Here is a 72089-nt window from a genome sequence, read left to right on the forward strand (position 1 = left end):
CTGTCTGGTAAACCACAGAAATTAACATTTTCAACTGGACTCGACAGTGGGCATACATTTTGTTTTCAACACCCCTGCTCGAGAACTTTGCACACTTGTCCCCATCACACCCCAGGACTTTCCATCCACTCTGCCTCTTCTCCTATAGCCTCAAAATTGTATCAAAAAGCACACAATTGCACCAGTATCCATTTTTCCATTTGCCACATTGACCACTCCATGGCTGCCAATCTTAACATTATCCATGTCCAAATTGTGGGCAGTTCTGAACGCCTGCCCAGTTTGAACTGGCTGAAGACGGCCCAGACTTATTTCAAACAAGACACTTGCAGCCAGCAAGGGAAGGTTTGATGATATTGGCCCAGCCTGCATTTAAATCCAGGTTCTGGGAATGAAAAGCTTAAAGCTCAGCAAAAAACTATTTAGGATGGATACACTCTGTCATGACCAACGCAGCTTAATGACAAGGAATCCTCACAGAATGGGTAAAATCTGCTTTGGAGCTAATCTCAAGGGAACTCAAAGTCTTGAAGAAATATGAGTTATATCCGAGCAAGGTTGTGGGAAGCTCATGGACTTTTGTGTCACTACGATTAACACCTTTTATCTGTCTCTTCCACTTTCCTCACTTCCCCTTAAGTTTTACCTGAAGTTTCCCCTCCATTATCCCACCAGAGATTTCCCTGGTTTCTCTTGCCATGCCCTCTATGAGCTTACCTTATCCACAAGACCCAAATCCAGCTCTCTTGACCCTAAGCTATTGACTAAGCCCTACCCCCTAGGCCCTGCTCCCTAGGCCCCACTCCCTTGACACTGCCTGATGCCTAGTGGGCAGTGCCAAGGTGCCCAGGCATGGGAACTTTGCCCCTTGGGCAGTGCCAGGAGGCACAGGTTGGCACTGCCAGGGTGACCATGCCCAGAAACACCACCCACCGCCGCCTGACCCCCTGGGGGGCCCCGATTGTCCACCTTCACTCCAGCGGGGTCTCCCGCTACTTCCCTAAAAGTGGGGAGCTACTCTAAACCCCGCTGCAGTGAAATTGTACTGTTGGGGTGGGAGATGCTATCAGACCTGGAGACATAGTTCCGGGCCCAATAATGACATTTAAATGACATTAAAATAAGATTAAAATTACTTACCTGCTGGTCCCGCCAGTTTCCTGCGTGGTGCCAACTGCGCCGGCTTTCCGGCGCCATGTGACGCATGCACATCAGAACGCTTGCGCAAATCCCGCGAATCTGTCCACAAGTGATTCTCTCAGCCTGACACGTTAAAAAATTGGGAGGGAGGGATGGGAGAATCGCCCCTGGAATCTTACCTGACTCTGTCAAAAAAGAATGAAGCCGAACCTGTTTCTCACCAGCAAGGGGAGGGGGCAGGGCCGAGCTTGCTGAAAACTGTCAGATAACAGCAGAGCATGCCATTGCGCATGTGCAGTTCTCAATGCTCTGTGACTGTTTCCTCCAGCTATTGCAGGCCTTTGTGGCTTTTATTTCCAGCTCCCTCCCCTCCCCCCCGCCCCAAGCTAACTTGGGGCTCTGTGGCCTCCCCCCCACCCGGACCAATCGGCCTCCTCTACCCAGACGCATTCCCCTCCAAACCCATCACACCCCCCCCCCCCCCCCAACCCGCCACGATCGTAGGGCTCAGCAGCCAGAACACCCCACTGCTCATGAACCGGCTGATTGCCGGTTGCAGAGCACACAGTGGTCCTCCACTGATTGCTGTTGCAGAGTGGCAGTGCCCCCCCTAATCACTGTTGCAGAGTGGCAGCAGTCCCCCTAATCACTGGTGCAGAGTGGCAGCAGTCCCCACCTCCCCGTCTGCCCCCCAGTTGGCCCTGTCCCCAAAGGCTCCATCCCTTTGGCACTGTCAGGTGCCCGGTGGACAGTGCCAGAGTGCTAAACTTGCACTGTCAGGCTGGCATTGTCCAAGGAGCACCACCCTCTGCCCCCAACCTCGCAGGTGTGGCCTGAATGGTCTCTGGTCCTACCGGCGATGCCATCACGTCTTGTCCTTGTTGAGGGGGACCATATGTAATCCTCGCTGGAAAGAACCTTCACCAGTGAGGCCACAGAGGCATTCTACTTAATTTAAATATTACAATCATCCCAATGCCCTTTTCGGGCACGAGGCTGATCTCACCAGATATCTGGTGCCGGTAAGATCGCAAGAGGCAAGAAATCGGGCACGAACCTGATTTCTTGGATCTCTCTCGCAATCTTATCGGCTCACCCTGCCCATTGGCCGGCAGGGCAAAAAGGTAAGATCGCAGCCATTGAGTTTTTTAACACAAAAGAGGCTATTCAGCCCATTATGTTTGCGCCTCCTAAATGACATTCTCTGTGACTTATTGGTGCTTATGCTCTCAATCTCTCAGCAGCCTGTTAGGATAGCCCAGACTTCTTGCACTTACATTTCCTTTGTCCAGCTGAGTGAGATTGTTCTCACCTGATTCATAATGCTAGTTATATTATTTATTAATATTGTAATATTAATAATACTTATAATTATTTAATATTAATAATACTTATATAAAATAATGATATGGATGTGGGAACCAAATTCAATATTTCAAAGTTTGCTGATGACATCAAATTAGATAGGAATGTGAGTTGTGAAGAGGCTGCAAAGAGGCTTTAAGGATTCAGACAGGCTAAGTGAATGTGTAAAAATATGGCAGATAGAAAATTCTAAGTGCCAAATTCACCTGAAAACAGGAGAAAATCCCGCTAGTTTTTTTTTGTGGGACTTGTAGAATGAATCTCCCACACTCTGAGCACTGCAGTGTGCGGTAAGAAGTCTAATAACACCAGGTTAAAGTCCAACAGGTTTATTTGCGCTTTTGCTACCAAATAAACCTGTTGGACTTTAACCTGGTGTTGTTAAACTTCTTATTGTGTTTACCCCAATCCAACGCCGGCATCTCCACATCATGATTGCAGAGTGCCCCAGAGAGATTCACACTGAAAATCTGGTGGTGGGGTCTATTCCCGTCTGAGAGGCTGACAGCATAGCGTTGAGCGGGCCACTGCGCATGCACTCATCTGTCAGCGCATGTGCAGTGACTCTGCATTGTCAGGCTCTGGATTGCTGGCCAGCCCTGTGACCCTGCATTGCGGCACCTTCATCCCCTTCCACTCCCCCAATTGCTGGCCTCCCAGACCTCTCCAGGCTAGTCCCGATGTCTCCCCCCACCACCCCACCCGGCAGCCCTGAGCAACCCCCCCAATCGGATGGCCAGTCCTGATCTCCTCTTCCCTGCTTCTGCCACTGACCCCTGTGCAGAGTGGCAGCAGGACCCCCCACCGATTGGCTTCCAACAGGCCCCACCACCTAAAGGTCCCACCCCTCTGATCCTGCCCCCTTGGGTACTGCCCAATGCCCGGAGGGCAATGCCAAGGCGCCTCTTGGGCATTGCCAGTTTGCCCCTTGGGCAGTGCCAGGGGGCCAAGGTGGCACTGCCAGGCTGGCACTGCTCAGAGGGAACACCCCTCTTATCCCTGACCTCCTGGGTGGGCCTCAATGGCCTCTGGTCTCTCCGGCGGGGTTGGGCACCTGTTCCTCGCTAGTGGTGAGCAGTAGTAAACCCTGCTGGAGTGAACCACTCCTGACGGTGTGAACGGGAAGACGCCACCAGTCCCCTAATGACATTGAAAATCAAATTTAAATATTGAAATCATCTCCATGCCGGGAGTTGATGACTCCAAAAAACCTGGAGCTGGAGATGCATGGAGGCTGTGGTGCCCAGCAGGGAGCCCGCTAAACGGCCTTCACTGATGTCTCCTGGCCTGTTGAGCTGCCCGAGCAGCGTAGCGGGCTGGGAGAATCGCTCCCATAATGTGTCTTCAATGACAACATCTGAATAAAATTTCAGATTGCACAGCACCCAACTCTACCACACTACTACCTTTTTTAACCCTTTCTATCTCACTACCGCTTTGTTCAGCCCTTCTGCTGCCTCTGCACTGCCCACCTGCTGATCTCTCATCCTAGATGAGCTGCACTTTCCTCCAATTACACTTGCGGAGACAGAATCCATTGTATTTAGCCCTCATCATGAACTCTGTCCCCTTGTCATCAATTTAACTTCCACTCCCATCCATTATCTCAAGCTGAACCAGACTCCTTGCAACTTGATGTCCTATTCCAAATGGATGTGCCTTGCTCTGCTCCTGTTGGGGTGGGAGTTGGGTTTGGGGTTAAGGGTCGTTTCAGAAATTCTGGGGGCTAAAAGGAGGAGATCAAGACCAGAACCTTGGTCCCATTATTTGACTGCAGTGGAGGCAGAGAAGCAAGGATCCCTGGAGGTACGGTGGTCAGGAAAACTGGCTCCAGAGTTTAGGTTTATCATACAATGAAACAATTTCTAGCTCCTGAGCTTCCACTGGGTTCTCCTAACTTTCTGCTGCACCATAACTGAGAGATTAGCAAAGTGTTTGGAGTAAACAAAATGGCCAGTTTTAACCTATGACACCGTTCCTTTGAGGAGATTCTGCAAATCACCCTTAGGGGAACTTTAGCTTCGGATGGCATTGTTCAACAAAAACTGGTTGTAATTTCCAGGTGTATGGCTACATTTATGTGCTGAATGTGACCAAACGCCTGTCTTTAGTAGAAAGAACAATCCCCATAATTTCTCTACCATAGAAGGCTGTGGAAGCCAAGTCACTGAATATATTTAAGAAGGAAATAGATAGAGTTTAGACTCTCAAGGCATCATAGGGCATGGGGAGAGCACGGGAGTATGGTATTGAGATGGAGGATCAACCATGATCATACTGAATGGCAAAGCAGGCACGAGGGGCTGAATGGCCTACTCCTGCTCCTTTTTTTATGTTTCTATTGTCTATAACAATGTTGTGAATTATGATTATTTGTTTCAATTGCATTGTCATCACAATTTGGCACCTGCCACCAAGATAATTTTTCAATAAATTGACTGTCTATCTGTCTCCAGTTCTTTCATGAGCAATATTTTCTTGTTTAAACTCACCGTGTGATATATCCATGAGTAAATATTAGGAGACTGGCTTCCAGGTTAATGCCTGAAGCTTGATTTGTAGCACATATCTAAATTTCTCTTCTGGCTGTTAGTGTACAGGGAAAGGTGGCTACTGTTCAAAAGCTGCCTAATGAGATTTCTTAGACTATCACATATTCTCCCTTCAACCAGATGTCAACAGGGTGCAGCAGAAAGGTCATTGAGCATTCTTTCAGCTCCCTGATGAAGTTTTTGTGTTCTTGACACCTCTGGTAGACTGTTGCCACACAACCCAGAGAAAGTATGTGAAGTATTTCTGGCATCTTACATATCTTGCACTATTCTCCTCTTAGAAGTAAAGTACAACGAGAGCAATCATGCTCAAGTGTCTTGCTTGACATTAGAGGTTGATGTCCACAGCTTTGCTAAGATTCCATCCGGAGTGTGCATGACCTGGTGGGACCCTGACTGTCACTGAACTTATAATCCAAAGACCCAGGCGATTCACCACATACTCCTTTAAGGAATTGAACATGGTTTGAGATGTGAATCACAGTGGGGCAGACAGCTCCTCGGTTTATGCCTCATCTGAAAATTGTCACCTCCAACAGTGTAACATGCCTTGATGTGTGACAATCTATGTGCTCAAGCTCCAGTAGTGGGATTTGAGGCAGTGGTGTAGACATATTGTGGTGTTGTCACTGGATTAGTAATCCAGAGATCCGGGGTAATGCTCTGGGGACTCAAGTTCGAATCCCACCATGGCAAATAGCGAAATTTGAATTCAATAAAAATCTGGAATCAAAAGTCAAATGACGACCGTGAAATTATTATTGTAAAAACCCATCTGGTTCACTAATGTCCTTTGGGGAAGGAAATCTGCAGTCCTTACCTGGTCTGACCGACACGTGACTCTAGACCCACAGCAATGTGGTTGACGGTTAAATGCCCTCTGAAATGAGAAGCCACTTAATTCAAGGGCAATTAGGGATGGGCAACAAATGCTAGCTCAGCCAATGATGTCCACATCTCAAGACTGAATAAAAAACTTGGCTGACTCAGAGGTGAGAGTCACGATTATCAACAAAGGCCAGATGGGTTATTGTTTGGGCTACAAGCAAATAACTTGTTTCAAACTCATTGAGCATTTGTGCAGAAACAATGCTAATTGTCACTTTTAACCTAACATTTCCAAATAGCACATCCAGAAATCTTGTGAAATCTGTCTTTCTGAAATAATGATGTGGAGATGCCGGCGTTGGACTGGGGTAAACACAGTAAGAAGTCTCACAACACCAGGTTAAAGTCCAACAGGTTTATTAGGTAGCAAAAGCCACTAGCTTTCGGAGCGCTTGCTTGAAGGAGCAGCAAGCACTCCGAAAGCTAGTGGCTTTTGCTACCAAATAAACCTGTTGGACTTTAACCTGGTCTTCTGAAATAAGACAGAGGATAAATAACTTAGTTCTAACTCCTGATGAACTCTGAGTGAAGACAAGACATCAGACACAGAGCGATGAGACAGAATAAAAATCAGAGACCTGAAATTAAATTTCACACAGAGGAGATAGATCCAGGGAGATGGGAACAGTAGGAGGTATAAAAGCAGATTTGCATTATACCACCCATTTAGAATTTTTATCCTGGGTTGTAGCATAAGATAACAACAAAGCTAATGTGAATTAACTCCTCAGAGGCTAGTGTCCCTTCACCAGACTCCTTTCATTTAAAAACTCAATTCCTCTACGAGTGCTTCAGGTAGAAAGTCAGAATCCAGAGTGTCAGTAGCATTGACATGCCTCAATATGTGTACAAGTGAGGCTCCCTGATTTGGCAGGCAATCATTGCCTCAATCAGGGAGCTCATCCTCCAAGAGGCCAACCTCATGGGCCTCATTGAGGTCATTACATAATGACTTAATACATCATTGGAAAAGCCAGAATTTATTGCAGATTCCTAATCATCCTTGAGGTCCCCAGTGGAGGTCCCTCTACGGAGGGATCTCCCTCAATTATCTCGGGGACGTGGGGTGGAGGGTGCTGCATGCAGCAGTGCCGTACAACCGGAGGTTTTTCCGGTACACAGGCTCCCGAGACTGCCCTTTCTGTGGCTTGTGGAGTCCGTGGACCATGTCTACGTTCTGTGTTTTAGGCTGCACACCCTTTTTGGTTTCCTCAAACACCTTTTACTGATGTTTTGTTTGCACTTCAGTCCCACGCTCCTGATCTACGGGCACCTGGTGCGGAGAGGGGCAGGTCGGGATGCCGACCTCCTCGTGAACCTACTCCTGGGCCTGGCGAGACACGCCATCAATAGGTCCAGGCAGCGGGCGATCGACGGGGCCGTCCATCCCGACTGTCTGCCCCTCTACCGCAGCTACATTCACAGCCAGGTGTCTCTGGAGAGGGAGCATGCGGTGTCCACGGGCGCGGTTGACGCCTTCCGCGACCGCTGGGGCTGGGGTGTATTATCGACCCCGATAATCACTTTTTGGTTTGATGTTTTAAGTTTCCTTTCGACTTTGTTTTTGGTTCGGGCTGTTCCCCCTTCCTTTTGGGGAGCTGCCCCTTTTACTTTGTCCCTAAGTTAATTTGAGTTTGTTTACTTGGTTGGTGTTGAAAGAATTCCTAATCATCCTTGAGAAGGTGATGATGAGCCACCTTCTCAAACCACTGCAGTCCATGAGGCATAGCTACATCTACAGTGCTGTTAGTAGGGAATCCCAGAATTTTGACAAAGTGATCATAAATACAATGTGATTAGTCAGCATTATAGATCCAAGCATGTGACTCAGAGAGTAAATTGCAGGTAGTGGGGTTCCTTCATATTTGCTGCCCTCATTCCTATGGATGGTGGAAGCTGCAGCTTTGGAAGATGCTGTCAAAGGTGTTGCCTTGTTTTCTTGTAGTAGCCTATCCACGCATCCTTGTGGCCACAGTCCATTCAGACCAGATCACCATCTCAAGACTTTGGTATGTCCACTGGTGACAACTGAAGCCAGTACACGAACCAGCCAGCCACAGTGTAGCCACAGTAGAATTGGCTGGCTTGCTGCAGCCACTGTAGTTTCCTTGATTCATTTCATACAATCGACATGGCAAACGTTTTTGATGCTGGGTTGGATCAGTCTACAGGGATACAGCAACACAATCATGTTCCTGGATTAGTATAGATCCTGAAGTTGATTCTTAATGGTCCAGATTTTGCTTTAAGAATAGCAATGAGTAACAACTGGCAGAAAACAAAAGCAGAAAACAAACGCAGACAAAAATGTTCGGGGTCTGCTAATCCACATTTAAAAACCGAAATCCAAACGTTGCTGTCAGAGGCATTCCACTCATCCTCGGTGTGCACTGCAACAATACTCATGAATAGACTCAGTTCTGCAATCAATATAATGGTGTGTAGTTGCCATATTTAACCAATAGTCATCCATTAAACATGCCTGCGAACATGAGAGCTGGTGCATTTCAGAGAGTATTTTTAATGGCATAGCTGATAATCACAACCTGACAACTTCTCTGGTCCTGAAAATGTAACTTTACTAGTGTGGGTTTCATTCCTTCAGAATTCAAATATTGTTGGAGTTTTTTTTCCTTTTTCTCTCACCTTCTTATCTCTCTCTCTCTCTCTCTTAATCCCATCTTTTTTTATCTTACTTTCTCTGCATGTTTTAAATCTCATTTATACTTCTTGCTTTAAACTCTGTATATCTCAATGATAATTTTTCAGTCTGCATTGTTTCTTACCTACTCACAGATCATAGGATATAGGAGCAGAATTAGGCCATTCAACCCACTGAATCTGCTCTGTCATTCAATCATGGTTGATAAGTTTCTCAACCCCATTCTCCCACTTTTTCCCCGTAACCGATGTCACAGATTTTGTGCAGAGGATCTTTTGTAGGACCAGACTCCCAATGAGAGCTTGTCTCCACTCAAAAGCGGGAAGCTGCCATTATGGTGAATGGTGAGCAATTTTCCTTCACCACTGACTGCATATTTCAGGCCATTATTCTTTGTACCACATCAGTGCATCAACATAGGCTGTTCATCTAATTGTAAAACTCATACGACTTTGAGAAGTTTACCATTTTGAATCTGCCGTTTGCTGAGCTTTGCTTTGATACCAGTTACACTGGCTCAGTTTATCATTTACGTGAATAAATCAGATATCAGCACAAGGGGAATGATATCAATGTTTGCTGATGAAACTAAATTAGGGAGCATGGCAGACTGCGAAGAAACATACAGTAATTGCAGAAGGACATAGAGATTTAGCAGAAGAGACAGATAGGAAACAGCTGCAGTTCAATGCAGAGAAAAGTGAATCATTACATTTGTTTTTGGAAAAGGAATAGTAAAAGATTCTTAACCGAATGCAGGAATAGAATCAAGGTACACACCAGGAGTGTGATGGAATACTTTCCAATTGCCTGGATGAGTGCAGCCCCAAGAAATCTCAAGATGCTCAACACCATCCAGGACAAAGCAACCCATTTGATTGACATCGCATCCACAAACAATCACTCTCTCCTCCACCAGCACACAGTAGTAGCAGTGTGTAGCATCTATAATATGCACTGTAGGAACTTACCAAGACTCCTTGGGCAGCATCTTCCAAACCCAGGACTGCTACCATCTAAAAGGACTAGGATAGCAGATACCTGGGAACACAATCACTCATCATCCTGACTTGGAAATATATCACCATTCCTTCATTGTTGCTGGGTCAAAATCCTGGAACTTCCTTCCAAACAGATCTGTGGTGTGCCAACACCACATGGACTGTAGCAGTTCAAGAAGGCAGCTCACCACTACCTTCTCAAACACAACTCGGGATGAGTAATAAATGCTGGCCGAGTATTTTAGTATTCTGTCTTGGGAAAGTGAAAAACAAACACTTAGCGTAAACAACAGCTCCGCTGGCCAGTACGGAGGAAAAGCAAGATCCAGAAAAACATTGTCACTGCTGATTATTATTGATTAATTAATCAATGCACAATCAGGCGGGAGGTTGGACCTCAGCAGAGTTGGGCCTCAGGGTGGGGGTTGGACATTTGGGGGGGGCAGGAATCTTATTGCAGGGATCAGGCCTTGGGAAGGTGGGATTTTGGACCTTGGGGTGGGTGTGGATTGGTGAGTTGGGCCTTGGAGGTTGGGGTCGGGTTGCGTCAGGTTGGGCCTTGAGTGGGGAAGAGGTTGGATTGGGCCTCGGGGGCTGGATGTCAGGTCAAGTCAAGTTAAGCCTTCGGGTGGTGATGAGAGTGGGATTTAGGTCCAGCAGGAGTGAAGAGATTCATGGGAGTGGGGGGAATAACATGGGAGGTCAGGATGGTGGAGGAGACCACTCAGAATAATCCAAAGTTTGCGATTTAAATCGCATTTTCAGATAGTTCCAAGTGCAGGGCAATTGCCAAATAGAAGATTGCTCTTCTGGGCAACTGCTGTGCAAACCTCACCTGGAAATATCCAAAGAGGATTCCTCCATGCATCTTTGGGATACTCACCCCCCTCAATACGACGCTGCGGAGCTCAGAAGTAACAGCCCAAATTATTTGCAGCATGGTTACAATCCATTAGGTCTCGTGGGATCTTTTAGTGTTTATGCCTCTTTTCACAGCTATTCATCTAACCCCGTCAGTATGTCCTTCTTTTCCTTTCTCCTTCATATACTTAACTAACTTTTGATCGATTGCATCTATGGTATTCATTTCAATTATTCCTTCTGCCTACAAGTTTCAGCACCCTTAAGATAAAGAGGTTTCTCCTGAATTTGGAATTTGGGAATGTTTCAATCTTTCAAGGAGCTTTGAGGGTGTCCTTGAAGCATTTCCTCTGCCCTCCTGGGGCTCGCTTGCCGTGTCAAAGCTTCAAGTGAAGCAATTGTTGCAGGAGTCTCATGTCAGGTATGCAGATGATGTGGCCCACCTAGCGGAGCTTCAATGTTTCAATGCTGGGGATGTTGACAGATTTCTCTGTTCTGTGCAATAGCGATCGGCCCTCTACCCCCACCGCCTGTACAAGCAGGGAAATTGCCCTTCCCCACACACAGGCCGGTCGATCACTGCCACAAGGATGCTAGTTGCAGATTGCACAGTGTTCCCCCCCTATCTGATCCCAGTAGCAGAGTGCGCAGCATTCCCCCCACCTGCCTCCCCTTAAACCCCGCCTCTTAAATACTGCTGAAAAGAGAGACATGTTGCCAGAGCTTTTCATCTTGCACCCATCAGGACAAATGCAAAAATGCCAAATTTCAAACAATGACAACAATTTATACTGCAGGAGAAAAGGGGGCTGATCAGTTGGCAAGTCAATTCTGATCGAGGCCTGGTCGAGGCCGGTTAGCTCGGTTGGCTAGGCAGTTAGCATGTTTTGAGAATAATGCCAATCATACTGGGATCAATCCCCATTTTGGCTGACTGGGGCGGGCCTCTTCACCCTGCCCCATAGTAAAATCACAGCAAAAGCCAAGATTCAACGATTCTCGAATATTTGAGGATGTAACCTGTAGAAGAAGAGGTCAGTACTTCTTTTAAGAGAAAATTGTGTCTAACTGGATTGAATTTCTTGGGGAGGTAATATGGAAGTTTGATGAGGATAGGGCACTTGATTTGGTCTGCTTTAATTTTGCAAATCTTTTTGCAAGATTTGAGATGGCAGAGTGGTCAGAAAAGTAAAATCCTATGGGATCCAATGAAAAGTGACGAGTTGGATCCAGAATTGGCTCATTGACAGGAAGTAACAAAGGTTGGCGGGTAATTTGGTGACTCCAGTGGGTTCCACAGGGCACAATACCGGGTCCCTTGATTTTCGTGGCAGATAATAATGATTCAAACTTAAACGTAGATGACATGATTAAGAAGTTTGCATCTGATATAAAAATTAGACATATATTTGATAGTGAGGAAGAATAGTCGGTGGGATTTTCAATGCAATCTGCCACATGTTTCGTGGCAGCGGAGACAACCTCCCATTGGCCAGCAGAGGGATCTTCTGGCCCTGTTGTTGTCAATGGGGCTGGCCATTGACTGCACCCCTCGCTGCCGGGAAACCTGCACAGGGGTGTGCCATCAGTGGGACCGGAAGATCCCATTGGCGTAAACGTCTGGAAAATTCCAGCCACTGTCCGCCACAGAAAGTTATCAAAGGATTGGTCAGATGGACAGGAAAGTGACAAATACAATTCAATCCAGAAATGTCAGGGCTGATGCATTTGGGGAAAGCCAACAAGGCAAGGGAATACTCAATAAATGGTAGGGCACTGGGAAATGTTGAGAAACAGAGGAACCTTGATGTTCATGTCTACAGAGCCCTGAGGATGGCAGACAAATGGAGAAGGTGGTTCAGAAAGCATATAGGATATGGTTCTTTATTAACCAAGGCATAGAACACAGGAGCAGGGAGGTTATGCGGGAACTGTATAAAACATGAGGCACACTGCAGCTAGAGATCTGTGTACAGTCTGGTTACCACATTACTGGAAGGATATGATCACATTGGGGAGGGTGCAAAGGAGATTTATGAGGATATTAAGATAAAAGCAAAATACTACGGATGCTGAAATCTGAGACAAAAACAGAAAATGCTGGAAAATCTCAGCAGGTCTGACAGCATCTGTGGAGAGAAAATAGAGCCAACGTTTCGAGTCTGGGTGACCCTTCATCACAGCTAAGAGCAAAGAATATCAGCAGAGATTTATACTATGAGGGTGAAGGGGGAGCTGTTTCTTCTTTCTTCTTTTCATCTCATACATCCATTTTTATCATGCTACTTTCTCACTTCCATTTTCCAGTTCTCCATTCCAGGTTCCCTTCTTGCATAAAATCCCACCCCAAGAGTTCAAACACCACCAATGGCATCTGATAGTATTTGGCAGCACCAAAAGAAATCCACTAGGTTCACCAGTGACTTTCAGGAAATAGAGCCAACATCCCATTGCCTGATTAGTCTATGTGTGACTCTAGAACCCATACAATGTGATCAACTCTTAGTAGTCTCTGAACAAGCTATTCAGTGATAAACTCAATCACCCAAGACGTCAACACCACCTTCTCAACATGTTCTATTCCAGATAATCGTGAGGTGAAGGATAGAACTGAATCTAATCTTTACACACTTATAAGTTTTTATTTATGGTGAGATGCATAACAATTTAGAACAATGTTTAGTCATTCACGTATCAAAAGTCTATGAAGGATCTCTAAACTCAGCTAATGTTCTGGGGACCCGGGTTCAAATCCCGCCATGGCATATGGTGGAATTTGAGTTCAATAAAAATTATCTGGAATTAAGAATCTACTAATGGCCATGAATCCATCTGGTTCACTAATGCCCTTTAGGGAAGGAAATCTACCATCCTTACCCGGTCTGGCCTATGTGTGACTCCACGGTCAATGTGGTTGACTCTCAAATGCCCTCTGAAATGGAGGGCAGTTAGGGATGGGCGATAAATGCTGGCTCAGCCAGCGATGCTCTCATCCCGTAAAATTAATTTTAAAAATGACAAAGAACCAGCAACATCTGAATGACAGGAATTTTCCTCTCTGCATCTAAGTTAATTTGAGATAAAGCATCGTCAACATCAAAATTATTTTTGATTTGATTTATTATTGTCACATGTATTAACATACAGTGAAAAGTATTGTTTCTTGCGCGCTATACAAAGCATACCATTCATCGAGAAGGAAATGAGAGAGTGCAGAATGTAGTGTTACAGTCATAGCTAGGCTATGACTGTAAAGATCAACTTTAATGCAAGGTAAATCCATTCAAAAGTCTGACAGCAGCAGGGAAGAAGCTGTTCTTGAGTCGGTTGGTATATGACCTCAGACTTTTGTATCTTTTTCTCGATGGAAGAAGGTGGAAGAGACAATGTCCGGGGTGCATGGGGTCCTTAATTATGCTGGCTGCTTTGCTGAGGCAGCGGGAAGTGTAGACAGAGTCAATGGATGGGAGGCTAGTTTGCGTGATGGATTGGGCTACATTCACGACCTTATTTCCAAATGCAACAGTAGTTTATGAAAAATAATATATCACAATAACATTTGCGTAAATCTCTGAATAAAAGTGGCCCTCAGATAATGGATGGTGTCGGACTTAAGATTTTACACATCAGAATGCAAATGTGCAGTTATCAGCAGAATCCCATCAGTTTTGGATTGGAAGATTCACTAACAGAAAAAGTTCCTGTTGCACTGACCCAGCTTTACTACAGCAGGACACTCCTGTGTTACAGATTCTGGAAAACCTTTTATTTACATAGAACACAGCTCATTTGGAAATCTTACGATGCTGTGTGGCTTTTTTGCCGAGACACTTGCAGAGGTAGTAGTATTAGGTTACGCGAGAGTAAACACTTTGTCCCAAAGACCACTCAATAGCAGCTGCAGCAGCAGCACACACTAGGTAAGGAGCCAGCTCCACTTCATTCAAGGGCAGCTCCTGCATCACATAAATGTACCTCCCTCCTGGAGTCCTGAATTGCATCATCACTGGTCTACATCTTGCTACTTTGGACCATTTCAGAGGGTAGCAGCTGAGGGTGAGTATTTGGGCTTTTGGATTCATTTTAAGCATCTAAATGCTTTCATTTTTTGGTTTTCATCACTGTAAAATGATAAGACAACCTTACGCATACTAAGTGCCAATTTTACGTGACTATTCCTGATGTAAAGTTCTTCACCATCCTGCAAGAATGATTATGTAGTGGTGAAATCAATTAAGACCACAGTTCTGTATGGCAAATACAAAACTGATACTGAAAACATTTGTTCAATAAACAAAAAAAGTCAACTGTTCTAATTTCCAAGAGATCGAGCATGCTACGGATGAAAATCTTATACTAAATTCTATGCGGTGACATACAGGATAACAAAGAGCAAACTGTTTTACCTTTTGGGCTATCGGGAGAATGCCAGAAGCTTCATTCAGCCAAGTTAAATAAGACCTAGATAGATACTGACAGTCATACAAAGTAGGATTGAAAGCAAGCATACCTCTGAAATATTAATCAGCACAACTCTTAATTTGCAATGAGAGAAACCGAAGCTTTCGTGAAAAAATGTGAAATGTTCTGAAATCACTGGTCATCTCTTCCCATTTTATTCATATTTAAAAAGAGAAACTTTTTCTGAATCTGAAGTTGATCTAAAGCATTCATTAAAATAAGAGCTGGCTTGACGGCAGTTGTTATGTTAGTTTGATTCTGTCTACAGCCATATTGAGTATATTGGCTAATAAGAGTCACAAGGCTTCATTTGTAGCTCATCCGTCTGAATATTTTACTCTTTTGGCTGAAGAGTTTGTGTGAAGAGGTCTGAAAAGGAAACTAGTGTGAAAGCCATGGGTTGCACAGCAGTCCTCTGCCCCCAGAGGAATTTCATATAGTCGTGATGAGAGGAACATCATACACACAGACCTGCTTTCATATGGGGAATTCTGTCTGTAAATAGAAATGCAATGAAAAAAAATTGCCAGCCTGCACTAGCTGAATATAATTTGTTATGCATATATACAAGGAGGTGTTATTTGAGATGGAAGTAGCTTTCTTGAAGAAACAAGCCCTTGAATTACAGTTGCTTTGTATTAGATAAGTTCTATATATTAGGCATAAGTATTCTTTTCTCTTTACATCATTGCAAAGAGTAACTATTTTGTTATCACAAGATCATAATCTAGATACCCCAAAAAGAACTGTGAAGATTATTTTTGACTACACAAATTATGAACAGAACCATTATTCCTGCAAGTTAGTGCAGAAAATGCAGTGCCACTTTCAAAAGTATTAAGGGAGCTGTTTCTTTATCTCTTCAAGAATTACAGAATGAAGACCTTTGCCTCTGTAGTATTGTTGGGACTTCTAATCCTAGAGGCTGCTTTTGCTGCTCCTACGAAGAATGAGGAGAAAGCCAAGAAATTGAAACAGATACAATTACTACCTGATGATTTTGCAGAGCCTGAATTTATGAATCAGGATCCAAGGAATTACTATGATTACGGCGACGAGCTGACCATTAACGAGCCACTGGTAATGGTTTTAACTTTTCCAAGGACAACTGTTCTGTTGCATACTCTTTTAAACTTCTAAAAAAATAAGTCCTTATCTTTTTGACCAGAATATATTAATTAATAAGAGGGCTTAGTCACTATATCTAATAAAACTACCTTTTCTTCAGACTGATACTGACAATAGTTTGAAGGAAATATTTTATAAATTATCCTGTGTTGGTGTTGTATATAAGCTTGGCATCGGTTCCAGTGGTTAGATATGCCCTAAGGGATAGATAGTTAGACCAGATGAGCCATTCAGTGTTAAAGACTAATTTCCATTCCAATTCTCTTCCTACATGTAGTGGTGCACTAAGGCAAACTTTTGTCAGTTTCCATCACTAGTAATTCCCAGAACAGGTCACTAGTCTGTCGCCAGGGGCTTATCGTTTGAGGGGCACCACTCCACATCAAGTGTGGTGGACCAGGAGTCTCTCCCACTCTTACTGTCAGTCATTGGCGTGTTTGGAAGGATTCGAACCCAGAGCTCCTGGCTCAGAGGCAGGGATGCTACCCATGCACCACAAGACTCCTGAAGGCCAGTTTCAACTAATTAATTACATTGCTTTTAAAGTGTCACATAGAACTGTGTCTTATTAACTCCTGTGTGTCACATAGAACTGTATCTTATTAACTCCTGTGTGTCACATAGAACTGTGTCTTATTAACTCCTGCGAATGGATTGTGTGGAAATTATGAAATTATTCTTTTCATTCACGATAAAATAATATCCACGATGTCGTAGAATAGTAAAGACTACAGCATGTGATGGTACTACTGCCCAGGAACTATTTTGTTCCATTTAGATAACACTGGAGAACCAAAGGCACTTTTGAACAATTTTATGATACACTGTACAAATAATCGTAGGCTATTAGCATCTAGTTTAACCAGAAGGTTATTTTAGAAACTTTTTCTAACAAACTGAGCAGGCTGCTGCTCTCTGCTCAGCTTATTGACATGCTTGCCATAGCTGCTAAACGACAATGCTGATTTCAATGATTTAGTTCTGGAATGCGACCTTTATGACCAGCATGATGGGGCTCAACGCTAATGAACCAAAGGCAGCAGAGTTCAGCTCAGAGTCCATCTAGAGTCTAGGGATTACAGACAGTCAGACTCCCTGCCTCACAGGCTGTCAGTTAACCGTCCCCAGCCTGAATTCCTGGAGATACAAACACACATTGGAAAATAGCGAGAGTTTACCACGCCTATGTGGCTGTGTGGGATGTTTAATAAACTTTATAGATTATACTTTAGGAATGTCATTTTGGGATGGAGGAATAGTATGCTTGGTGCTTCCATGTTTAAGCTGTCCAAAACAAAACAGTATGCTATGAAAAGAAGTGTATATGGAATGATTTTGTAGATTTATAGAATAGAGAATAAATGATTTATAGAATCCCTACAGTATGGAAGGAGGCTATTTGGTCCATCAAGCCTCTACTGGAAACAAACCCACCCAGGCCCCGTCCCCTAACCTCACGTATTAACGCTGCCAATCCCCCGACACTAAGGGGCAATTTAGTATGGCCAATCACCCTAACCCGCACATCTTTGGAGTGTGGCAGGAAACCAGAGCACCCAGAGGAAACCCGTGCAGATACAGGGAGAATGTGCAAACTCCACACAGTCACCCGAGGTCAGAATTGAACCTGGCGCTGTGAGGCTGCAGTGCTAGCCACTGTGCCACCATGCTGCCCGGTGTATAAAATACTCTAACTTATGCAATAAACATGGTCATGATTACATTCTCATTGGCAAGAACTGCAACTGTGGCTAACATGGATCATCATTAGGTGGCAATATTCATTTGCAAGATTCATTAAAAAAGATGTTTACAGCATCAGAGCCTAAACATAATGATGCGGAGAGCACTCAGAACAAAATTAATTATGAAATAAATTTAAATGGTAGCGTATCTCATTATGCTCTTCAAACAATGCTTAAAACTCCAAGCCACTGAAATGCTGTGTGCCACTACTAAGATGTACTTGAAATCCTGAATCAATGAGGAATGGGATTAAATAATGTGATAAATATGGCAGGAAAATCCTCTGGCTATTGGACAAAATACTATTTCTAGCAACAAACTCAGTTATTCAAACAAACATACATACATCTGAGAATCAACAAACCACTATATCAGCCTTCCATCATTTGCGGCTTGCTCTGAAGCACATTCCATATGAAAAGATGGAATGATATTCAGTCACATTTTACTAATCAATGAATTAGAGGGTCCATGTTTCTTCCTTCATAACAAAATGACCACAAGTCATATTGACATTCCCTTTTAACATCACAGTCAACAGTTCAAATCCTAAAGCTGGGTTCAGACACAATCTATGAGACAGAACAAAACCATCAATGCAGTGGGAAATTCTAATCTTTGAAATCAAACCAATAAAATGGTAAACCATTGGGTCTCAAGCATTACATTCAGTAAACTAAATGAGAGTGACAATTGCTCTTTCACTCATCTTGTATGTTGAGAAACACAATCAACTCCCAGAGCAAGAACATTATAAACACTGCGCTTACCTGATCGAGCGCATGTCTAATAGAAAAAGATTCACATTTACATAGCGTCTTTCATGATCTCAGGAATGTTCCACAGCCAATTAAGTGGAATCATAAAATGATTACAGAACAGAAGGGAGCCGTTCAGCCCATTATGTCCCTGCCATCCCTCCTTAAGAGTACAATTTAAAAATGCTTTTTAGGTGCAGTCGCCGTTGCAATGTAGAAAATTTGCATACAACCAGCAACATGAAAATGACTAGGTAATTGATTTCGGGATAAGCATTGTTCAGATACACCAGGGATAACTCTTCTGTTCTTTGATACAGCCCAATGAGACCTTTCACGTTTACCTGGGAAGGCAAACAGAGCCTTAGTTTAGCATTTCATACAAAAAGGAAACACCTCCAACCGGACAGCACTCCCTCAGTATGGCACTGAAGTGTCAGTCTTGTAGAGTTTTGTACTTGAGTGCGATCTGAACCCATAACTCTTTAACACACAGGAAAGAGTACTGTCTGTCTGCCAGGGCAGAATACATCGCAAAATGCCACAAAATGTTTCAAACATAGAAACCACAGATCCTAAAGAGAACATTATTATTTCTAACCTTGTAGCCATTGCTGGGACATTTAACATAAACAGTCTAATGGCACAGAAACATTCTGAATTCCTCTCTGTTCGACTTCAGTAAACTGGTTAACAAGTTGGTTCCATTTCCTGTCTGTTTTATTGTCGCGTCAGTTGTTTAGCTTTTATAAACAGATGCACAATTACATTAAAATTGCACAGATGGGGATTTGATACCAATGCTTTAACCAGTATTAATTTAGCCTGCAAAGCTGAAATTAAACCAACTGAAGATTAACACAAAAATCCACCCTGACTTCTTACTAATTTCAAAATATTTTGACAATAAGGGAAAAAAGTTTTGAAAATGTTTTGTCCTCCTTCGATAACTCACCTTTCAATGAAAGTACGTTGAAATTTCAAAGTGCTTCCTCAGAAATATCCACAGCCACAATGGCATCACTTGCCCTCATGCAACATCACCCTCCCACATTCCAGTCTCAAGCTGACATGGCAACAGTGAGCAGAACTAAATCACCTGAGCCCAATCCCAATGGATCACTCCGCTAACTATGTCAGGTGTTCCTCAAAACTGGTGGCCAACTATTAGAAAATCATTCAAATAGGTTAACACTAAATCATTATTGATTGTATGTACTAGTTTTGCAAAGAGTTGGGAACAAGTGTGATTTTAAAAATAAAAACTGATAGTTTTGCTGTTGCCAATATAAAGATCATGGTCCTACATTGCTGGTGAACTGTGTGTCTGACCACACTTGATATGCTTTTTCTCATAAACCACTGTCTTCCGACAAGTATTCATTGCATAATATAAGAGTGATACATTCACTTTTATTGATTTATTATTTACCTCTCATCATGAAGAAGTACATTTTGTGGTGCAGTGGGAACTCTACCTGCCTCTGCATCAGTTTTGAGCTGGGTTTCGAGTCCCACCCCAGGACTTGGTGACTAGGGAAGGTGTGTCCGTAACCTGTAAGCAGATTGATTATCAATCTGAAAATCCATACAATGCTCTGAGGGTGAGCAGGAGAGTTTCCTACTTAACTGGGCTTGATGTGGAGTCTGATTCCAATTCTCTTCCCACACCTAGTGGTGCACTAAGGCAAATTTTTGTCTGTCGCCATAGCTAGTTATTCCTAGAACAGGTCACTAGTCTGTCGTCAGGAGCTTATATCTTGAAGGACGCCACTCCTTGATGTGGAGTTCTGCCCCTTAATCTATAGCTTTTGGCAATCTGGAAAAACTAGCCTGGGAAACAGTGTGTGCTTTGCCCGCCTCATGACTCAATAGATGTGGGAAGCTTCTGAGTCTAATTGTTACAGTGAATGGAATTGCTGAAATTAAGTGAACAACGCATACCTTTACCAGCAAAAAGTCAGCCTTGGCTCAGTGGTAATACCCCCAGCTCTGACTCAGAAGATCAATGGTTCAAGCCCTACTCCTGAGTGTTAAGTGAAGAATGTAGTCTGACACACTGTTCTAGGCACAAAATTGGCTTCAATGCCCTGAGCTATGGGTGCGGAAATTGGTCACGTTTGCTGATTACAGGCCTCTTCTGGAAGTGTGTGTGTGCGTGGATCCAGTGGGGTCAGGAACCTGTCAGCAAGCATTTTCTTCATAGACTGAATTAGATTTTTGATTGACAAGGGAGTCAAAGTTTATGGGGATCAGACAAGTAAGTGGCTTGTCTGATCCCACAATCAGGCCACAATCAGATTAGCCATGATCTTACTGAATGGTGAAGCAGGCTTGATGGGTTGAATGGCCTATATCTGCTCCTATTTCTTCTGATCTTCTGTGGTGCCAATTGTCACAAAAGGTCACAATCAGGAAATTACAGATTCATTACTTCGATTTCAAAGAAAGAACAAAGAACAAAGAAAATTACAGCACAGGAACAGGCCCTTCGGCCCTCCAAGCCTGCACCGACCATGCTGCCTGACTGAACTAAAACCCCCTAGCCTTCCGGGGACCATATCCCTCTATTCCCATCCTATTCATGTATTTGTCCAGACGCCCCTTAAAAGTCACTATCGTATCTGCTTCCACTACCTCCCCTGGCAGCGAGTTCCAGGCACCCACCACCTTCTGTGTAAAAAACGTGCCTCGTACCTCTCCTTTAAACCTTATTCCTCGCACTTAAACCTAATTCAGTTTTGATAAGTTGAAGGGAACATTGGATCAACACTTTCCAACTCACTGGACGAAGAGGAGGCTTTGACGAGACTTTCAACATGGCTACTGGAAAAGGTCACTCCTCGTCAATGTAATTGAATTTTTTGAGAAAGTTTTGAGTTGGTGGATGTGAATAGGTTGGTTTATAATCTGTACCTCACCTGCAAAAAATTTTGGACAACATCGCATTCATTCAATGGGTTACTTAATAAGGTGGGGCCTTGTAGGACTGGTGAGCAGGATTTTGAGCTGGATTAGAAATTTGTCACATCCTTGTAAGAGAAGATTGTTAGTAGTTTTAAGTGGAGTTTCTCAAAAATTGAAGTTTACTTGTGATCCAGATGATGGCATGGATTTTCAGGTGATGTAAAGATTTGTGTAAATGTTAAATGAGAATACATGCAGATCTAATTATGTTGGAGAAATTAATCTGGATCTGATGGGTGCCATTTAATTTAGCAGAATATAATGTTATGGACGAGGGAGTTTTGAATAACTTTCAGTTGACCAAACATTGACTGCTGATTGAACAACACCTTGTTTTTAAAATTCATATATTTGTTTTCAAATCCCTTCACTGTCTCTATTGTCTTATCTTCATCAGCTCCTTCAGTCCTACAACCCTTCAACCCTCTAATTCTATCTTCTTGAACATCCCTGTCCCTAATTTTAATCATCCCACCATTGGTGGCTGTGTCATCAGCTGCTTGGGCCCTAAGCTCTGGAATTCCTTCCCTAAACCTTTCCACCTCTCTTTCTTTAAAGATGCTCCTTAACGCCTTAAAACATTGGCCAAGATTTTGTTTACCTATTCTAATATCTCCTAAGTAGCTCTATGCCTAATTTTGATTGTTGATGTTCTTTCAAGGTGTTTTGGAACATTTTACTATGTAGAAGCTGCTATATAAATACTTGCTATTGCTATTTAGATTTTTACTGTGGGGCTACTATGAGCAAATAGCAATCGACTGTGGATTCCTGATATCAAAATATGAGACTTGGCTCACAATCACACAGTACTATGTGCTTTGGCTGGTAACATCCCAGTTCACCTGACTGAGTAACTATTCTATTAACTTAACAAACAGGAATTGGACACCAAAGCATTGGTGTCATCCACAGCAATGTATCTGAAAATCTATTCCTCCAGACTTTTAAAGATGTCTGATTCAAAGGAACTGGGTTTAAAACTGCATCTTTGGACCTTAGTAGGTCTGGCTAATCCCCAGGGACATCTTCCCGATCACCAGATTTATGTATTTATGATGATGAGGTGATTCTTCTGTATGATAGGGAATGGGTGGACAAGTGACAGATAACATTTAATGCAGAGAAGTGTGATTCATCTTGGTGGGAAAAATGAGGAGAGGCAATATTAAATAAAGGGTGCATTCTGAAGTGGGTGCAGAAGCAGAAGAATCTGGGGCACCTGTACAGAAATCATTGAATGTGGCAGGACAGATGGAGAATGGTATGTTGTTATCATGTTGTTATAATGATATAACCCAATAACCCATGGGAGATTGTGTAAACACATTGTGGGTTCATTTATTGAGACTAAGCACCTAAGAACAGATATGGGTAGAAAGCTTAAAGACATTAACAGCAGAGCTGTGTGTGGGGGCTCTGCTCACAGGCAAAGGTGAAGCTAAGATTGGATCTCATGACATAGTTCCCTTCTAGTGAGGCTGTGCTGCTACCTCTTAAAGGCATATTACAACATCCCCCTTTTAAAAAAATATACCTGCCCCTCCTTCAAAAGAAGTAGAATTATTTACAACCTATGTTCATGTTTAGTTACAATTTCATGAGTGTATAGAACTGAAGAATCTATAAGTCTCTAAAGCAGAGAGGGAATCTGCTAGTAAACCCAGATCTTGAAAACGGTAGCCTTGTCTGGAGGTGTCTTTGGTTTCTCATGGTGATCTATGAGATTGTCATTCTTGGATGTTGAACCTAGTTGCAGCAGCAGAACTGTGTGTGTTCTCTCTCCTCACAGGCAAAAATGAAACAGAGTTGGATCACATGACATACTTCCCTTTTAGTGACACCATACTGCTATCCCTTAAAGGCATATTACAACAGAAAAAGCTGTTAATAAAGTATGTGGAATCCTGGGCTTTATAACAAGGGGCAAAGAGTAGAAAAACAAGGAAATAACGTTAAATTTGAATGAAAGATGAATTTAGCCCCAAATGGAGTACTGTGTTCAGGTCTGGGCATCATACTTTAGGAAAAATGTGAAGGCATGAGAGAGAGTGCTCAAAAGATTCATGAGAATCAGGGATGAGGAACTTCAGTTACGGTGATAGATTGGAGAAGCTGAAGCTGTTCTCCTTTGAGAAGAGAAGGTTGAGAGAAGATTTGGTAGAGGTGTCCAAAATCCTGAGGGTTCTCACAGAGTAGATAAGGGAAAAACTGTTCCCACTTATGAAAGGATCAGGAACCAGAGGACACAGATTTAAGGTGATTAGCAAAAGAAGCAATGGTGACACGAGGAAAAGCTCTTTATATGCAGTGAGTGATTAGGATGTGGAATGCATTGGCTGAGAATGTGATGGAGGCAGATTCAATAACAACTTTCAAAAGAGAATTGGACAATTACCTGAAGGGAAAAAAATAGCTGGGTTAAGGGGAACAGGTTTGGGAGTGGGAGTGAGTTGTTCTTGCAGAGAACTGGCAGACATGATAAGCTGAGGGGCTTCCTTCAATACTGTAACCATTCTATCAATTAGCGATTCTAGTCAATCAGTGTGGATAACCCCCCTTCCCCACTTTTCTTGATCTAGTGGATCATTTAATGATCTCATAGAAATCATAGAAACCCTACAGTGCAGAAAGAGGCCATTCGGCCCATCGAGTCTGCACCGACCACAATCCCACCCAGGCCCTACCCCCATATCCCTACATATTTACCCACTAATCCCCCTAACCTACGCATCTCAGGACACTAAGGGCAATTTTTAGCATGGCCAATCAACCTAACCTGCACATCTTTGGACCGTGGGAGGAAACCGGAGCACCCGGAGGAAACCTACGCAGACACGAGGAGAATGTGCAAACTCCACACAGACAGTGACCCAAGCCGGGAATCGAACCCAGATCCCTGGAGCTGAGAAGCAGCAGTGCTAACCACTGTGCTACCGTGCCGCCCACATGCAAACATAACCTAGTCGCAAAGTCTGTTTTTGGATGGAAGGAATCTTTTAACATTTTAAAGATCTAATTTGTATTTTTTGCATAGTTGATAATCACTAGGCTCACCTAATAATTGTTTTGAAATAGATGCAATATCCAGCCCTTAGTGTCTATATGACCACATCCGTCCAATGTGCTTTCTGATTGGATAATGTTAACAATGTGACATTCAGTCATGTGAAAAGCTGAGACCAATCAGATCTGATAATTTTGTATTCTACAACAAACAGAATGCAGGCATTACACAAAAGCAGAAAAAAGGAGGATGTTGTGTTATGTCTTTAAGGGATAGCAGCATGGCATCACTAGAAGGGAAGTATTCTGCCACTTGTCCACCCATTCAAAGGCCTGTGCATAGCTGAGCAAAGTTTGAAAAACTAGATTAAGGGGCAAGTCAATTGTAAAAGTATATATTTTTTTAAAATTCCCATCAGCTGCTGAAATTGCAAATTTCAAATCTCCTAACAGGAAATGAGCAGGATCCCAAGAATCTGACCCATTTTCTAATATCCTTTGCGTGCATGTGCGGTGGCTTTCTTCACATCTTGGAACATGGGGATAATCCATGAGGTAATCAAGTTCTGCATTGGGCAGGAAGTCACCCAGACAGCAGCAACCAAGGAATATCCAATTTAGTTTTGTGGCTCTGAGATGAAAGGAGACAGGTCACAGTTCAATAATCACAGACACTTTACCAGCAATGAAACAAGTCAGAAGAGGCTTGGTTGGAAAATCTAGGTTTTTTCTGCTGGTTCCTCAACGTATGCAGTAGCCGAAACAGATTTCAAAATTGAATATTGGCAACAAATTTTACTGAGAATACTTAAGCACCTTGCACTTTTGGCATTGTGGGTCAACCCACAGAACATGGACTGCAGCGATTCAAGAAGGCAGCTCATCACCACCTTCTCAAGGGCAACTAGGGATGGGCAATAAATGCTGGCCAGCCAGCGACACCCATGTCCCACAAATGAATTTTTAAAAATCAGAACTTTAATCCAATTTCATGCACTGCTGCACATTTCTTATTTGGATCGAGAAACTCTGCCTGTTATACCATATAGTTAGGTTTGGGCACACATTTTCTATTTGGATCTGGAAACTCTGCCTATTATACATTTAGCCAGATTTAGTCATTAATTAAGAACTGCAAAATATCGAAACTTGCAGCAGGAAGAGGCCATTTGGCCTTTCAAGCCTGCTCCGCCATTCATTTTGACCATTGCTGATCATTGATTTCAATATCCTGATCCCCATTCCCCCCCATATCCCTTGATCCCTTTAGCCCCAAGAGCCATATCTAATTTCTCCTTGAAATCAGACAATGTTTTGGCCTCAACTGTGTACTGTGAGAGTGAATTCCACACATTCACCACCCTCTTGGTGAAGGAATTTCTCCTCACCTCAGTTCTAAACTATGATCTTTAGTTCTGGACTTCCCTACCATTGGGAACATTCTTTCTGAATCCATCCTGAGAAAGGAATGATTGGTCAATTTTTTTCTCCATCCACCAATCAAATCAGGAAAAGTTAGATGCAGTTGCTATTTTGATCGGAAGTTACTCACTAACAAAATTAAGATTATTAACCCATTTCTTTCTGCAAAATGAGATCATACAGCCCTTGAAAAATAGATATCACACTACTTGTCAAAACTCAGAATGGTACAGCTCTGAAGAAGGCATTATGTCCATTCTACCTGTGTTGTCTCTTTGATAGAGCTGTCCAGTTCGTCCCAATTCAATGTCCTTTTCTAATAGCAAGGAAAATCTTTCCTTTTCAAGTATCTAATCAAAATTATCAATAAAAATGGTTTATTGGATGTGGTTCATGGCTAATTTATATGGACAGGTTACATAACTTGGCTTGTAATCCCTTGAGTACAGAAGATTGAAGCAGAAGTTTTAAAAAACTCATTCATATGGTGTGAACATCATTGGTAAAACTGACATTTGTTGCCCATTCCTAATTGCCTTTGACCACCACCGTTTTGGTGCAATGTTGTTAGGAATAGATTTCTAGGTTTTTGACCCAGCAACGGTGAAAGAATAGCGATATCATAAATTTGGGCCTAGCCAATGATACCCATATCCCATGAAAAATTAAAAGAAGTACTCCAGTGCAGTTCTGAGGAATAATTGCACTGTGAGATGTGCCAGGTTTTGGAAAAATACATTAAACTATGGTACCGCCTGCCTGCATGTGTAGCTGTAAAAGATCCCAGGGCACTATTTCAAAGATGAGCAGGGGGTTTCTCTCCCTTGACCTGGCCAATGTTTTTCCCTTAGTCTCCATCACAAAAATAGAATGGCTGTCAATTATCATATTCTGTTTGTGGTGGTTACTGAGTGCAAATTAGCTACCGTGTTTCAAAAAGTACTTCATTGGCTGCAAAGTGCTTTGAGACATCTGATGGTCATGAAAGGTGTTACATGTGCAAGTATTTCTTCAGGGTTGAGTTCTTGGCCCAACCATCAGCTGCTACAACAACAACCTTACCTCCATCATAAGTGAGGATGTTCATGGATGGTACCATACCTAGAGTTTTGGACTCCTTATATATGGAGGGATTTAATCGCATTGAAAGCAGTTCAGAGAGTGTTCACTTGGTTGATTTCTGGGATGAAGAGTTTGCCTTATGAGGAAATGGTGAACAAATTGGGCTTATACTGAATGGAGTTTAGAAGAATGAGAAGTGAACTTATTAAAACATATAAGATTTTAAAGGACTTGACAAGTAAGATGTTAAGAGAATGTTTGCTCTTGTGGGGGAATCTACAACTCGGCAGTATAGTTTCAGAATTAGCGGTTGCCTATTGATGATGGAGATGAGGAATTTTTTTTTTCTCTCTCAGAAGGTCATAAATCTTTGGAACTTTTTACCCCAGAGAGCTGTGGGAGCTGGGCCATTGAATATATTCAAAGCTAAGATGGACAGAGTCTTGAACTACAGGGGAGTCAATGGTTATAGGAAAAAGCAGGAAAGTAGAGTTGGAGTCAAGATCAGATCAGCCATGGTCTCATTGATTGGTGGAACAGGCCTGACGTACAGCATACTACTGCTCCAATTTTCTTTGTTCACATTGCGGCACAGAGTTCAGTTCAATTCATAATTTCTCAGTTACTGAAGCAGTTGATACCTGCATGCAGCAACATCTGAACAACATTAAGCTTGAGGTGGTAAATGCCAATTAACATTCATGGCACACCATTGCCAGGCAATGATTGTATCAACGAGAGGATCTAATCATCTCCCCTTAACAATCCCCATTTGTAAATGAGACCGTAAGGAGGTCTGGAGCTGAGGAGCCCTGACGATCCTAAACTGGGGTGAACGATGTCTGTGTCGATATGCGCGATCTTCTTGGAGATCCTCTCCACTTGGAGCCGGCAGTTTGCGGTGTCGATGGTAGTCATGATGTGGAGATGCCGGCATCAGTCCGATCCTAAACTGAGCATCGAGGAGCAGGTTATTGTTGAGTAGCAACAAAATACTGTGGATGCTGAAAATCTGAAATAAAAACAAAAAATGCTGCAAAGATTCAGCAGGACTGGCAGCATTGGTGGAGAGAGAAATAGAATTAAAGGGTGCGGTTTTACGGCCTCACTTGACGCGAGGTCATAAAATCCCACCCGAGGTCAACGGACCTTCCCATTGTCCGTCCCTCACCCGCTCCAATTCCCATGGCGGGCGGGGTGGTAGAACTCCGGCAAATGTTTCGAGTCCATATGGTCCCCTCTACACTGGGGATTCTGAAAGCAGATTGGTTTGCAGAACACCTTCTCTCAGTCAGTAAGCATGACATCGACCTTCTCATTGTTTGTCATTTTAACTCACCATCTTGTTCCCATGCCCACATTTCCATCCTTGACTTGCTGCAATGTTCCAGTGAAGCCCAACTCAAACTGCAGGGAAAGCACCTTATATTCCAATTCGGCACTCTACTTGAGTTCAAAAATGTCAGGTCATGAACTCTCTCCTCCATTTTGATATTTTTTTCCCCAATCCCTCTCCCCCATCTGTAACTGATTTTGCTTTGAGAGAGCGCCGATCCTTATTCTGCTATTAATACATTCTGCTACTTTACCTTTATGCCATTATGAGCATCTTCTTTAGACTTTAATACACCATTAACACTCCCTTTGTCTTGTGTCCATGACATCTTTGTCAATCTCTCCTGAGCTCCCATCTATTCCTGAACTTCTATTCTGTTCCACCTTCTCCATCTCCCCTCTCCAGCAATATAATTCATCACATTTCTACCCCTTTTTAGCTTTGAAGTCATATGGACTTGAAATATTAACGCTACTTCTCTCTCCACATATGGTGCCAGACCTGCTGAGCATTTCCAGCATTTTGTTTTTATTATTGTTGAGTAAATGCTGCTTGATAGCACTGTTGACAACCCCTTTCATCACTTTGCTGATGATCAAGAGTAGACTGATGGCTGGGGATGGGGGAGGAGCGGTGGGGGCAGTAAATGGCTAAATTGGATTTGTCCTGCGATTTGTGGACATGACATATCATCATGCAATCATAGAATCATACAACACCCTACCGTGCAGAAGGAGGCCATTCGGCCCATTGAGTCTGCACCAACTCTATGACAGAGCATCTTAACCAGGCCCACCTCCCCCTACCCTACCTCCATAACCCCACATATTTACCCCGCTAATCCCTCTACACATCTTGGGACAATTTAATAGAGCCAATCTACCTAACCTGCACATCTTTGGACACTCGTGGGAAGTTTTCCGCATTGTTGGGTGGATGCCAGTGTCATAGCTGCATTGTACCAGCTTAACTATGGGCAAGGCTAATTTTGGAGTGCAAGTCTTCAGTAACCCAGCTAGGATGTTGGCAGGATCCAAAGCATTTGCCTTCAACTATTTTTTGATATCAGGTGGAGAGAACTGAATTGGCTGAAGGCTGGTATATGTGGTGGTAGAGAGGAGGTTAAGATAGATCATCCACTTGATGTTTCTGACTAAAAATGGTTGCAAATGTTTGAGCCTTGTCTTTTGCACTGATGTGCTGGGTTCCCCCACAATTGGGGATGGCAATGTTCGTAGAGCTTTCTCTTCCTGTTGGTTGTTTACTTATCAATTGGATATGTCAGGATGGCAGAACTTAGACCTGATCCATTGTTTGTGAGATCACTTAGTTTTGTCTGTCACATGCTGTTTCTGCTGTTTACTTGCAAGTAGTGTTGTAGCTTCATTCATTTTTTTAGGCATGTCTGATGCAGCACCTGGCATGTCCTCCTACATTCCTCAATGAGAGAATTGACTTGATCGAGATGTTTCAAATTTTAAAGAATTTGATAGGATCGATATGGCAAAACTATTTCCTGAAGCAGTACAAGGGGATATAATCTTAAAATTAGAGCTAGGCCATTCAGCAGGAAAACCAGGTTTTCCACACAGAAGTAGAAATCTGGAATCCTGATCCTACAAAGGATTGTGGATACAAGGTGACAATTGGAACCTACAAGGTCGAATTTGACAGAATTTTGCTTGGCGAAGATATCAAGTGATTTGGAGCTAAGGTAGAGATTGGCCAGGATCTAACTGAATGACAGAGCAGAAGAGAAAATGCTGGAAAATCTCAGCAGGTCGGGCAGCATCTGTAAGGGGAGAAAAGAGCTGACGTTTTGAGTCCAGATGACCTTTTGTCAAAGCTGGTTGACAGAGCAGGTTCAATGGGGCTGAATGGTCTCCAGTTTGCAATGTTCTTTTGATCCAATGTGAGAGCCTGCTGATGATGTATAAGCTAAATTCAAGCCATTATAGGAAGATTGGCATTTTAAGAAATATTTTAGTACATCTTCTGAGAATTATGTTGTCTAATGCCTGCAATGTTTCAGAAATTAAGACTTTTTTTTGCAGTACATTAGAACAATTAACATGGACATGGTTAGAAAACAAGGGTGCAAGGATTACATGTTAAGAGGACTACCTAATAGCTGAGTTGTGGAACAGAATGGACTGCATCATTTTGACTGTTGTGGGACCAAGCTATGATATCAAATTAATGCTGGATTCAAACTCTGGCCTATTCTGATTAGTTTATTTCAGAATGGCAGCAACAACTGGTCAGAGCATCCTGAGCTATTGCTTTTAATTCTTTCCTGGGATGTGGGCATCATTGGCAAGGTCAGCATTTGTTGCCCATCTCTCATTACCCTTGAATTAAGTGGCTTACTCAGCCAATTCAGAGGGCAGTCAGAGGGCACAGACAAGTCACTGAACTCTTTGCCTTCCTCACGGGTGGCACATTGGGTAGCACCAGGGACCTGGGTTCAATTCCAGCCTTGGGTGACCAGTCTGTGCGGAATTTGCACTTACTCCCCGTGTCTGCATGGCTTTCCTCTGGGTGCTCCGCTTTCTTCCCACTGTCCAAAGATGTGCGGGCTACATTGGTTGGCCATGCCAAATTGCCCCTTAGCACCAGGGGGATTAGCAGGGTAAATACATGGGCTTATGGGGATAGGGTCTGGGTGGGATTGTGTCAGTGCAGGCTCGATGGGCCGAATGGCCTCCTTCTGCACTGTAGGGATTCTATGATTTGGACCATTATCTGGGTTTACTCATGCCCACATTAGGTGTAAACCTAAGAGAGATGCTGATCCTCTTGGTCCGACTCATTGACCAAACCTCAACAAGCGACTTTATTGAATGAGTTTAGAGAGAGGGAGGAGGGTCAGACCCCAATTGTTCTGGAACTTACAAGATACACTTTAGGAAGCACTTTAATGTTCCTCATGCGAAACGGATATTGGGAATCGGGAGCAAAGGCTAGTGGATTTCCCGCTATTAAATCCTATGTAATCTCTGATACCCGTATCCAAATGTCCTGACAGTGTGCTCTAGGCGAGTAACCCTTTGCGCTGGGAAATATCCCTCCATACATCCCTCTACAGGTTTAGTGGTATGTTACAATGAGAGAAATCAAGGCAAGCTATAAGTAGCCGAAAATGTAACATTAGAAATAGAATTATTCCTAGAAAAAGGCACACTTTAGAATGACATCTTCAAAAGGCATTTTGTTACATTCACAAAGTTCATATTTGAAGTCCACAATTTACAACAATTTATGGTATGTTCTCCCATGGGAAGTGGGTGTTGCTGGCAAGGCTAGCATTTGTTGCCCATTCCAAATTGCCCTTCAAATGAGTGGCTTGCTGGGCCATTTCAGAGGGCAGTTAAGGGTCAACCATAGACTAGGTAAAGACAGCAGATTTCCTTCCCTAATGAGCAATTGTGATCCAGATGGGATTTTACATCAATCGATGATAGAAGGTCACCATTACTGAGAAGATTCAGATCTTTTTGAATTAATTAATTAAGTTTAAGATCCACCAGTTGCCATGGTGGTGTCTGAAACCCTGTTAGCAAAGTACTAACCTGGATGTCTAGATTAACAGTCCAGTGATATTACTAACGACTACACCACCATCTCCCCCTGAATGACTTAATATCGGATGAAAGAAAATCAAAAGTTAGAAAATAAGAAAACCAAGACATTTTTCTCCGGGTATACAGTCTAAGAACTCTTAATGCTGAAATAGAATTTGGACACATTAGTAAGTTTGACGCAGTATGGTCATCTTCATTGGCTGTTAAGTACTTTGAGATGTACGGTAGTTGTGAAAAGTACTGTATCAATGCAAGTCTTTCAGTTTTAGAAACTTGTCAAGAGTGCGTTTAGGCATCAGACGTTAGTGCCCTCATGTGGTAGGAGACAGCACACAGATTGGATTGTGATTGTCTCAGTTGCAAAATATAAAATCCAGGTAAACGTGGAATGTCTTCTTTAAATTAATGAACTTAATGGTGCCTTTTTGGTCCTGTAGATCGAGATTGGTAGTCTGGTACCTTCCGGGAACAGAGAACTTGTTACCTATGATAGTGACTACGAGGAAGAAGAGTTTGTGCCCCATGAACCTTTGGATCCTGGTGCTCCCAGTGTGCCGGGTCTCGTTGGCCCTGAGTCGAAGGAAGGTTTGTAGCAGCAACAATGTGAGATTTTATTCAGAATCTGGGTCTATTTGCACTGAATGGAATTTTGGCTGATTGCCACAATTTACATTCCCAGTATTTTAAAAAAGTGTAAATATATAATTTAAAACTTAGTGTGGTTTATACTCATTTTTTTGCTTTTTACGTCACGATTTCTGAGTGATGGTTTTATTTTCAACATATTTGTTGGAGGTGACAAGGGCCCTTTTGTAATTTGCTTTTCATTGTAATGTTGGCTGCTCAAAGGAACGTTTTTTCAGAATGCTCCACCACAGCGTGTGACTTTCCGCTGTTTGTGATCTGACCTCAGCAGACAAAAACTATTCAAAAGTGTTAAATTACATCGAAAATTCCAGACTCTGGAATTTATTCATTTATTTCATTGACAATGAAGTAAAATCCAAACCTAACATCCACATTGCCTGGGATTTGCAGTCGGATAGGCTGCAATATGAGTGTTTTAAACTGGAGATCAGTACTCAAAATTGTCCCAGATATGAAATATGTTTCAATTGATATTCTCCACCTTTTTCCAAACCTCACTTGTTTTCCTCGAACAAGTCATGTTTTTTTGGTGCAGCATACCACATGACAGCATCATGTTTATGTTGCCAGGCTAGTATTCCAGAAAACTGGACAAATAATCCAGAGACATGGGGCCCTATTTTACCATTTTGATTCTAAGTGCTGGGCAGACTTGAAACTGGGAGTGTTTCAGATCCGACTTTTAGACCTGTTCTCAGGCGCCCCCATACGCACTCTGCCTGCAAAAATATCAGCGAGTCCAAGTTGCGCTGCACAAGCCTGTGGGCGGGGCTTAACACGCCCAAAACCCTGCAGCTCCGATCAGCGCCTCCAACTGCACTTGCGCAGAAAAAAATGATAGAATGCCGCTCCCCTGCCACCTCCCTCCCAGGCCAGATAATGCCTCTCCCTGACCCCCCTCAGACATTGTCGCACCCCTTCATCAACATTACTGACCCTCTTACCCCACCGCCACCCAGATTGATCACAGGCCCCTCCCCCTGCCCCCCCACCGATCTCAGGCAGAGTGGCAGCGGACCCACCTTCCCCCCCACCCCCCCCCCACCCCCCACTGATCTCAAGCAGAATGGCAGTGGACCCACCTAGCCATCCCTCCCCCCGACCGATCGCAAGCAGAGAGTTGTCAGATGCTAGGCACTTACCTCCTCACTGACCCTCACTGATGGAGCGCCCGAATCGGACTTATATGGAGTATGTCTGTTTTGCGCCGATTCCAGATGGATGCAGTGGTAAAGGGGGAAGTGCCAATAAAGTTGGACGTGCAGTCTGTTAAATCAATTTAAATACATGCAAATGCATTTAAATGGCCATCGTGCCTGTTTCAGGCACGGTCCCGATCGTGGCGATTTCCGGGCCTTGGTAAAGGGGGAACCGGCGCAGAGGTGGACGCAGATTGCGCTACTCGCCTCACGCCTGACTTTACCATGTTTTTGCGCCCGAAGATGGGCACAACACGATGGTAAAATTGGACCCATGAGTTCATAACGTCACCATAGCAACTGGGGAATTTGAATTCAGTTAGTTAAATACATTTAGAATAAAAAGCAAGTACCAGTAAAGGTGACCATGAAACTCCTGTTTGGTTCACTAATGTCCTTTAGGGAAAGAAACCTACTGTTCTTACCAGGTCCAACGCACATGACTACAGACAATGTGGTTTGCTCTGAAACGCTCGCAAAGCATTCAGTTATATTCAAGTCTTTCTCAAGAGTAATCAGGGATGGACAATAAATGCTGACCTTGCCAGCGACACTCACATCTCATGAGCGTTTTTAAAAAGTATTTAATTTTTAAAAAACTATTAGCAATTTCGAGTTACGTAAGTTTGATGTAATTCAGAGTTATATTAAAAAATGTGTCATAAATATTGTACCTTGATACATCTAGTACTTTTACAAAATGCTGTAAAATCCACTGTATACTACAGGGATATCTTTTCATCCTGTACACACTCAATATTTATGATTTGTCAGTGTATGACACATGCATTATTGTGAAAAAGAAATTTGAGGAAAGTTAAGGAAGCCTCTTGATATGTCCAAGAGAAGACTTTATAGCAACCTGTCAAGTGATGCATCATCAGCACCCTTCAATCTATGAAAGGTGAATCTTCGAGAGGGAGATTAGCTGCCACAAGTGCCACATGCAAAGCTTCCAAGTATTGGTTGTTTTTGGCCTTGATTGGTGTCTGTTACCAAGCTGCTCTAGCGACTGGTCATTCTGATGGTGCATGCCAGCCATTTTTCTTTTTCATCAGCTAATGATTCCTAGGTGCGATAGTTGATGTTTAGGACCTTCATGTCACGATTGAAGGCATCCATGAAACAGAGACCACAATACTATAAGATATAGGAATGGGAGGAGTCCATTCAGCCCTTAGACCCTGCCCTGCCACTTAATGAGATTGTGATAACTTCAGCCAGGCTAATGAGGTTAGCTTGCTAAAGTATGAACTACCTGATGAATCCTTCACCCCTTTACCACGGCTATATTCGCGGCCAGGTGTCCCTAGAGAGGGAGCATGCGGTGTCCATGGGCGCGGTTGACACCTTCTGTGCCCGCTGGGCACTGCAGGGGCTGGGGTGTATTATCGACCCTGATAATCACCTTTTGGTTTGACGTTTTAAGTTTCCTTTCGACTTTGTTTTTGGTTCGGGCTGTTCCCCCTTCCTTTTGGGGAGCCGCCCCTTTTAATTTGTCCCTAAGTTAATTTGAGTTAGTTTATTAGGTTGGTACCTTAAAAGAGCTACCTGATGAATCCTAATTGATGGTTAAATCAGGGAGTCTCATGCTCCCTATTTAAAGCAGGTGTGTCAGTCTCCCAGCCTGCATTCAGCAGGGAGCAACTGGAGAGCTGGCTATGTACAGATGGTGTAAATAAAGAAACTTGGTGACAGGACTTTTCGCCTCCATGGAGTTTTACAGAGATCATGGCTGATCTAACACTCACAAAGTCCACTTTCCTGCCTTATCTCCTTATTTCCCCCATTGATTAAAAACATATCAACCTCAGCCTTGAAAGTATTCAAGGACTCAGCCTTCATTCATCTATCATAGCCAGACAACAACAAGGTGTTGACAGTACAGACCCCACATCATCAGCTTGGTCCTAGGGGTCATAGAATCCCTACAATGCAGAAGGAGGCGATTCGGCCCATCAAACCTGCACTAACAACAATCCCATCCAGGCCCCATCCCCATAACCCCTCATATTTACCCTGCTCATCCCCTTGACACTAAGGGGCAATCAACATAACCCTCACATTTTTGGACTGTGGGAGGAAACCAGAGCACCCGGAGGAAATCCATGCAGACACAGGGAAAATGTGCAAATTCCACACAGACAGTCACCCGAGGCCGGAATTGAACTTGGGTCCCTGGTGCCATGGGGCAGCAGTGCTAACCACTGTACCATCGTGCTGCCCCAACTGGATGTTTTTCCATGTGTGTTTCATGAGTCCTCCAAAGGTGGTAGCTTCTTTCCCGATTTATGTATCAAGCTCTGCTTCAGGAGGTAGATTGCCTGGCAAGCACTTAGCATGTCATAAATCATTCATGTGAATCCAGTGTAACTGCATAACCTCCATACTTGTTATCAAAAGAATTCAGAGGCCTAAATGCCAGTTATACTGACATCCTCAAAGGAGTGTCCAACGTTAGATTATGAGGAGAGATCACATAAATTGGATTTGTATTCCTGCAACATAGACAGCCAAGGGGCCATTTGATTCAGGGTTTTAGGACTTGGAAATGACTTGTTAGGGTAGGTAAGAGAAACATTTTCTGCTGATGGGGAAGCTTAGAACAAAGGGACATAACCTTAAAATTAGAGCCAGCCAATTCAAGAAAGAAATTAGGAAACACGTCTTCACACAAAGGGTGGTAGAGGTACAGAACTCCTCTCCACAAAAAAAGTAGGTGCTAGATCAATGAATAAGTTTAAATCTGAGACTAATAGATTTTTGCTGGACAAGAATGTGTAAGATATGGAGCCAGGCATCCAGAAAAAGTTAAGATATAGATTGGCTATGATTTACCTGGATGGCAGAACAGGCTTGAGGTGCTATCTGGCCCCTACAGTTCCTATGAAGATAATGGCAAAATAAACCTGGTGAAATACGTTGAACGGTTATTGTTGAATCGTAAACGAACAACTTCAATAAGCCAGTATTCATCTTCCGGTTTTATTCCTCAGGGCTTTCAACCTGTCTTATGTGTACCTGCCTGAGTGGGTCTGTCTACTGTGATGATACAGATATCAAAAACATACCCCCTCTTCCCAAGGAGACCACTCACTTCTATGCACGGTTTAACCAGCTCACCGACATAAAGAAAGGAGATTTTGATGGGCTAAGTACGACTATATACTTCAAGCATGTAATTAAGGAACAGAAGATAATGTTACTATCTGATTATATAACATGTCTTCTAATCCTGTTTCAGAATGTTTTAGGTGCTTGCAAACTTGCTTTGCTTGGGTTACAATATAATGGAAGTAACAATGAGATAGTAAACAGCCAAAGTGCTTTAATGTTTTGAGTGAAGGGGCTTATAGCCATGGCTGATATAAATAGATTTAAGGTGCAGATATTCATAGTTCACGAGGGATTAGAGGCATTTCTCTCTGTTAAAGAAAGACAAGTGGTTATATAGCTTGAGGTGCACTACTCTGCATCAAGCATAGGATAAACTAAGAAGACACCGCTCCATGGTCAGTACAGGAATTGAAACCATACCATTGGCACCATTCTGCACCACATTCGAGCCATCTAGCCAGCTGCCACCCAACCTCCGTAGCTCAGCCAGGGTCTAGTTGAATGGTGAAACAGGCACTTGATCCTATGGGACCTCTTTTGAAGGCTCTTTTCAAACCATGGCAATGCTCTTGGGCTGCCTTGTTGGGAGGCCATCCTAACTTAAATACCCACCTTTTGTGTTAGTCTCCAACTGCTAATGCTTCAATGGGGATTTGACAGAGATTAACTATATCCTTCGGTGGAGAATTTAGAAAAAAGGCAGCATAACCCTAAAACCAGAGTGAGGCCTTGGGTGATGTTAGAACGCACTTCTTCATACAAAGGGGGGTTAAAATCTAGAATCTCTGTCCCCCAAAAAAACCTTTTGAAGATGGGGGGGTGGGGCATCAATTGAAAATTTCAAAACTAAGATTGGAATGACGTGAAATTCCTTTGTGTATCGCTGCTGGAGACGGTGCTAAGGAGGCTTCTTGTCACCTTCCTGAGTGTCACAGAGCCACTAGCATCAGGAAAGGAAACAGGATCAGACCGTGGGGCAAGGAAGCAGAGTTAGGGGTGGCAAGGGAGGCAGTACAACCAGGAAGCAAAGACAGAAGTCAGGAGCTCTACAAAAGAGAGGAGGAACCATGTAAATAGCCTTACTTACATTGTAATACTGACAAGTATAATATTGGAAATGGTTGATCCATTCCTTATATGAAAGCCACATTATCTTAGTGTTACATTGAGTTCAAATGAGCACATTTCAAGCTGCTTATTTTGGTCAGGCAATTGTTAAAACCATACAGATATTAAGTGGGGACCATTGTATTTGTTACTTGCTCCATGAAGCAATAATTAAGGTTTGTTTCCAAATGTATTCATTGTGATTTTTTTAACCATCTCAGAACACCTAAAGAGAATTGACGTGACAGGTAATAGGATTTCTTCAATTGATGAAGATGCTTTGAGGCAGCTGCCTGAGTTGGTGGATCTGATGGTTGCTTCAAATGAACTTGTGCAACTCCCTGAGCTTCCAAAGACAATGGTCAGCATCGATGCAAGTTACAACAAACTGCACAGCAATGGAATAAAGAAAGAGGCATTCAAAGTAAGACCCATTATTATATTCTTTAGCATATCTCTTTTGTTAGATGTCTTTCATGAAGTCAACTTTCAAACCTTCCACTTAGAAGGGAAACCAGAACTAGAGGGCACAGCCTCAAAATAAGGGGGGGCCGGTTCAGAACAGGGTTGAGGGGGAACTTCTTCTCTCAGAGGGTAGTGAATCTCTGGAATTCTCTGCCCATTGAAGTGGTGGAGGCTTCCTCGTTGAATATGTTTAAATCACGGGTAGATAGTTTTCTGATCGATAAGGGAATTAGGGGTTATGGGGAGCAGGCGGGTAAGTGGAACTGATTCGCTTCAGATCAGCCATGATCTTGTTGAATGGCGGGGCAGGCTCGAAGGGCCAGATGGCCTACTCCTGCTCCTATTTCTTATGTTCTTATGTTCTTAAATGCCAAATGCAAAGTTCAATTAATATGATCATTGATTCAGTTTCCTCAATGCAGCAGATCTTTGCTCCTTAAGTGTATCAGCTACATATCTTTCAAAATCGTTTTGTCTGTACACACTTCTCACCTGCACCACCTAGTGGTGATATTCCAACCATAAAACCATAGAACCCCCTACAGTGCACAAGGAAACCATTTAGCCCATTGAGTCTGCACCGACTCTCCGAAAGAGCATCCCACCCCCAGGCCCTCCCCTCCGCCCTATCCCCACAACCCCACGTATTTACCATGGCCAATCCACCAAACCTGCATATCTTTGGACTGTGGGAGGAAACCAGAGCACCCGGAGGAAACCCACGCAGACATGGGGAGAATGTACAAATTCCACACAGTCAGTCACACATGGCTGGAATCAAACCTGGTTCCGTGGCGCTGTGAGCCAGCAGTGTCACAAGTTACTTGTCATATTTTTTGTGACAGTATTTTCATTTAGGCATTCCACATTTATAGTGTAATTTGCCAACGTAAATATCACAATTATTATCCACTCACAGATAACTTGGAGTAGCTTTCGAAGAGCCAGCAGCCATTTTTTCCCACATCAAAATCATTAAATATTAAGGAACTTTCTTCAACCATTTAAGTTTTTTTTACTTCTTTACTTCATAATAAATATTCACTTTCAATATCCTCTTTGTTAATACCTTGTGTTAATGAGAATTACCCTCATTAATACCTTGTATTAATGAGGGTAATTCTGACTCTGGGTATTAGTATAAAGTGGGTGATGTCTGTTTAGCTGCCTGTTTTACACCTCTCCCGATTCAATTTACCAGAAATTAAATTGGCGAACAATGTTTAATGGACAGCTTAACCTTTAATCATCCGACTGACATCAGCATGAAAGTCAAAATCACCCCTGCATCAGGAATGTAGTGCAGCTTGAAACAAAAGTCCCTCATTAGTCAAATAACCCAAATCACGAGAGAGCGGCACTGATTCTCCTGCCTGCAATCTCCCAGCTCAGGTTATAGAATGAATTAAAATTCATTGTCAATCATGAAGATAATTTAAATGAAAATTGACAGCGAGGTCCAGCTTATCCAACTGATGAAAAGATAAATGTTAAAGATGGTTCACTTTGAGCTTGTTGAACCCTCATCTGATGAAAGGAAGAAGTCACATTGATGTGACTCCATTTACAATGTCAGAATACCCCAAAGTTGTTCATGGCCAACAATGTAAATTCAATGTTGTTTTGTATGAAAATATGGCAGTTAGGTTGCATAAATTAATGTTCCACAAACAGCAATGAGATAAATGACCAATTCATCTGCCTTTGCAGTGTTGGTTGAAGGATTATCTTGATTTCTGCTTTTCAAGCTGTTTAACAATGGCAACTTTATGAAAATGTCTGTCTAGTAAATAAAATTTACAGATAGAAAAGCATTGTAGGATGTGTCCATAAGATTACTTGTTGTTTTACAGAGATTGGATATTTCTTTCAGAAATCAAAACAAAGTTATATTAAAATTCACAAACCTTCAAGATTGAAAGTCTACAGTCCGCGCGACATAAATGCGTTGAAGATGGCACAAAAAGAACCATAAACTGGGCCAGGATCTGAACGCGCCACATCTCATCTTTCCCCATTTGCTTCCAAGAGCCTTTTTTGGGACACTGCCTCGGTTGCTCCCCATTTCACAGAGAACAGGGGCCTCCCAGGCCAAGCATTTCCTGATACCCGATCTGCCAACTAGCGAAAGTGGGACCAAGCTAGCGGTGATGATCTGACTCTTAAAAAGTGTTTGCAGTTTTCAGGCTTCCTGATAATTTGATAGGACACGTGGACACGTAGGACATCTTGGGAGTTAGACTGCTTCTCCAGAAACAGGCACCGCTTTTTTCAGTTTTCCAGCCTCTGTGCCCTTCTTCTTAGGCAGTCCCTCTTGACTGAGGATGACTTGCTTCCTTTGGTACGATAAATTCTGAGATGCCTGATCATCCAATGCACAATCTGCCATATGCGGTGTTTGGAAGGTTGAGTAGATGGATTGTTTGGAGGCTTGTGCCCTCTCTCCAATGCTGCGACTTCACCTCTGCACATTCCTGATAAAGTCTCTCGATGTTTTCAGTACCTTCCTGAATGAAACTTCTCCATATTGGATGGTCACAAGTCAGAGAATACTATGAGTCGATGGGAATGTTTGACCTTTTCAGGAATACTTTCACGACATCCCTAAAGTGATTCCACTGTCCTCCTGGGAGTCTCCTGGCATGTGAAGTTTTGAGTAGAGCATTTGCTTTGGGAGTCTGGTGTCAGGCAAACAAATGACATGTCCTGCCCAGCAGAGCTGGTTTTGCGTGATTAACACCTCGAAGCTGGGCTTGTTACCTTGGGAGAGGACACTGCTGTTGTGTACCTCCTTTCCTTGAAGGATCTTGCAAAGACACTACTGATAGTACTTCTCCAGTGTTTTGAAGTGTCAGCTATAGGTTGTCCAAGTCTCCGGAGCATATAGTAGCGTGGGGATCAGTGCTGCCCAGTAAAACATGACCAAAATGCCCGTAATAGTACTAGCACTCACCTGAAGTATGCAAATAGAGTAACCTCCTACTTGAGCTCTGTAAAAGGGCCCAACACAGCCCACAAATTTTCATCCTCCACTCTCTCCACAGGCCACTCCACTCCCAGTTGAAGACAATGGAAATAAAAATGGGAATGTGGATTCACTCCCACCCATTTTTGATTATCAGAAAAAGCCAAAAGAACTCATATCTGTTGGCTCTTGTCTGCACCACAAAAGGTACTTTGTGGCTGCAGTTCATTTCAGGCAGTCTTTGACAAATACTCAAATAATGTTGTTCCTCAACTTACTGAATTTTTAAAACAAAATACTGTTTGGTGAAAACTTGACTCAGGTAAAAGCTATGGTGTGGAGATGCCAGTGTTGGACTGGGGTGGGCACAGTAAGAAGTCTGGTTAAAGTTAAAGTTTAAAGTCTAACAGGTTTATTTGGAATCACAAGCTTTCGGGGCGCTGCTCCGCCCCTTCACTGAACATGGGTCAAAATCCTGAATTCCTTCCCAAACAGCACTGTGGTTGTACCTACACCACATGGACTACAACGGATCAAGAAGGCACATCATCACCATTTTCTCAAGGGCAACTAGGGATGGGCACCTGATGATGGAGCAGCACTCCAAAAGCTCATGATTCCAAATAAACCTGTTGGACTTTAACCTGGTGTTGTGAGACTTCTTACGGGTAAAAGCTGTAAGCATTAATAATCTTGCACGAAGGAATGAGCTTTACTCTCTATACCAATCTTCAACAGAGATGACAATCACAGGTATTTTGCCATAGCATTGTGCAAATTGATATTAATTGATAATTGGTGATGCATTCTTTTCTCATTGTTTCTTTTTCTTTTTAATTGATAGGATATGAACAACCTTGAGTACCTGTACCTGGCTGGCAATTCTCTGAGTTATGTCCCACTTCCTCTGCCTGAGAGTCTGCGTTCCATTAACCTACAGGTATAGTATGCAGCATCCAAGTTGGACATTTATCGTGAAAAACCCAATAACCTGTTGTCACCACTCCATCCAAAATGACATTATTAGGGCTAGGTGCCAAATCTAGAGATATAATTGGGAAGATTTTTATATGTCGCTGAGTATGAAGATGACTGTGTGCTTTTTCTTAGCATGTGCAAAGGAGCAGAACCAAGTAATAGCCTGTCAGTGGTGAGATGGAGTTTCTTAAAACCATCTACAAGGCACAAGTTAGAGGTGTGATGGAATACTCCCCACTTGCCTGGATGAGTGTAGCTCCAGCAACACTCAAGAAACTCAACACTATCCAGGACAAAGCAGCTCGCTTGATTGGCACCCCAACCACAAATTTTCACTCTCTCCACCACCAATGCAGAGAGGCAGCACTGTGCATCATCTACAAGATGCACTGCAGAAATTCATCAAGGTTCCTTAGGCAGCACCTTCCAAACCCATGACCACTAGAAGGACAAGGGCAGCAGATACATGTAAAAATCACCATAAGACCATAAGACATAGGAGCAGAATTAGGCCACTCGGCCCATCGCGTCTGCTTCAAAGAACAAAGAAAATTACAGCACAGGAACAGGCCCTTCGGCCCTCCAAGCCTGCACCGACCATGCTGCCCGATTTAACTAAAACCCCCTACGCTTCCGGGGACCATATCTCTCTATTCCCATCTCATTCATGTACTTGTCAAGACGCCCCTTAAAAGTCACTACCGTACCCGCTTCCACTACCTCCCCCGGCAGCGAGTTCCAGGCACCCACCACTCTCTGTGTAAAAAATCTGCCTCGTACATCTCTTTTAAAACTTCCCCTCGCACCTTAAACCTATGCCCCCTAGTAATTGACTCTTCCACCCTGGGAAAAAGCTTCTGACTATCCACTCTATCCATGCCTCTCATAATCTTGTAGACTTCTATCAGGTCTCCCCTCAACCTCCGTCTCTCCAGTGAGAACAAACCAAGTTTCTCCAACCTCTCCTCATAGCTAATGCCCTCCATACCAGGCAACATCCTGGTAAATCTTTTCTGTACCCTCTCCAAAGCCTCCACATCCTTCTGGTAGTGTGGCGACCAGAATTGAACACTATATTCCAAGTGCGGCCTCACTAAGGTTCTATAAAGCGTCAACATGACTTGCCGATTTTTAAACTCAATATCCCGGCCGATGAAGGCAAGCATGCCGTATGCCTTCTTGACTACCTTCTCCACCTGCATTGCCACTTTCAGTGACCTGTGTACCTGTACACCCAGATCCCTTTGCCTTTCAATACTCCTAAGGGTTCTGCCATTTACTGTATATTTCCTATCTGTATTAGACCTTCCAAAATGCATTACCTCACATTTGTCCGGATTAAACTCCATCTGCCATCTCTCCGCCCAAGTCCCCAACTGGTCTATATCCTACTGTATCCTCTGATGGTCCTCATCGCTATCCGCAAATCCACCAACCTTTGTGTCGTCCGCAAACTTACTAATCAATCCAGTTACATTTTCCTCCAAATCATTTATATATATTACAAACAGCAAAGGTCCCAGCACTGATCCCTGAGGAACACCACTTGTCACAGCCCTCCATTCAGAAACGCACCCTTCCACTGCTACCCTCTGTCTTCTTTGACCGAGCCAGTTTTGTATCCACCTTGCCAGCTCACCTCTGATCCCATGCGTTTTCACCTTCTGCACCAGTCTGCCATGAGGGACCTTGTCATCCAGGCAAGTGGGGAGTATTCCATCACACTCCTAACTTGTGCCTTGTAGATGGTTTTAAGAAACTCCATCTCACCATTGACAGGCTATTACTTGATTCTGCTCCTTTGCACATGCTAAAAAAAAGCACACAGTCATCTTCATACTCCGCTACATATAAAAATCTTCCCAATTATATCTCTAGATTTGGCACCTAGCCCTATTTCGCCATTCAATCATGGCTGATATTTTTCTCATCCCCATTCTCCTGCCTTTTCCCCATAATCCCTGATCCCCTTATTAATCAACAACCTATCTATCTCTGTCTTAAAGACACCCAATTACCTGGTCTCCACAGCCTTCTGCGGCAAAGAGTTCCACAGATTCACCACTCTCTGGCTGAAGAAATTCCTCCTCATCTCTGTTTTAAAGGATCATCCCTTTAGCCTGAGGTTGTGTCCTCTGGTTCTAGTTTTTCCTACTCATGGAAACATCCTCTCCGCGTCCACTCCATTCAGGCCTCGCAGTATCTTGTAAGTTTCAATAAGATCCCCCCTCATCCTTCGAAACTCCAACGAGTACAGACCCAGAGTCCTCAACCATTCCTCATACGACAAGTTCTTCATTCCAGGGATCATTCTTGTGAACCTCCTCTGGATCCTTTCCAAGATATGGGGCCCAAAACTGCTCACAATACCCCAAATGGGGTCTGACCAGAGCTTATACAGCCTCAGAAGTACATCCCTGCTCTTGTATTCTAGCCCTTTCGACATGAATGCTAACATTGCATTTGCCTTCCTAACTGCCAACTGAACCTGCACGTTAACCTGAAGAGAATCTTCAACAATGACTCCCAAGTCCCTTTGTGTTTCTGATTTCCTAAGCATTTTCCCATTTAGAAAATAATTTATGCCTCCATCCCTCCTTCCAAAGTGCATAACCTCACACTTTTCCACATTGTATTCCATCTGCCACTTCTTTACCCACTCTCCTAATCTGTCCAAGTCCTTCTGCAGCCCCCCTGCTTCCTCAATATTACCTGTTCCTCTACATATCTTTGTATCATCTGCAAACTTAGCAACAGTGCCTTCAGTTCCTTCCTGAAAATTGTTAATGTATATTGTGAAAAGTTGTGGTCCCAGCACTGACCCCTGAGGCACACCACTAGTCACTGGCTGCCGTCCTGAAAAAAACACCATTATCCCCACTCTCTGCCTTCTGCCAGTCAGCCAATCCTCTATCCATGCCAGGATCCTAATCTTAACACCATGGGCATTTAACTTATTTAACAGTCTCCTATGCAGCATCCGGACGTTCCTCTTTAAGTCACTCACCATCCTGTTGGAAATATATTGCTGCCGCTCCTTCACTGCCACTGGGTCAAAATCCTGGAATTCCTTCCCAAACAGCACTGTGGTTGTACCTACACATCATAGACTACAGTGATTCAAGAAGGCATCTCATCACCATCTTCTCAAGGGCAACTAGCGATGGGCAATAAGTGATGGCCTCGCCAACCATGCCCACATTCCATAAATTAATTTTTAAAAAGACCATCTTCAGGTTTAGTCAGTGGATACTCCACAGCAGCAGCCTGGATGGTCTTGGTGACCCCACTGATGTTGGGTGGCTATACAGTCTGGAAATGGTTTAAAAGGACCCACTGCTGCCATGGGTCCTCAGCTGTTATTCCTTGACATGGTAGTTTTAACCACAAGTGGTGATGTGAGGGAAAGCATATTGCTGGTGCATTAAGGAGGTCCTTGAGTTAGGGCAGGCTTAGGTGGGTGTAAACCATTGTGCAGAGACAGAAAGGGAGAGAGAAAATGTTGCTCTGCTCAATACTGTTTAGTTTTCCTCCCTTATGATAGATCTCAGCAACCAATAACTCTTGCAGTGGAATACATCAGCCATATGTTGGATGCCTGTTTGCTTATCTCTTCAAGCTACCAGAAGAAGGAATACGGACACTTGCACCATCTCAAATAACTCAGTTTTGTTACACAAACCAATCATCATATTAAATACAGCCTCAGGAATATTCTCACTCTGTTTATCATGCAATCATAGAATGATAATCATCACACTTTTCGATCAGGCATATGCTGCAAAGAGTCACTCCCTGTTCTACTGTCATTTCCCTATATATTACATGATCTTGTGGGTTCCTTCATGTCCCCTGGACCAAACCAATGTGTTCCACAGCTCTCATGAATTCACTTTAATTTTCTAAGCTATGACAATTCTTGGGGAAGTATCTCACAAGTGTGGTATATCGGCTCAAGTATGGGCTTCTCTGTCATCTTGCTGAGCGGTCTCCAGCTCTTAACAGCTTTCTCCCACATGTAAATTGCCTGTCTCAAAACTACTTCCAAGCTCGCTGGCCGATGGGCGGGGCGAGCCAGTAAGATCATCCTGGTCACTTGCCTCTGTGGCCTCACCAGTGAAGGTTCTCTCCGGCGAGGATCATATCTGGTCCCCATCAATGGGAACCAGACGTGATGGCCTTGCCGGTAGGATCGGAGGCCATTGAGGCCCCCCCAAGATTGGGGACAGAGGGAGTTGTCGCTTGGGCAGTGTTGACCTGACACCCTAGCACTGCATAGCAGACACCTTGGCACTGCCAGCCTGGCACACTGGCAATGCTATGGGGGAGGGGCCTGGGGGGTGGGTGGGGACTGCTGCACAGACTGCAACAGCAATCGGGGGAGGCATGGGGAACGTTGCATACTCTGCAACCGGTGATTGACCACTCCTAGCGTGACCAGTCTGTGCGAGGGGCAGGGGTTTTAGGCACGATCGGTCCAGGCAGGGGGAGGGGATGGATCTGGACGGGGTGGGATGATCAGCTGCGGGGTTCCACAGTAGCCGGGGATGCGGAGGGGGGGGGGGGGATGGTGATTGGCCATGAAGGCCAGCTGTAGCTGTGGGAGGCAGTGACAGATCTCTGTGCTCACAGAACACAGAGATCTGCACATGCACAATTGCACCCTCTGTTGCTATCAGCCAGCTTTTGGGTGAGCTAACCCTGCCCACTTCCCCTGCTGGCGAGAAACCAGTTTGGCCTTGTTTTCTGACAGAATCAGGTAAGATTCCATTTTTAAGACGCCCAAAAAAACATAAATTTCTCCCCTTTTCATGCTCGTTTGGCACTTAGAATATTTTTGGCACGATCGCCCCCTCATCTCCACCAAGGATCAATTTTTTAATGTTTTTCCATTTCTAACTCAATGTATTTATCAAGCTCTTAACAGGAGTTTCATTTGATTTTACATTCAACAATTCAATCCCTTTTGGGAGGTGGGGGTCAGAATAGAAATTCACAAGATTCTTTCTCCAGTTTGGTCTGAAGTTCTCTTTTGCATTTCCTAAGAGATTGTGCAGCTGGTTGGTGATGACAGGGGATGGAGGGTGGAGGTTGCAGGGAATGTGGATGGGAGGAATGGTGTGCATCAGTTGCACCATGACAGTCTGAGACATACATTCTGCACTAGCTAGCCTTCTCCTGTATGTTGTTGTATGTTTAGGGAGGGAATTCCAGTAAGTGGGACGTAGGAAAGGCTGCCAGCTATGAGTCAAAGAAATACTGACATGATCCAACAAGAAACTGGAGTTAGAAGAACAGAGAGAATGGTTGTGCACAGCGTTAAGGCAAGGGTTATAGAGCTGGGGGAAGCTGCAGAGATAGGGGAAGATCAGGACACAAACAGACACAATCCTCAGTGTGCTAACAACTAATTTAAGATAATCAGTTGAGTTCATAACGTGGCTTATTTACACTCATACACAAAGACCCATTCTCTGCAAACAAAAGAAATATGTTCAAGCCTTCCACCTTTTTCAAAAGATGCGGGAGCTTGGAGAACCGATTGTTCCCCATTGCTTTCTCCATGGCAATGCCTTGAACAGTCAGAGTCAATTTGCTAACCAATCGGCAGCCTTTTGTCCTGTAGCATATATTGTAGTGATTGTTTGAAAGTTGGCATTTCTGCATTTGTCCTGATCAGTGTAAGATAAAAAACTTCAGCAATATGCCTTTCTTTTCAGCAATGTTCTGTACGACTAAGCAACTATCTGCATCCTATTAAACTAACGTGCTGGGGTTTTTTTCATGTTTTCAGAACAACAATGTTCAGCAGATTGATGATGACACTTTCTGTAATCCAAAGGACATCCACTATATTCGCAAGGCCCTGGAGCTGATTCGACTGGATGGAAATCCCATTAATCTAAGCAAAACACCTCATGCCTATACCTGTCTGCCCCATGTGCCCTTTGGCAATTATTAAAGATCTGTAATCCTGTTAACAGTGCGCACATAAAAAAAAATTCAACAACAGACCAAAACCTTTCATTATCATGCTTAGAATTTTCAATGGCAAATACTGTTTTTTTTCAAAGAATTTGCTTAAATGCTACACTCACAGTCTAATGAACAATTTAAACACCTCAGTAAAGGATGATCACAACTTAAAATAATTATTTGAAATGCTGGGTAATAAATTAAGAGAAAGAAAAAGTTGTAAATGTTTAATTTTTAAAAACTACTTTGGAATCCAATCTGTATTGATTTTCCCAAATAATATAATATGGTTAGTACACTATTGTTATTCGTTAAGCAATATATATGCTCCATCAGCGTATTTACAACATATTCCATGTTTTAAGCCTGACTCTATAAACAGAACAATTTCTCTTGCCTTTTTATTCCTTTGAAGCATTTTTATTTTATTGTTAGAGTTTAATGGACCCAGTCTGCCTTGCAACCATTGTTCCTAATTGTACTTGCAGCATGAATAAATGCCTCATTAATATTTTATTTTAAAAGCTTCTTAATATGAAAAAAAATTGAATTTTTGTATGCAACCCATCAGGACGAATTAAAAAAGTTATGTATAACTAGATGTTGATGCACCGGGATTAATGTTTCTTTTGGTCCTGATTGACTGAGGAGGGACAAGCAAGCTGAACCAAGTAAAATTTGTTTCCGACAATCATTTCTTTGAATTGCATTTTTTAAAAAACTATCATCAATGTGGAACCTGGCTTACAAATGTTAAGTGCATTCATTTATTTATGTAAATTAAAGTTTCAAACATTTTGTTTAACCTTTTAGGCCTCACTTAAATGCTTTCTTGATCTCTGGAATGTACTGCTTTGAGCCAGAGTGGCAAAGCTGCACTGGACCAATAGTTTTTTTTGAGGCAGATGTGTACATGGGGAAGAATTATGTGTGGGGAATGTAAATGTTAAAGACCTCCATTGCTGATCCTGACAAGACTTCCGGGGTCAGAGAGAATTTTAATATTTGTAATTGTTGTGCATGTGATGTCTGTCTCTTTAAGACAATACAGCATAAGAGGTCACCTGACTTGAAGAACCAATGAAAACTTAGAGTGAGTGATCACACCAGAGGGTGAGGGCTTCTTTCAGCAGCCATGAAGTAAGCACCCAGAGCTGCAGACTTCCTGTATCTAAGTTTCTCTTATCGATAAGTACCTTGTGCTCTTAACAAAGCCTCAAATCTATTGACAATGCTAGAAAGCCACAACATAACTGCAGTCTAGTGGCAGATGCCCACCTGCCCCAATATCTTCCAGAAAACCGAGGCAATGCTGCTCTGTCTGGAAACATGGAAAATAGGAGCAGGAGTAGGCCATTCAGCCCTTCGAACCTGCTCTGTCATTCATTATGATCATGGCTAATCAACTCAAAAATTGAAAAGAAATTTGAAAAGTGACTTCACAGGAGTGAAGCAGGGTTGGTGAGTAACTGATGTTGCGGACAGTATTTAAATAGCTGAAGCTAAAATAAATGTATCATTTATTGGGGAAAGTATTATTTATTATCTCTAACTAGATTTGTTATAGTCTAAGGCATTAATTGCAAATTTAAGACCTGTCAGGTGAGGACAGCCAAGTGGAATGTGTGGCCTGTCACGTGGGGAGTCTTGGATGCTACCAGTGTCCTAGGTGACCTTCTGCAGGAAGTGTTCCCAGTTGCAGAAGCTGGAGCTCCGAGCTTTGGAGCTTGAGCAGCAGCTGCAGACACTGTGGCACATCCGTGAGGCTGAGTTACGTGAATAGCATGATTTAAAGAGGTAGTCAGACTGCAGCTCAAGGGACTAGAGGAAAGAAGAGAATGAGTGACCACCAGACAATCCAGGAAGAATATGCAGGTCATGCAAAAGTCCCCTGGGGTCCAGCTCACTAACCGGTATTCCATTTTGGAAGCTGATGAGGGCGCTCGAGGAGTGCAGTCAGAGCCAAGCTTCTGGCACCACAGGTGGCTTGACTGTACATGGGGAGGAGGAAGACGAAAGGAAAAGCAATAGTGATAGGGGATTCTTCAGTCAGGGGAGCAGACAGGTGTTTCAGGGGCCAAAGACGTGATTTCAGGATGGTGCGTTGCCTCCTTGGTGTCAGGGTTATGGATTCAGAAAGGGGAGGGTGTGGAGTTAGAGGTTGTGCTACATGTTGGTAGCAACGATGTGGGCAAAGTGAGGAATGAGGTCTTGCATCAAGAATTCTGGGAGCTTGGCAGTAGATTGAAAAGCAGGACCTCAATGGTTGTAGACACTGGATTACTTCTGGTGCCCATGTGCTAGCGAGCGTCCCATGTACAAATGGGACAGCCTGCACCTGTATCACATTGGGGCCAACATCCTTGCGGGTAGGTTTGCTAGTATTTTTGAGTGGAATTTAAACAAGTCTGGGAGGGGGGACACAGAATAATGGTAAAATAGAGATACATTATGCAACAGTAAAGGAAGCAAGTCAGAGTGAGTTCAGATATGTTGAGTGTCAAGAAAGTAAGACAAGGCCGGATGGTCTTTACTTTAATGTTTGGAATATAATAGGTAAGACGAATGAGTTAAAGGTATGGATTGACACATAGAAGTGTTGCCATCACAGAAACGTGGGCTGGAATTCTCCCAAAAGAATTCTAAGTGTCGAATTTGTGTGGAAACTGGAGTAATTCACACTTTTTTTTCAGTCGGAGTTCAGAGAAGAATTTCCTACGCTCTGCACTGCAGAGGCCACCAGCGTGAATATCATTAAATTTCAGGGGCCTATCCCCGCTAGAGAGGCTGAAATCAGCACGCTGAGTTGGCCACTGTGCATGCGCCAATCCGTCAGTGCTGAGATCAGCGCATGTTCAATGGCCTGCACTAATGGCCTCTTGATTGCTGGCCAGCCCCGTAACCCCTGCATTGCTGGCCCTCCACACCCCCCCTCTCTACCCAAGGCCCGATTGCTGGCCCCGACTATTCCCGGGCCCAGTCTCGAGCTCCAGCACCCTCCCCCACCCCGCAGTCCCATTCCCCCCCGCCCCCCCCTCCCCAGTGCCAACCCCCCCCCCCCAGCAGGGAGCAGGAACCCTCCCCTCTTCACACCAGCAGCATCGGGCCACTAGTTCCCTGAAAGTGGGGAGCTACTCTAAACCCCACTGGAGTGAAATACTCTGGCCGGGGAGGGGATAGGGTAGAGGCAGGGGTTGATGTTAGCTTCAGTCCTGGGCCCGCTAATGTCATTTAAATTAAATTAAAATTACGATTTAAATACTTACCCATCTCCCCGCTGATTTCCGGCACGGAGCAGAAGCTGCTGGAAATTTGGCTCTCGGAGATGCTATCACAGCGGGAACGCATGGGCGAATCCTGCACATCGCCCGCTGCGGGATTCTCCTGGCCCACTGCAGCAGGATGGGAGAATCGCCCCCATGGTTCAGGGAAGGGCAACTCAACATTCCGGGTTACACGATTCCTCGGCGAGACTGAGGAGGTTATAAAAAGGGAGGTAATGTAGTACTATTAATTAAGGAGTCAATTACTACAATAAGGAGCAATGATATCTTAGAAGGGTCTTCAAACAAGGCTTTCTGGTAGAACTTAGGAATATAAAGGGGGCAACCACATTACTGGGAGTGTATTTATAGGCCCCCAAAGAGTCAGTGGGAAATAGAGGAGCAAATATGTAGACAGTTCACTGAGATGTGTAAGAGTAATAATTGGATAATTATACTAGGGGATTTCAACTTTCCCAGCATAAATTGGGAAAGACATAGTGTAAAGGGAATAGAGAGGGCAAATTTCTTGAAATGTATCCAAGGAAGTTATTTGTATCAATATGTAGAAGGCCCAACAAGGGATGGTGCAATGCTGGATCTGGTTCTGGGGAACAAAGCAGTGGGGGAGCATTTTAATGATAGCAACTAAATTGGTTGTAGACAAGGAGAAAGATTCCCTGCAAAAGACAGCTTTAAATTAGGGGAAGGCAGATTTTATTACAATAAGGCAGGATCTGGCCAAAGTTGACTCCTTGCGGGTAAGTCTACAATAAGGGGCATTTAAAAAAGGAGCTGGGGAGAGTACAGGTCAAATGTAGGAGTAATAAGTCCAGAGAACACTGGGTATCTGGGACAATTCAGGACTGGATGAGGAAGAAGGGAAAGGCTTTTACTTTGTCCAAAGGGAGCAATTCAGCTGTGGCCCTCGAGGAATATAGGAAATGCAAGAGGGAACTGGTTAACCAGGTAGAGAGTAGGGCCCATTAGAGACCAAGGGGGCAATCTGTGTGAGAAGTCGCAGGATACTGGAAGGGTGTTAAATAAATACTTCTCTTCGGTCTTCACTCAGGAAAAGGAGAAGGTATGCACAGAGTTCAGGAAAAGGGACTGTGAGGCATTTCCACAATTTGACATAAGAAATGCGGAGGTATCTGAGATTCCGACAGGCTTAAGAATGAACAAATCCTTAGGCCGAGAATTGGGAGGCGAGGCAGGAAATTGTGGGCACCCTGACACAAATTGTTAATTCCTCTCTGGCCACAGGGAAAGTGCCAGAGGACTGGAGAACGGCTAATGTGGTTCCACTTTTCAAGAAGGATAGTAGAGATGAACCAGGAAATTACAGACAGGTGAATCTCACGTCACTGTTGGGGAAACTATTGGAGAGAATTTTGAAGGCAAGAATTAACATCCACTTGGATGGGCATGGCTTAATTAGAGATGATGTGGAGATGCCGGCGTTGGACTGGGGTAAACACAGTAAGAAGTTTAACAACACCAGGTTAAAGTCCAACAGGTTTATTTGGTAGCAAAAGCCACACAAGCTTTCGAGGCTCTAAGCCCCTTCTTCACCTGAAGAAGGGGCTTAGAGCCTCGAAAGCTTGTGTGGCTTTTGCTACCAAATAAACCTGTTGGACTTTAATTAGGGATAGTCAGCATGGCTTTGTCAGAGGGAAGTCATGCCTAACAAATTTGCTTGGCTTCCTTCTTTAATCTTCAATTTAACTGTGATGTCAGTTAACTGTCAACTCAGATCCTGCATGGATCAGTTGGCAGGGGTATTCACAGACATCTTCAACCTCGCTTTACAACAATCTGAGGTCCCTATCTGTTTCAAGAAGACGACTATCATCCCGGTACCTAAGAAAAACCGGGATGATGGTCGTGCCTTAATGACTATCGGCCGGTGGCTCTGACACCCATCATCATGAAGTGCTTCGAAAGGTTAGTCATGGCATGAATCAATTCCAGCCTCCCGGACTACCTGGATCCACTACAGTTTGCCTACCACGCAACAGGTCCACAGCAGATGCCATTTCCCTGGCCCTGCACTCAACCCTGGAACACCTAGATAACAAGGACACCAATGTCATACTCCTATTTATTGACTACAGCTTAGCCTCCAACACCATTATTCCCATGAAACTCATCTCCAAACTCCGTGACCTGGGCCTCGACACCTCCCTCTGCGATCGGATCCTGAACTTCCTAACTCACAGACCACAATCAGCAAGGATAGGCAATAACACCTCCTCCACGATCATCCTCAACACCGGTGCCCCACAAGGCTGTGTTCTCAGCCCCCTACTATACTCCTTTATACAGTGGATAGCACGTATAGAGAGGTGGTCACACCGCAGGCTCAGACTCCGCAGGCAGGAAGGGAATGGGTGACCACCAGACAGAGCAAGAGAGACAGGCAGGTAGTGCAGGAATCTCCTGTGGCCATTCTCCTGCAAAACAGATATACGGCTTTGGATACTGTTGAGGGAAATGACCTCTCTCGGGAAAGCAGCAGCAGCCAAACTCGTTGCACCACGGTTGGTTCTGCTGCAGAGGGGAGGGGTAAAAAGTGTGCCAGTGCAATAGTTATAGGGGATTCAATTGTAAGGGAAATAGACAGGCGTTTCTGTGGCCACAAACGAGACTCCAGGATGGTAGTTGCCTCCCTGGTGCCAGGGTCAAGGATGTCTCGGAGCGGCTGCAGGACATCCTGATGGGGGAGGGCGAACAGCCAGTGGTCGTAGTACACGTTGGTACAAACGACATAGGTAAAAAAAGGATGAGGTCCTAAAAGCAGAATACAGGGAGCTAGGAAGAAAGTTAAGAAATCGGACCTCAAAGGTAGTGATCTCAGGATTACCACCGTTGCCATGTGCTAGTCAGAGTAGAAATGACAGGATATATCGGATAAATATGTGGCTGAAGTGATGGTGTCGGGGGGAGGGCTTCAGATTCCTGGGGCATTGGGACGGTTCTGGGGGAGGTGGGACCTGTACAAATTGGATGGGTTACACCTGGGCAGGACTGGGACTGATGTCCTAGGGGGAGTGCTTGCTAGAGCGGTTGGGGAGGATTTAAACTAATATGCTGGGGGATGGGAACCTATGTAAGGGGTCCGAGAAGGAGGGAGCAAGGACAGGTTGTGGGGAGAAAGTTCCAACTACATCAAAAATCCGGAAAAAAGTCAAAAGGAAGGAGAACTCAGGAGATGTTATGAATGGAAGTATCAGAATTCAAAAAGAAGGTATAAAAACTAGCATAAGGGCACTTTATCTGAATGCTCGTAGCATTCGAAAAAGGTAAATGAGTTGACGGCACAAATCATTGCGAACGAGTATGATTTGGTGGCCATTACAGAGACATGGTTGCAGGGTGGTCACGATTGGGAGTTGAATATCCAGAGGTATCAGACTGTTCAGAGGGACCGACACAAAGGTAAGGGAGGTGGTGTAGCTCTGATATTTAAGGATGACATCAGGGCGATAGTGAGAGATGATATAGGTTTTGTGGAAAAAAAAGGTTGAATCCATTTGGGTGGAAATTAGAAATAGTAAGGAGAAAAAGTCATTGATAGGCATAGTCTATAGGCCACCAAATAATGACATCATGGTGGGGTGAGAAATAAACAAAGAAATAACTGATGCATGTAAAAATAGTCCAGCAATTATCATGGGGGATTTTAATCTACATATCAATTGGTCAAACCAGGTCGGTCAAGGCAGCCTTCCGAGGGAGTTCATAGAATGTATCCGCGATAGCTTCCTTGAACAGTGTGTAATGGAACCTACGAGGGAGCAAGCTATCTTGTAATGAGACAGGAATAATTAATAATCTTGCAGTTAGGGATCCTCTCGGAAGAAGAGATCACAGTATGGTTGAATTTAAAATACAGATGGAGCGTGAGAAGGTAAAATCCAATACTAGTGTCTTGTGCTTAAACAAAGGAGACTACAAAGGGATGAAGGAAGTGTTGGCTAAGATAGTTTGGGAGCAAAAACTTTATGGTGGGACAATTGAGGAACAGTGGAGGACTTTCAAAGCGATCTTTCACAGTACTCAGCAAAAGTATATCCCAGTGATAAGGAAGAACTGTAGAAAAAGAGATAATCAGCCATAGATATCTAAGGAAATAAAGGAGGGTATCAAATTGAAAGAAAATACATACAAAGTGGCAAAGATTAGTGGGAACCAAGAGGCTTGGGAAATCTTTAAAGATCAACAGAAAGCCATGAAAAAAGCTATAAAGAAAAGTAAGATGGATTATGAGAGTAAACTAGCTCAGAATATAAAAATAGATTGCAAAAGTTTCTACAAATACATAAAACAAAAAAGAGTGGCTAAAGTAAACATTGGTCCTTTAGAGGATGAGAAGGGGGATGTAATAACTGGAAATGAGAAAATGGCTGAGGCATTGAACAGGTATTTTGTGTCAGTCTTCACAGTGGAAGACACAAATAACATGCCAAAAATTGATGATAGGAAGCCTATGGCAGGTGAGGACCGAGAAACAATCATTATCACAAAAGAGGTAGTGTTGGGCAAGTTAATGGGGCTAAAGGTAGACAAGTCTCCTGGTCCTGATGGAATGCATGCCAGGGTACTAAAAGAGATGGCGGAAGAAATAGCAAATGCACTCGTGGTAATTTACCAAAATTCGCTGGACTCTGGGGTGGTTCCCGCAGATTGAAAAACAGCAAATGTGACACCACTATTTAAAAAAGGGAGGTCGACAAAAGGTGGGTAATTATAGGCCGGTTAGCTTAACTTCTGTAGTAGGGAAAATACTTGAATCTATCATCAAAGAAGAAATAGTGAGACATCTGGATATAAACTGTCCCATTGGTAAGACGCGGCATTGGTTCATGAAGGGAAGATCATGTTTGAATAATTTGGTGGAATTCTTTGAGAACATTACATGTGCAGTGGACAATGGGGAACCTGTGGATGTGTTGTATCTGGATTTCCAGAAGACATTTGACAAGGTGCCGCACCAAAGACTGTTACATAAGATAAAGGTACACGGTGTTACGGGTAATGTATTAGCATGGATAGAGGATTGGTTAACTAACAGAAAGCAAAGAGTGGGGGTAAATAGATGTTTTTCTCATACGTGATCAGTGACTAGTGGCGTGCCTCAGGGATCAGTGTTGAGACCCCAATTGTTTACGATTTGGAGTTGGGGACCAAGTGTAGTGTGTCATAATTCGTAGATGACACTAAGATGAGTGGCAGAGCAAAGTGTGCAGAGAATTCTGAAAGTCTGCAAAGGGATATAGATAGTCTGAGTGGGTGAGGGTCTGGCAGATGGCGTACAATGTTGGTAAATGTGAGGTCATCCATTTTGGTAGAAATAACAGCAAAATGGACAATTATTTAAATGGTAAAAAATTGCAGCATGTTGCTGTGCAGAGGGACCTGGGTGTCCTTGTGCAAGAATCACAAGAAGTTGGTTTGCAGGTGCAGCAGGTAATTAAGAAGGCAAATGGAATTTTGTCCTTCATTGCTAGAGGGATGGAGTTTAAAAACAGCGAGATTATGTTGCAGCTGTATAAGGTGCTGGTGAGGCCACACCTGGAGTATTGTGTACAGTTTTGGTCTCCTTACTTGAGAAAGGATATATTGGCACTGGCGGGGGGGGGGGGGGGGGGGAGGGGTACAGAGGAGATTCACTAGGTTGATTCTGGAGTTGAGAGGGTTGGCTTATGAGGAGAGGCAGAGTAGACTGGGGCTATACTCATTGGAATTCAGAAAAATGAGGGGAGATCTTATAGAAACATATAAGATTATGAAGGGAATAGATAAGTTAGCAGCAGGGAAGTTGTTTCCACTGGCAGGTGAAACTAGAACTAGGGTCATGGCCTCAAAATAAGGGGAAGCAGATTTAGGACTGAGTTGAGGAGGAACTTCTTCACACAAAGGGCTGTGAATCTGTGGAATTCCCTACCCAGTGAAGCAGTTGGGGCTACCTCATTGAATGTTTTTAAGGCAAGGATAGATAAATTTTTGAACAGTAAAGGAATTAAGGGTTATGGTGAGCGGGCAGCCATAATCTTATTGAATGGCGGAGCAGGCTCGAGGGGCCAGATGGCCTACTCCTGCTCCTAGTTCTTATGTTCTCATGTACTCCTATGACTGTGTGGCCAAATTCCCCTCCAATTCAATTTTTTTAAGTTTGCTGATGACATCACCATAGTGGGCCAGATCTCAAACAATGACGAGACAGAGTACAGGAATGAGATAGAGAATCTGGTGAATTAGTGTGACAACAATAATCTCTCCTTCAATGTCAACAAAACGAAGGAGATTGTTATCAACGTCAGGAAGCATAAAGGAGAACATGCCCCTGCCTACATCAACAGGGACGAAGTAGAAAGAGTCGAGAGCTTCAAGGTTTTAGGTGTCCAGATCACCAACAACCTGTCCTGGTACCCCCATGCCAACACTATAGTTAAGGAAGCCCACCAACGTCTCTACTTTCTCAGAAGACTAGGGAAATTTGGCATGTCAGCTATGACTCTCCAACTTTTACAGATGCACCATAGAAGGCATTCTTTCTGGTTGTATCACAGCTTGGTATGGCTTTTCCTCTTCCCAAGACCGCAAGGAACTACAAAAGGTCGTGAATGTAGCCCAATCCATCACGCAAACCAGCCTCCCATCCATTGACTCTGTCTACACTTCCTGCTGCCTCGGGAAAGCAGCCAGCATAATTAAGGACCCCATGCACCCCAGACATTCTATTTTCTTCCGCCTTCCTTTGGGAAAAGATACTAAAGTCTGAGGTCACGTACTAACCGACTTAAGAATTGCTTCTTCATTGCTGCTGTCAGACTTTTGCACGGACCTACCTTGCATTAAGTTGATCATTTTTTAACCTATCATTGCTGGATAATTGCCCTTCACTATAGGTAAAGACAAATCTGCTGTCTGTCCATTAAGTTGCATCGCTACTTCAGTGGAACCACCTCACCAATGTATGTCTTCAATACTATTCTTGAAGGTTACAAGGGAATGTGTCTGAATGTTTCCTTGTAGACAGTCTCTGGCACCAGTGAGACTGCTGCCCCAGTGTCAACTTCCATTTTTACTGGTTGTCCATCCAGCAGTGGGGTGACCCAGTATCTATTCATAGAACCAACAATGGATAGCACATTCAGTGATGATTCATCCTCAGACAGCGAGTGTTTGTTTCTCTCGACCCTTTTGCACAGCATAAACACTTCTTCTTTTGTTCTGTTTACATGCTGCATTAATTTGTTCTTTTATTTTTGTTTGTAGCTTGCTTTTTTTTCCAGCAGGCATGACCGATGTGATCTCTCTTTCCACAGCTTCTGCATTCTGCAGCTGAATGCCCTGGCTCTACACACCACATGTACGCGTTTGCGTTTCAAAACTCTTAGGCATTGATTCAGCCAACATTTTGTGTATCTGAGTACTCAAACTCGGTTGTGGAGTTTTTTTGCAGCCAGCACCATTGACACAGCAACTTCCAGCTCGATCGCTGGCCAGCCCTGTGACCCCCGCATCAACGGTTGTGCGATCCTCCCACGTCTCCATTGTTGGCCCCCGAAACATACCTGGGCCAGGCTCAATCCCAACCCCCCAGCCCACCTCGATGTCTGCCCCCACCTTGATTCCCCACCCCCCCCCGCATCACCGGCAGTCCAGACCCACTCACCCCACAGCCCCTCTTCCACCGCACCCCCCCCCCCTCCCACCTCCACCCCATTGGCCTGCCCCAATCGCTGACTTCTCACCCCGTCACTCAGCCCAAATGCAGAGTGGCAGCGGGACCCCCCCCTCCCCCGAGGCCCTGCTCCTCAGTAGGCCCTACCCCCTTTGGCACTGCTCAATGCCCGGTGGGTTTAAGAGAGAAAGCAGGTAAAAAGAAATCGGAGGGTTTCAAAGGGCAGCCCCCAAAGTGCAAACCCCTTTCCTACCCACCCTTTAACCATCATAGCTCCCACCTGCCGATTCTCAGTGGCTGGTGCCACAAAGTGTCCCCTGGGCATTGCCACTTTTCCCCTTGGGCAGTGCCAAGGTGGCAATGCCCAGGGGGCACCCCCCACTGCCTGAACCTCTGAGGCTCCCCCCCCCCCCTTCACTCCAGTAGGGTCAGGCCACCAGCTCCCCGCAAGTGGGGAGCTATCCTAGCCCCGCTGGAGTGAAATACTCCTGGCAGTGGGGCGGAGGGAGAGGGGGGAGAAGCTAGAGGGCCTGCAGATTTAAGTCCCTGGCCCGCTCATGGCATTTAAATAGTATTTAAATTCTAATTTGCATAAATTATTCAGCTCCGCGCCGATTGCTGGCGTGGAGCTGATGGCGCTGGAAATCCGGTGCTTGGAGAATTGCAGTGGCGCCCAGCAGGGAGCCTGTGAAACGGCCTCTGCTCGACTCTCCCAGTCTGCTGAGCCACAAAAGCAGTACAGCGGAATGGGAGAATTGCCCCCATAGAATCCTGACAGGCTGGACAGAAAGGATGCAGCAATGATGTTTCCTCTAGTTAAGAGGGTCTAGAACAAGGGATCACAGTCTCAGGATATGGGCAGGTCATTTAGGACTGAGATGAGGAGAAATTTCTTTACTCAGGAGGATAGTGCACCTCTGGAATTCTCTACCATAGAAAACCCTGGCAATTAAATTACTTAATATATGTGGTGAACCATAGATGGTTACCACTATGGGTACTGAACCATAGATGGTTAGCACTATGGGTACTTGTACATATGTTACTGTTGTCACTGTTGGGGTTAGGGTTGGGGTGTTCTACTTGTTGGTATTGTTCTGTGGCACACTCCGGTTGGCTCCACCTACCTGTAGGAGTATAAAGGTCACTGCACTGCCGGGTGACCCTTTAGTCTGGGATTGTATTGTTATATAGTATGCTCCATTCTTGTTACTAATAAAAGCCTTTATTTCCTGGGTACGATCCAGCCTCCCGAGTGATTTAATCGCGCATCAATATATTTAAGAAGGAAATAGATAGATTTCTTTTCAGGTGTCATAGAGTATGGTATTGGGATAGAGGATCAGCGATGATCGTGTTGAATGGTGGATCAGGCTCGAAGGGCCTACACCTGCTCTGATTTTCTGTGTTTCTATAAATCGCTGCAGGGCAGCTCCACTGGTCCCAGCAGTGCCACAGAGGCATCAGTAGCTGCTGCCAGCACTGCAGCAAAAGGAGAAGAGGAGCCAGTAAGTCCAAGGTCTTGTCGCAGGAGGGTTTAAGTAGGTTAGGGAGAGGGATGGGAGAGAAGAGTGAGTTTAAGAGAGGAAGTGAGTAAGAAGGAATGGGACGATTTCAAAGGACAGCCCCCAAATTGCAAACCCCCGTTCCTTCCTACCCTGTAACCATCATAGCTCCCACCTGGCTGCATATGCCAACCATTATATGGCATGGGCAGTGTATTATCAGGGTCGATTGGTTTGATAATAAACCTAATTGACCATTAAGTACTTATCTAAATATGGCCGGGGGGCTGCGATTTTGGTGTTTGCCCACCCATCGTTTTATGGGGGTGTGAGCTGAGGGGTGAGTAGGAAGGTGGTGGGGTGGGTGCCCGAACTTTTTAAAGGCCTCCTCCCTCCCATGGGAAACATACCTGCCTGAGGAGCACATAAAATTCAGCCCTTTGAGTGTATTTCTCCAGATCTTACCATGTGTTGCAGAACAATGCATTGTTGCTATGGTACAACGGCTGCAGTAATGAGTGATGTGGCACTCTAGATATATATCCATGCATGATAATATAGTTCCTAAATCATTTTGGAATAATATAACAATATAACGAGTAACAAGTCTCAGCCACCAGTAGCACTGTATCGGAAACTTAAAGGCACCAGATCTTGCAATCTTTTAAAGTGTAGTAATGGAAAAGTTGTGGAAATTGTGTCTGCACTTCGGCTTAGTGCTCCCAGATCAGGAACTCACCACAGGCAGCACCAGGATGAAAAATTACCCCACCCTGCAGTGATCTAATTTATTTCAATAGCTCACCTGCAGGTGACCGATCTAAACTGCAGTTGTTCTGGTGAGTGACACTAAACAGTTTCCAGAAATTACAGAAACTAAATGATCAACTCTTAATATGATATTTTCAGCTTGAACTATTGAATAAGCCATTTTAACATACATTGAAAATAAATGCATAATTGTTATTATGGTAGATGATTACGTGATCACATTCAGGGGGCTTTTGTTTGAGTCTTGACTGTTGTATAAGGCGTGGGTATGCAGTTGTAAAAATATATTTAATTGCTATTTTATTGAAACCAGAACAAAAGCTGCTGCTTCCAGATGCTATTGGATAAAAACGGGTTGGAATAAAAAGCTATCAAGCACCTCGATGCTGTTCTCATAATTCAGGATGCAAGTACCGAAGGTAGGTGGTTAGTAGGAGAGTTATCATTCTGAGGTGTGAGTTTCAATTGGAATGTACACTTCAAAGATTTCACATTTATAAATGAAAACAGACTGTATTGTATATATTAAAAAAATTAAATCAAGCACTACTAACATGGATTCACTGAAGGGAAATTGTGCTTGACAAATCTTCTGGAATTTTTTGAGGATGTTGGCCAGTATAGTGGACAAGGGTGAACCAGTGGATGTTGTGTATTTGGATTTTAAAAGGCTTTGGACAAGGTCCCACACAAGAGATTAGTGAGCAAAATTAAAGCTCATGGTATCGGGAGTATTCAATGTATTCATGTGGATAGAGAACTGGTTGGCAGACAGGAAGCAGAGAGAGGGAATGAACAAGTCCTTTTCAGAGTGGCAGGCAGTGACTAGTGGGATACCGCAGTGTTCAGTGCTGGGACTCCAGCTATTGACAATACACAATGATTTAGACAAAGGAATTAAATGCAATATCTCCAAATTTGCAGATGACACTAAGCTGGGTGGCAGTGTGTGCTGTGAGGAGGATACTAAGAGGCTGCAGGGTGACTTGGACAGGCTGGCTGAGTGAGCAAATACTTGGCAAATGCAAAATGTGGATAAATGTGAGGTTGTCCACTTTGGTGGCAAAAACAGGAAGGAAGATTATTATTTGAATGGTGGCAGTTTAGGAAAAGGGGAGGTGCAATGTTACCTGGGTGTCATGGTGGAACAGTCGCTGAAGATTGGCATGCAGGTACAGCAGGCGGTGAGGAAATCTAATGGCATGCTGGCCTTCATAGCAAAAGGATTTGAGTGTAGGAGTAAAGATGTCTTGCTGCAGTTATACAGGGATTTGGTGAGGTCACACCCTGAGTAGTGTGTGCAGTTTTGGTCTCCTAGTCTGAGGAAGGACATTCTTGCTATTGAGGGAGTCCAGCGAAGGTTCACCAGACTGATTCCTGGAATGGCAGAACTGACATATGAAGAGAGACTGGATTGACTCGGCTAGTACTCACTGGATTTTAGAAGAATGAGAGGGGATCTCATAGAAACATATAAAATCCTGATGGAACTGGACAGGCTAGTTGCGGGAAGAATGTTCACAACGTAGGGGAAGTGCAGAACTAGGGGTCACAGTCCAAGAATAAGGGGTAAGCCATTCAGGATTGAGGTGAGGAAGAACTTTTTCACAGAGTTGTGAACCTGTGGAATTCTCTATCACAGAAAGCTGTCGGGGTCCGTTCATTAAATATGTTCAAGAGGGAGCTGGACGTGGCCCATGTGGCAAAAGGGATCAAGTGGTAAGGTAGAGAAAGTGAGACTGGGATACTAAAAGTGCATGATCAGCCATGATCATATTGAATGGTGGTGCACGCTTGAAGGGCCAAACAGCCTACACCTGCATCTTTTTCTATGTTTAACTGAACACTATGGTCTATAATGACAATTAATCCAGTTTTACTTTTACCCTCCCGTGTTCCCTTACCTTGCAAAATCTTGAAGGCTTGTCCGCTTTTCCTGGGACCAATCCAAAGGTACGTCAGAGCCTTCTGGAATTCACTTTGATTTCTCCTTTGTTCCAGCTATTCTAAGATATGAAATTACATGGGTATACTTCCATTAGCTTTTGGCTAAGCAATCCTCCAATTTTCCTTCAAAACCTTATGACTATGGACTTCTCAACTGAAATTTAGGCTTCACCGATTTCTCCAAGCTGTTAGTTTTCATGTGAGAGTCACTGTAGATTACTTCCGCAAGCACCAAGCTAGGCAAATCTTCCAGTCTCTCTTTCTCTCACAAATTCTAATCTACACAACACAAAACCTGCAACAGTCTTCTGTGAGAAACACCCAGAAAATTAAACAGAAGAGCCTCTAACCACAACAGTCCATCTCCAAGGCAATGTGGCATGCTTTAGGATGCCCCTAGAGATGCAAACAAATTATCTTTTTACCTTCAAAAAACACTTTGATTCTGTGATCCAAACCTTAACCTGGGTGTGATAATTATTTGCTGGATTTAGATAATAAGAGTTACTTAATATTGGATGTTGTGGGTAAATATAGGTAGTTTTGGGGACCAAGGGATAGTTTCTTGTTAAATTGTGCGCATAGCCTAACATTGAATGCCATAGAGTGTTACAATCCTTCTTGTCATGTGTGTTTTTGTTTTAGTTTTAAGTTAATAAATATTCTTTATTAATTGTTCACACAATGACTGGACTGTTTCCTCACTAGGTTGTACATTATTCCTCAAAATTTGCCTCAAATTTACACCAAAATTTATCCAAAACTTGGCTCAAATTTACCTCAAATTTTACCTCAAAATTTTGAGGTAATTAGACCCGTTCTATATTGAAAATATAAATTGCCACCTTGCTTTTGTGATCTATGTATCTAAATGCAAACCAAATATTCAGTTTGACATTTTATGGCTTTATCTGTCAGCACAACCTTACACTTCTGTAAAATGCCTTAGTTATGTTTTCCATCAAACTGTCCATTATTATGACATCACCATGTACCCAGTCCAGCATAACAACCCGATGTACCTGCCGATCCTGACAACCCTATTTACCTGCCCAATGATACCCCATTACGCCAGCCCATTCTGATGACCCCATGTGCCAGCCCATTCTGACGACCCCATGTGCCAACCCCATGTAACTGCCCATCCTGGTGACCCCATGTAGTTAGATGGATTGGCTATGCTAAATTGCCCTTCAGTGTCCCAAGATGTGTAGGTTAGGGGGATTAGCGGGGTGAATGTGTGGAGTCACGGGGATGGGGCTGGGGATAGGGCCTGGGTAAGATGCTCTGTCGGAGAGTTGGTACGGACCCGATGGACCGAATGGCCTCCTTCTGCACTGTGGGGATTTTGTGATACACCTGCCCACCCCATGTACCTGCGCAGGTATATCTGCCCATTCTGGTACCCCAGCAGATTCTATATTGTGCTCGAATTTTAACTTCTTTCTCACCTTCTAATTTTAAAATTTGTTTGTCAAAAATAAAACCCCCATATGCACACACACACATATATATATAAATAAACATATAAAAGTCAACCCCGGGCCAACTGTAGAGACAAAATAAACATTCAATCAAAGCTCCCTGGCAACCGTCATCCGGGCACTTTTGTGCTGTTTGAGGCGTCACCCCGCCAGCGGGCGGACCTGATTGGTTGTCTCCCGTGGCAACCGCCTGGCCCCGCCCCTCGGCACCTGCGTGAGGGCTGCGCGCGCAGGCCCGCGATATAAGAGACGCTTCCAGAACGTTGTCCGTTAGTGTCCGCTGGGAGAGGCGGAGGAGGCGGCCGGGGAGTAGAGTGCTGCAGGTACTGCCAAAGAGGGCTTACCTTAAAACCGGCTCTGTTCTTTAAACAATTTTTTTTAAAGCAGCTGTTAGCTTGATTAACTGTTGTACTGTGCTGGAAGGAAGTTGTATTTTTTTTCCCCCGTGGGGGTGTGTTCAAGTTTTGGGATCTTGGTGATTGCTGAGTTCCTTTCCCCGCCCCCCTCTCTACTTGGTACCTTGGTTGTCAAGGAAGCCTTAATTTGGTGTATTTTAACGCCACCATTGTGCAACTTTCTCATTGCATCCTCTCTCAAAACCCTTTCTACCTGGAGAGCCTCTCGAGGTTTGCTCAGTTTGCATTGTGTGTCTGTGTGTATGAGTGGCACTGGACTTTCCCCAAAAGGGCTTTTGACTCTCTCTCACTTGACTAGGCTTAAACTGCAGAGTAGTCTTGGATTTCCCTCCCTCTCCTTCCTCTCTCTCTCTCCCCTCTGGTGTCTTGGAGGCTATGGGAGGTAATATTGCCAATAAAGGCAGGAAGAAGCCCCGTTTCTTTCCGAAGAGGTGCAAGCGCTCTAGATCTGAGTATGGCTCTGCAGGCAAACAAACGTGGAAGAAGAAGAGGCAGCGGTGGTGGCGCAGGTATGGAAGAGGAAGAACCCGCAACCACATTGACCTTGGGGCCTTGCTTAGACCTGTTAATCTTAATGGCAAGAGGGCACCGGGTATGAGAGCCCCAAGGAACACCACCCAGTTTCTAATGCATGAAAAGTACCAGGAACTCCGCAAGCAAGCTATAACCTTCCCCGGCTACTGGCAAGAGGAGGAGGATGACATTATAGACTACCTGCCTCACTTTGAACACTTGCATGGGAGCCGAGAGCAAACTAATGCTGAACCGTTGAATGGTGAGCATGGACAGTCGCAAAGTGTATCTGAGCAATATACTACTTCAGAAAAAGAACCGAGACATTCTTGAAGAGGAATTTTGAACCTATGTATAACTGGTTGGAAGAGAAGGTGAATTCTGAGAGCTAGTTAAAGACTCCATTCTGTTTGAATTGCATCACAGACCATTCCAGTTGGAATTCTCAATTCTGCCAAACCTAAAACCAAAGATTTTTAAATGCCAATTGTGTAGGGCTTTGAATTAATCTTGTAAAATAAAGGTGTCAGATTTAGATGTTTCTGTCTTTATCTATCAAAATAAAATTTTACTATCTTATAAGATTAGATTTCCATCAGGAAGTATGGCTATTTATACTCTTTCATTTCATTCATCCATGCTGTTCTGATAGATGCGGGGATGTACTTGTGAAGTCTTTCAACTTGTGAGAAATTGCTTGGGCACCTCTTTCGTTGACAAGAGTAACTCAAATCTCTTGTTAATTATAATGGCTTTCCCTTTTATCCTTTTTTAAAAATCTGCGTGCATGAGTTGCAAAGACTACCTGCAATCCTGCTTTAAACCAGAGTGGTTAGCACATAAGCTGGTAGGCATACTATTCTATCCACAACTGAACACACACTATTGTGGCTTAGATTTAGTGCTACCTATGTCAATTTTGTATTAAACTCTGAACCACTTTGTTGATGATTCACACAAGGACCTGAGTGAAGAGATTTTGTTTGGAGAGTGAAAAGATGAATTCTACAATCTCTTCAAGATTGATCAACTGACAATTAATTAAATTTTTTGCTTCTAATTATGCTGAAAATCCCAGATGCTTTTCCTTTCCAAATTTATCTGAATGCCAGCAAACGTTTGGAATGCACATTTTGCATTGTTGCATGTAAGATATGACAACAAGGCAAACCATTGGAAAGATTGTGCCATTAAATTATTCGGGTAATATCCTAGAAAATTACATCACTGCCAAAACCAGTTTTAATTTTCAAATTGGATTAGCAAAGATTCTAGTCTTTAAAATGGCTGTCCGTATGCCTTATTTGGACTCGGATTTGAAATCTGTCTTTTGTGAGGTTTTAGTTTTGCATTTAATCAACCCAAATATTTCAGTTCAATTTCTTCCATCCCACTGTGTCTCCGCTGCCATCTCTGCTATAGGGCAACAAGTGGGTAGCCTCTTTTTAATTGTTGTGTACCTACTATTCATGTGCATGCACCCTTGAATATCGATGCTTACTCGTCTTCTTATCTCACAACAGTGGGACCTCCTGAAAGGCACAAGAAACCTGTCTACAGATGGCTGTTACCCTAGGCAGACTGTTGCAGTCCAGGACCATGAAAAATGGTTGGGAGCCTGCTGATGACTGTCCATGATCTGGAGTCCACGCAGCAGTCGGCAGCTGGTGTGATTTCCAGGTAATCGTGCCCACTGGATCTGCTGGCACAAAGGCACATTCTAGCAGAAAAAAGCTATCAAATGTTTGCTTAGCAAAGATTTTTTTTTTTTAAATGGAAATCCTGTTGCCAAGGTGAAAACATTGACTCCAAAGCTTTTAATAATTGATCTAAATTCTCTTATGGGAAATTTTTGCAGTTTAAAAAAGTAAAAACTTTTTACTTAAAGGGTGGAAAAAGATTTCATTTATTTTGTGCAGAAAATGCTTAATTCCACAACCAGTGACTTTTTTTGCAGTCACTTCTAGCAAGTTTTTTTTGAGAAGGTCAGTAAGCACTAATGTGAATCTTTTGGCAACAGTTTTCAAGTTGATTGATGCCAGTGAAGTGCCTTTGCACTTGTTTCAAATTCATTGTCTTGAGGAACTTAGAATTTTTATAAAGCAGAAGTAAAGGTGAGCTGTGGTTAACCATAAATTCACTTTCAGATAACCCAGGTTGAAGGCAAGATTTTTAATAGGAATGTGCATGGTGTATTAAACAAATATATTTCCTGTTCATAGTTTTGATACCCAGTTCAACCCTCTCTACAGGTTTTTCCTCCCCTGAAACCCAGGAGCATTAAGTTACATGATTACGAAGTTAACTTTGACAATTTTTTATTCAGACTTTTCCTTTTGGCTCTCTGATAGTGTTCCTGTCACCAAGAAGTTGGTTAACCTGACTATGGCATGTCAGGCCTGCATTGGCCTCCAGTGTGTGGAAAGGGAAGCTTTTAAATTAATAAAAAATAAAAAAATCCTTACAAATGAACTTGTGAATCTTGATTTGTCATCAGTGCTACAGAATGGTTAGCCTTTATAAAGTTTATGGTAAGTTGTCTGATATTGCTGATGTCCAGTTTCTAAAGCAATCAGTGCATTGTGAAATTGATACTGATAGCAGGCCCCTTGTGCACACACAAGCTTTAGCTTTGATTGGGAAAGGTTCTTTTTGTGCTGCAATGCCAGGGGAAGCACTCACTTATACAAGTTAGTGTTGCATCCACCGCATCCTCCACCCTTGCCTTGAAACTAAAACAAGATAAGCCTGACAGTAAGAGGAAGAAAATCCGTTCTTTAGTTGCAAAATCAAAATGCCTTCCAATAACAGTCAGCTATAACATTTCATATAAACGCAATATCTGATGCTCAGAAGTTTCTTGCTGTTTTTGAATGCAAAAAAAAAGCCTTTAACCTCCAACTTAGTGTCTGGAACTTTTCAATCTTAACCTTCTGTAGGGAGGTAATTTCAGCAGTTCCGTGGTTTTCCATTTTTAAAGCAACTTCTTGAATCCACTATTGCTGCTGACTGGAAATATGTCACTGGTGCGCATGTGCCTTTCTGGTCAGCAGCAGGGGTTAGTATAGGAAGTAGATTACATCCGAGTGATATCCTTGGTATTGGGTTCAGACTGATCTAGTGAAAAGCCTTGGCATTTAATAACTATCTAACCTGGAATAGCCACACTGAAGTTAGGAAAATCCAAGTTTGTCCACGACAAGGGACACGTGAGTGATTTTATGCATGAGGCAAGTATGGGGATCCAGAAGGTAGCACTGGAGGGACTTCCATCCTTACATTGTCCAAAAGGTTCATGATTCTGAAATCAAAAGAGAAAATGCTGGAAAATCTCAGCAGGTCTGGCAGCATCTGTAAGGAGAGAAAAGAGCTGACATTTTGAGTCCAGACGACACTTTGTCAAAGCTAAAAGGCATAGAAAGTGGGAGATATTTATACTGCAATATAATGGCATACCACACTCAGTATGCAGTATATACCACATACCGCACTCAGTATGCAGTATATACCGCATACCACACTCAGTATGCAGTATATACCACATACCACACTCAGTATGCAGTATATACCACATACCGCACTCAGTATGCAGTATATACCGCATACCACACTCAGTATGCAGTATATACCGCATACCACACTCAGTATGCAGTATATACCACATACCACACTCAGTATGCAGTATATACCACACTCAGTATGCAGTATATACCACATACCACACTCAGTATGCAGTATATACCACATACCGCACTCAGTATGCAGTATATACCGCATACCACACTCAGTATGCAGTATATACCACATACCGCACTCAGTATGCAGTATATACCGCATACCACACTCCGTTCCATGCGCCACCACATGAAGATCCCCTTGCTGTATAAATATCTGTAGGTTTCTATGAAGCCCAGTCACTTCATTAATGAGAGCAAAATCCAGGCCATTGCATTCAGAAGCATCTATAGTAAATTTGTTATTTAGGGCACTCCTCTCATAAATTTATGGATTCCCTCCTGTTATGTCAAAGCAAACATCTAGTTTAATTATTCTGCTTTGTATCTTTCTAGGCTTAAGTGCCTGTAATTTAATGGGTCATTGCTATCCTAAAATGAGTGGTTATGGTGTTTGGATCAGCCTTGTGTTTAAATCCTACAGTAACGAGCCATACAAAATTCAATAAATCTGCTAATGTGCCAGAGAAAATGGCCTTCAAAACTGTTGGACGTTTTTAGGAGTGTGACTTTACTTCGTTGGCTGGGAAGTAGTGCTGGTTTAAATTAAATGCATACCATTGTCTGCTACATAATATACTTCAGAGGTGAGTAGGGGGGGGGATGACTAGACATCAAACCCGCCAGAGAAGAGTTATTCAGGAGTGCATCGCTTCCATCAGGAGCACATTGGACTGTCCGAGTACATGAACTTCAACACCTTATCTATACTATTCAAGCGCAATCTGCTCTGCATGTTTCAGAGTCTGCAGATCATTAGATTTAGCAGCCCAATCAAACTGGAGTGGAAACAAGTCCAGCTGAATCCTGAGGAGCTTGGTCTCTAAGTGTTTTGGCTACCAACTGAAAAAATGAATGAGGCAAACAGCAAATGATGCTGCTATATTTTACACTCAGTAGTGAGTGTATTATGTAACAATAATAAACATAAACCATGCATCCTGTCTTGAGTGACTGGCTGAATTGCTTTTGACAGTTTTTCCTTCTAAACAACTTCTGCCAAAAAGATCACCTGGATTTTGATTTCCAAACTGAGGCTTCTTAGTGTGTCTGCATCAATTCTTGAATGCACAAGAAGTGGTAGAATTGTGCCTTGACTCCCAGTTTCATGTGAGCAGTATTCCCACAAAATTGGGGTTGGATATTCGGTGTGCCATCGGGCAAGATAATGAATTCTCTGAATGTTATGGCATATTTACAAGGGAATCTTGAGTTATGGGGGCAGGCAGGGTGGAGTTAAGGCCACACAATTAGATAGTCACACTCTTATTGAGTCATGGAGTGGACAAGCTAAGGTTTATTTATTAGTCACAAGTAGGCTTACATTCACACTGGAATGAAGTTACTGTGAAAACGCCGTAATTGCCACAGTCCAGTGTCTGTTCAGGTACACTGAGGGAGAATTTATCATGACCAATTCGCTTAACCTACACATCCTTAGACTGTGGGGGGGGGGGGGGGGGGAGGAGGAGAAACCGGAGCACCCGGAGGAAGCCCCCATGGACATGGGGAGAATGCAAACTCCCAAGCCGGGAATCAAACCCGAGTCCCTGGTGCAGTGAGGCAGCAGTGCTAACTACTGTGCCGCCCAAGTGGCTTGCTCCAAAAGTTTTTATAATTCACTTAAAGCATGCAACATCAATATTTTAAGGAGGGAAAAGGCAAAATGAGACACTTATTAAATTAGTTGGAATAGAGACGCTAAGGTTGTAAGTGTTCATGTCAACTGCAATTAATAGCTCACAATGAGGTGGCTCTCTGGTTGATTTTATATTTTTCTGCTTTCCATGCCTATTTCAAATCCCCAGTTTCTCTTCCATTTAGACTAATGTTTCTATTTATTTGCATCATTCCCCCTCTTAGCAAAAATTATTAGTCTTGTCAACCTGGTGAAGCTACAACAGGGCTACTTCTTGGCCAAACAGCAGATGATCAGAGAACCAACTGATCAGATCTAAGATCTGTAATCGTGCCATGTTGTGAATGGTAGTGAACAATTCAAATAACTAATAGGAGGCTCCATTTCCTCAATTGTTGGAGGAGCACAGCTCCTCTGCAAAAAGCAAGCCTGAAGCGTTTGCATCTACTTTCAGCCAGAAATGTAGAGTGGATGATCCATCTTGGCTGCCTGAGTCTGCAAGCATCTTGGATGCAAATCTTCAGCCAATTCAATTCACTCTAATCACATGAAGGCACCAATACTACAAAGACTATGTATGAACCAATGGCGACATCCCAGGGCTTGTGCCCCAAGCCAAGCTAATGCAGTACACCAAAAACACAAGCATCTAGGTATGTTTTGGCCACAAAATGCATGACAAATCCAGTCTAGCCAACTGCCTTCCCATCACCCTCAATTAGGAAAGTGA

The 72089-nt window shown here is 43.5% G+C and overlaps 1 protein-coding gene across 1 annotated transcript; it reads left to right on the forward strand.

The window, feature by feature from the left end:
• The first annotated feature begins 15806 nt into the window (after positions 1-15806).
• LOC144499073 (epiphycan-like) lies at positions 15807-49196 on the forward strand. Its single transcript, XM_078221135.1, has 6 exons — positions 15807-16010; positions 32377-32524; positions 36783-36941; positions 38232-38434; positions 42285-42380; positions 48213-49196. Exons 1-6 carry the CDS (start codon positions 15807-15809, stop codon positions 48378-48380), a joined length of 978 nt encoding a protein of 325 aa, XP_078077261.1. The 3' UTR covers positions 48381-49196.
• Positions 49197-72089: the final 22893 nt, after the last annotated feature.

This window comes from Mustelus asterias, chromosome 9 (genome assembly GCF_964213995.1).
Source record: "Mustelus asterias chromosome 9, sMusAst1.hap1.1, whole genome shotgun sequence".
In the NCBI taxonomy this organism is placed as follows: domain Eukaryota; kingdom Metazoa; phylum Chordata; class Chondrichthyes; order Carcharhiniformes; family Triakidae; genus Mustelus; species Mustelus asterias.

What these genes read in the sequence shown, in the direction of transcription:
- LOC144499073 (XM_078221135.1), top strand. Translation starts at nt 15,807, where the DNA reads ATGAAGACCTTTGCCTCTGTAGTATTGTTGGGACTTCTAATCCTAGAG. An exon ending in TGACCATTAACGAGCCACTG is followed by an intron (nt 16,011 to 32,376) that starts GTAATGGTTTTA and finishes TTGGTCCTGTAG; the next exon opens with ATCGAGATTGGTAGTCTGGT. An exon ending in AGGAGATTTTGATGGGCTAA is followed by an intron (nt 36,942 to 38,231) that starts GTACGACTATAT and finishes TAACCATCTCAG; the next exon opens with AACACCTAAAGAGAATTGAC.